A 72089-nucleotide genomic window follows, 5' to 3' on the forward strand; every position below is an offset into this window, starting at 1 on the left:
ATTCAAAACATATATGGCCCATTTTGCGCAAGAAAGGTTTCGAGTACTATGACTAGCACCATAAACATAACCAACATATGGTTTAAGGGATGCCCACATCTGGAAACCAGATGTAAACAAAATTAACAGAAACTATAGGAAACTCAGAAGGGAATACATTGTAAACACACTCAACACACCTATATACAACATGTACACAGTGAATTGCGCAAAATTTCAAGCATAGTATTTCTTAAGGTACAACCCATTCCTAGGTTGCGTCAAGGGAACTCCATCGAAATTCACAAGTTCATAGGCCCCTTTACCAAGAACACATTTGACAATGTATGGACCTAGCCACATTGGCTCGAACTTCCCCAATCCTATTTTATCAGACTCTTGATCGTATAACAAGAAAAGGTATCCTTCCCAAAAGACACAAGACTTGACACTATTGTCATATTGTGCCTTGATATGTTTCTTATGGGCTTCACTAGCCATCACAGTATCACATTGGGTTTCATCTAAGTGCACGAGATATAAGAGATGTTCCTGTTCTGGTTAAGTGGTAGGGAGGAGTTTGACAACAAGTTTCAACAACAAAATTTCACATTCAATTGCTAGCATTGCTTCCAAACCATAAACCAATTAGAATGGCGTGAACCCGGTAGCAGTCCTAATGGAGGTTCGATAAGCCCACAAGGCTGCATAAAGGATAAGATTCTAGTTTGATTTGTAGACCCTTATCTTATTTGTGGACCCCTATAATGTGTTGAAGCATCATTTTGAGAACTTTATTGATTGCCTCAACTTGCCCATTTGCCTAAGGGTAGTAGGGAGTGGAACTACGATGGTATATTACCAGCTTGGCAGTCAGTTCAGAGATCATGTGATTGCGAAAATGTTTTCCATGGTATGTAACTACGAGTTATGGAACACCAAACTGTGTAATTACATGGTTGAAGAAAAATAGAGCAGTTGTTTCGATGATATTATTATGTGTAGGCATTACCTCAGCCCAATTAGTATAATAGTGAATCACTACAATGATATAACCATGCCCCCCCAACCCCCCTCGCCAAGTGAGGGTTAAATGTCATGAATGAAATGCCCCATTTCACAAATTGTCTAATGACGATAATCAGATGCAAAGGAGCGAGTGGAGCATGGGCCTTATGATTGTATATCTGGCATGCATGACACTTTTGGATGATAAGGATGCAGTCACGAAACATGGTAGGCCAAAAGTAACTAGCACATAGGATCTTATGTGCATTGGTGCAACTAGGCATATGACAATGACATGCCACTGAGTAGCATTCATATAAGACTTTCTCGGCCTCCTCATGAGTGAGGCACTTCCAAAATACCATATCGATACCATGGCAATAAAGGGTGTCATTATGATGTATTTTTTCACTTAATATCAGATACATCGTTGGTCTAAGCGATAGGTATCAGACCAGAAAGTATGGGTTTGGATATATATGATAATGTATCCATACCATGATTTAGATGTTAATATTACGAGCAATGATTCAACAAGAATAGAATCACTAGTCATTGTCTCATTTTCAGCAGCAGGAAGGTCACAAATTAGCTCAAGAAAAACTAAGGATTTCTTCAAATTGGATTCGATGAATTCCAAATTGAACTCCTATAGGATGGAAATCCACTTGGAGTACTTGTCCCCTAATAGTTGTCACGATAATATGTACATCATGCAGTTGCAATCTAAAAAAATCGTAGTTTTGTGAAGTATTATATAATGGTGAAATCCCTGGACATCTTGGACAACTGTTAAAGCCAAATTTTTGACATGAGTATACTTGACTTTAGTATCATTGATATTCCAGCTCAAGTAATAAATAGGATGTTAAGTTCCAACATCGTCCTCCTAGACCAATATGATAGTGGTGGTAGTTATTGCAATGGCAAGGTACATGAAATAATCACGTTGATTATCTAGGGGATATAACAAGGATGACTGAATTAGAACATATTTGAAGGCATCAAATTCCATTTGAGAAGTGTCGTCCCAATGGAAGGCAACCCCTTTCTTTAACAATTGAGTAAATCCTTTGGTTAGTTCGACATAGTTGGGAATGAATGTTTGAAGAAAGCTAGCCTTCCCTTGGAGTCATTGACGTTGAAGAAGGGAAGAAGGAGCAAGCAGATCAAAGATTTCCTACACATGTCTAGGTCAACCAAAACTTCGATCTGCTTCGACTTTAATAACAACAACCTTCCTGGATGAACAAGATGAAGGTGCCACCAAACTACTTTAGCATCTTGATACATCTTAATTTTATGCATAATTTTGTTCAAATTGATATGTGGCACTTATTCATAAGACCAGGTGAAGAAATCTCTAAAATCCTAGAATAGGGATTTATAATTCTGTACCCAATCAAGAGAGAAATACACATTGATATATAGATTCTCAATAATGCCAGGTTTGATCAAAATATTTAGATGGACAGTCTCTTCAATGTTCAAAAATTTCTTCTCTAGAATTCGTAGAGAACTAAAGAATATTGGGTCGATAAAGTTTACTAAAATTATCCTCGTAGGAATATGGCAAGCCAGAACGATGATCATAATCATCCCATGATATATCTGTTATAGACATTTTTGTGCCTTACAGCATTGAGCATGAAATGTCCATAATCTAAGGGATCCAAAGTCCCTAAACATGTTGTTCCTACCCCTAGAGGAACAAGGCTAACAAACCACAGCAATTCACAGAAGTTCTCCACCAGAAACTGCTCAAAAACAAGTCAAATCAGAATCATGTCAATGGCTCCACTGAACATCTGCGTTGAATGTCAACTGCAACACTGGCTACCTGCGCTGAATGTCAAAGCCAACACTGGCTACCTGCACTGAGCGAGAGTGGACATGTGGCAGGCTCATTCCTCAAGGTGTCAAAACCCAGGAAGCTTCCAAAATGACACTTGCCTTAGGGAATTCGACTGGTGATGATTAAGAGGTTCCAAATCTCCAAGTGGAAGCAAGAACCTCCAAGTGGAATCAAGAACTAACAGAGGGAGAGGACACTAGTCAGATCTCAAGCTGACTCATCCTCTCTCCAAAACATCTATATATGGATCTCTCCTCCATGAGATCTAGGGGGCTAGAATTTTGTTATTGCAAAGAATTGTTGTTGGCTTGAGACTAGAATCATTGGGTGCTTAATGCTTTGAAGGGAGGTGAAGATAGGAATTCCATTCTGCTGGGAAGGAGATGCTGGATTGGAGCCCTCTGGGTTGTATCTCTTCCTAAACCTTGTTATTTATCAATAAAGCTATCTTGGTTTTCTCCTATATACTGATGTATCTTTGATGTATGATTGCATTAGTGTATTTGATTTATTTCTAATCCTGAATCATTTATGAATATGAATATCTGTCTTTGTGTTGTCTTCTTCTCTTGTCACAAGTAGTTGTTCTCTTGTCGCAAGTAGCTGTTCTCTTGTGATCTCGCAAGAATCTGTTGAAGATGGGCGAGCGAGGAGGCAAGTAGCTGTGAACACCCAAAGAGAAGAGGATCTGGATCGAGGGACAAATGGAAGACACCGTTAAGTCTATTGATCTCTCTTCTTTTGCATTTCATAAAGGAAGAAACCAGAATAGCTGTCTCTGTTTGTTTCTAAGGCAATGTCACACCTTAGGTGGATAGGATCGTCCTGCATAGGCATTTTTCCCCACAAAAAATTGGCGACTCCGCAGGGGAGATTTGTTTTAGTCATTTTATTTGTGTCTCTATCATTGTTTGTTTCATAGACTCAGCAGCAACAATCGAACTGCTTCTGCTATTCTCAGTTGCAAAGTAGATAGTTGATGCCTTGATCCTTCACTGGATTTTCTCTATGATCTGAACAATGGACTCACAAATGATTTGATGATCCTTTGTGATAGATCTTAGTACCCTCTCAAAGCATCCCTTTGATTGTACCTTGCTTGTGTTTCTGATTTGGCCTGAAACTGTTGATTATTGAGCAATCTGTGACCCAGAACCCAGTGAGAAACGAGAGTTTCTCCTTCAGCGCAACTGCTATGAAGGCAGTCTGCATTTCAACGCAGGTCCCGTGAAGACTACCTGTGCTGAATGTCAAAACCACAGTGTTGAGGTTGCGCTGAACCAGTTTTGCCTTGTGTAGCTGGGGTTCTCTGCTCTCTGTTGCCCTGTTTTGATCTCTGTTTTTGCAGCCTGTAACCAGCATAGGTACCAGTCTGATAACTCCTTTTCTTTGCTTGAATTCCGCCTCCTTTTGTACAAAAAGACTGTGAGTGTTTTTATGTGTTTTTGGCATCATTTACAGTTTTCCTTTGCATGAGTGAAATAATCATCCTGTAGCCCTTGATTCAGATCTGTTGATTGTGATCTTAGGAGAGAGTTCATTGGCTGTTTACAGTTGATTATACATTTGCTTTTGCTTATTGGTTTGAATTTGTCTCTTTTAAGTTTCAAAAAAAGTGTTCATTTCGAAAGTCGCAAAGTGTTGTAATCTCTTCTACCCTTGTTGATTTCAAAAGAGTAAACTTGTTCGTACTTTTCATTTAAAAGCAAATTCAAAGTTGTACAAAAAGCTTTCTTTGTAGGCATCAATACTAAGAAAGCGGAAAACAAACACCTACATTGTGCATTTTCATTTTGATAAGTTTGCATGCTTGATTTAGGAAGAGTGCATTAGAGTGTGCTGATTGCTCTTTGAGAAAAGATGGTGTCTTTCTTTTCCCTTAGTAGCTAGGATTTTCAAAGTTGAAAAGATAATAAAGCTTGCTTATCATCTTAGACTGCATTTAGGAATTGTACCATACATCTCGTGGTGATCCAGAAAGGCAAACTTCTAAAAAGATCAACTTAAAATAAACTGAATGAACCTAACAATGCTTTGCAACATAACGCACAACATAGAGGTCTAGGCTAGAGACGTGTTCCGGTGTCGTTAAGCCTGGTGACTGTCGATCTCGTGGAAGGTGGGTGATTCCTCCCGAGGGACGATAGCGCCAGTACGAATTGTGCTCCCACGTACCGTCGCGTATATATTGGGAGACCCCTATAGGAATTTAACCTTTATCCTTAGGAAGCCGTGTCGGCTGCCCTACTGATCGCAATGCACTGAACATAGCATTCAGGAAGATCAACCGCCCGTACCTTAAAAAGTATTCTGTGGTTTTGCGAAAAGTTTGGCACACCCTCTGCCTAGAACTCCAGAGCAGTTTCTTTTGGCCTTTTTCAGACTCTATAACAGAAAACGTCCATCCGAGCATTTGTCACTTCGGGCTCGTTAAAACATCGAAGGAGACTAGAGTCATCTGTATCTTTTTCTCGACTCTTTAAAAGTGAAAAAGAAAGTTGTGTCTAAAGCGTCGTTAACAATTTATTTTAAACGGAACAATCACCCTTTATTCCCGCGTTGATCTTTAGGTTGAAAAGATGGAGCACACCAACCAAGGAATTCCCCTTGGTGGAAATCCTAGTCCCTTCTCCTCTTGGGGAGATGTTGGTGCGCCCCACATGGCCACATTGTCGCTTCCAGGACTGACAATTGGCCTACCAGTTTGGCTCTTTTCAACCAATGTCGTTCAGAACACCACGGTTCCTGAACAGTCGAGTCAACAGTTAGACGAGACAAGAGTTTCCCACCAACCTTCGACTTCATATAATTCTTCCTCTCCTCCTTCCTCTTCGCTTCATGGAACTGGTAGAACAAAAAACTGAGTTCCTAAGGAGAAGAAGGAGAAGAAGAAGAAAGAGAAGAAGAAGAAGGAGCCAAAGGCGACTGGGGGCAAACAAGTGTCGTCTGACAAAAATCCACACACAGCACTCACTAGGCCTAAATCACCATGTGTCATATGCAAGGGAGACCACTTCCACAGAGATTGTCCCTGTATCCCTCGGATACTAAGGGACTGGTCTCCCCGTTTGCACAATTCGGTAGCGTCGACCTCTGATAGCCATGTTGACTGCTCACCGTCAACTAGTGGGAGTGAAGCCCCAGGACAGACAGGGAAAACTAAATTTCCCTACAGACTGTGTGAAGGCGATCATGCCATCCACCATTGTCCCTTCTTAGACGAGGCAAAAAGAGTTCTGGAAGATCACCCGATTTTACGAGCGCAACTTCCTCCTGGATATCAAAGACTCCTGCCAAGTCCTTCTCTAGTTGAGAACCCGGCTGACCCGCCCAGGTGGTCAGCCGAAGCACCTGTCATTGAAGATGAACCGTCTGAATCCATACCTGACGAAAGTCTAAAGGTTGAAACGGCAGTTGACCCGGTTTTGCCTTCAGAGGCTCTATCTTCGAATGATACCATCACAGAGGAGAATAAAGACGACACCGTCCAAATTCTCTTCATCAGCACTGACTCTGATGAACAAGGGGGCAATGCCACCATTCCTTTATCGCAGGAAGGAAGTTCATCAGAGCGATATCCGGCTGTCTATTCGGTCCCACAACCAAGCAACCTAGTTGTCTCGTTCGACTGGAACCAACTAGGCAGAACCCGGTTGCCAGCCAGTATACCATTCAGAATTATTGTCCAAATATACAGAATGGTAATGGCTGGCACTATCATTGATGAAGGGGCATCTGTGAGTATCCTTTCCTCTATTGCTTGGAAAGCGCTTGGTTCGCCTGCGCTTTTGCCTGAAATGAGAAATCTATCAGGCTTTGATAAAGGAACCAGTCGACCTTTAGGGATCTTCCCCAATGTGCCCATAACATTGAAAGGGAAGACCGTTCAAATGAACGTGATGGTCGTTCAAGGACCCTTGGATTATAACCTACTCCTTCGACGAGACTATATATATTGCATGGGAGCCATCGTCTCATCACTCTTTAGAGTAATGTGTTTTCCGCATGAAGGAAGAATGGTCAAGCTCGTGGACCAACTTTCGTTTCCCGGATCACGCATCACAAATAGTCATGAACCATCCCTAAATAGTCTATTCACGCAAGAAGTGTCTCAACCCACGATCCGTCCTCCTGATGAGCGCGAGTAATCCGGGAGGATATGACTGGAACCCAGGGGGCATGCATCCTGGCCTGCTTCGGCAGGGAAACTTTGGGTATAGGGTAGGTTTCCACGGGAGAATATGACTAGTCCGTACCCCGTCCGTCTAGGAAGAGGGTTGTTCTAGAATAAGATTCTTTTGTCAAAGTTATGTGAGTTGGTGGGCTACGTCACTCACCTTTGTCTATTTCGGTAGACATTGCCGAGGAAGTGTTTTGTTTGAAAGATTAACAAGACAATCTTTGGGTAACCTGAAAGAGGTAAGCCTCTCTCGTTAAAACAAATGTTTTGGCGGAAGTGAAGTAGAGGTAACCTTGAAATCGTACTCTATGTCTGGGGGCATGCAAAACTTTTGGAGTGCAAGCAAGGGGCGACTATTTATTTTTTAAATTTTTAGGTCCTCCCTTTAAACCTGTAGGTCTAACCCTTTAAACTCGTAGGATTAGTCGTTTCCGAACTTGCATAAAGAAAGGATGCGGAGCAAAGCTTAGTGAGATGAAGCTCCATAAAAAATAGAATCTTGATGAGACACTCTTATCATATGACTGGTATAAACGAGCAGTTTTAGCACACAGTTCATGCTCGTTAAAAAATAAACGCAAGATCCGAGCAGTTTTAGCACATAGTTCATGCTCGTTAAAAAATAAACATAAGTTTGAGCAGTGTTTTTCTGCGTTCAAGCTCGTTAAAAAATGAACCTATTCCGGTAAATAACCATTGTGTATGTAACTTTATCAGCCATTAAAGCCTTGGTCGTGTTTGCACCATCACCTCCACTTTTCATTTAGCCGATCGTTCACCTCCATATGATTGTTTACCCATTTTGAGGAACAGCTGCGAAGAGTGATTTCACCTAGCCATCCTTGTGACACTGCCATGATTGGAAAATTCCAACATGTACCTGGAATCAGCTGCTAACCCTGTTTATCACTCGTTCCTCAAAATACGAGTCTTCTTTAAGCTCTTTTCATCTGACTCGTAAAAAATGAAAAGATTGCCGAGTTTTGGCCTTCCAGCTCGTTAAAGCGACCAGAAGTGCTATCCCTCCTCTAGATTTTAATATTTTTGGACCTGAGGGATTATTGCACAAAAAGATTGAGCGCTTATTTGTTCGGCTCGTTAAAACTATCAAAAACTCATCCCTTTTGTATTGTTTTATACTTTTTCGGACTTAAGGGATTAGATGACGAAAAAGGAATTTTGGAGTTAACTTTATGTACCTTTTCAGACTCTCTAAAAATGAAAAGGACCGAGTTATCTTTGTCGTTAGACTCATTAAAATCACAAATAGCGACAAACTTGTCTTTAGACGAGAACGAGTTTCACTATCGCTAGGCTCGTTAAAACATAGTGATGGGCTTGCCCGAAGGGCAGGTTATAGAACAAGCATATGTTATCCTCCTCAAGCTTGACAAAAATAAAGAGGTACTGGTCAGTAATGACTGGGGAAAATTTGGGATAAACTCAAGAAAACTTTGATGGTAGCAAGTAGCTCTTGAACATGACACTTTTCCTCCGTACCACAATCGGGTTGGGTTGTTTCATTCACCGGTCACATCACCATGGTCTCGCCATACCATCCATATTTGGGGTAATGCTACGGATCCATCGCATCAGTGTCGCCATATGTTCAAGAGAAGTCATTCAGAAAGAGTCAACCGGGTCCCATCCACTGCCATACATTATCCTTCATCCATTCATGACCGCCACCCTGAATCATATGTCACAGATTGTTTTCACCTCCATCAAAATCATTAGCTCTGTTTCGTGTCACTGATGTGGGATTCATTAAGGCCCTCCTTTCACGGATCGCTTCTTGTCGACATCAGCTCATTATCCAAGAAGTTGATCTAGGAACAACCCCTTCAGTACTTTGAAGCTTGCATGCCTCAATGGCAAGTTTCTCACTTCCGGCGACACGTATACATCAATGACCTTCGACCAGAAGATTTTGCGTGGTGTTCGACGCCAAGTCCTTTATTCACACCACGTGAATTGTACTGCAGTACCTTGAGGGTCATTATCATTATCGGTGATTCCTCTCACGCTTGTTAATGGTTTACCTCATTGACCGGTAATCAAGCGATGTCTTTCCATGTTCGACTTCAGAACAATTCTCACATGGATCGACTTGTACTTAGAGTGAAGATCGAACGAGTTTGAAGACCCCGGATCTAGTTTCATCCATCCGGGCTGCGATATATATTCAGGAAAGATAAAGACATTTGACATGTACATCATTGCAACAGATGATCATCCTACTCAAAGGATGATAATTTCGCCAAAATTATCAGTCTACCATCAGACGATTGTCTATTCTATGTACAGAAAATGAATTTATAAAGCTAAGCATGGGAATGCCCGCCTAAGCTAGATCATGAAAGCAGTATGAAAAATAATGCATTGTATTGTATCTTATTACAGGTCTCCTCCCAGCAAATGGATGAACTTCGGACCCTCCTGGATAAAGCATTTCACCCGATAAACGGCCTCATACTTTAGGGGGCAATTGTTATAGACATGTTTGTGCCTTACAACATTGAGCATGAAATGTCCATAATCTAAGGGATCCAAAGTCCCTAAACATGTTTTTCCTACCCCTAGAGGAACAAGGCTAACAAACCACAACAATTCATAGAAGTTCTCCACCAGAAACTGCTCAAAAACAAGTCAAATCAGAATCATGCCAATGGCTCCACTGACCATCTGCGCTGAATGTCAACTGCAACACTGCCTACCTGTGCTGAATGTCAAAGCCAACACTGGCTACCTGCGCTGAGCGAGAGTGGACATGTGGCAGGCTCATTCCTCAAGGTGTCAAAACCCAGGAAGCTTCCAAAATAACACTTGCCTCAGGGAATTTGACTGGTGATGAGTAAGAGGTTCCAAATCTCCAAGTGGAAGCAAGAACCTCCAAGTGGAATCAAGAACTAACAGAGGGAGAGGACACTAGTCAGATCTCAAGCTGACTCATCCTCTCTCCAAAACATCTATATATGGATCTCTCCTCCATGAGATCTAGGAGGCTGGAATTTTGTTATTGCAAAGAATTGCTGTTGGTTTGAGACTGGAATCATTGGGTGCTTAATGCTTTGAAGGGAGGTGAAGATAGGAATTCCATTCTGCTGGGAAGGAGATGCTAGATTGGAGCCCTCTGGGTTGTATCTCTTCCTGAACCTTGTTATTTATCAATAAAGCTATCTTGGTTTTCTCCTATATACTGATGTATCTTTGATGTATGATTGCATTAGTGTATTTGATTTATTTCTAATCCTGAATCATTTATGAATATGAATATCTGTCTTTGTGTTGTGTTCTTCTCTTGTCGCAAGTAGCTGTTCTCTTGTCGCAAGTAGCTGTTCTCTTGTGATCTCGCAGGAATCTGTTGAAGCTGGGCGAGCGAGGAGGCAAGTAGCTGTGAACACCCAAAGAGAAGAGGATCTGGATCGAGGGACAAACAGAAGACACCGGTAAGTCTATTGATCTCTCTTCTTTCGCATTTCATAAAGGAAGAAACCAGAATAGCTGTCTCTGTTTGTTGCTAAGGCACTGTCACACCTTAGGTGGATAGGATCGTCCTGCATAGGCATTTTTCCCCACAACAATATCATTTGGCATCATGATCTCCATGATGTGTAGGTTTTAACCCCGTACAGAAATTACCTACATACAAATTCTAAACCGCAAAAAATAAACAATGCGAGAGCATAACCCATAAAACACACATACATAAATATTTTTCCCTAGATCCAAAAATGGGGACTACCAGCTTGATTTTTCATTATATTCCTTTCAATGTTACAATACATATTTATACATGTCGAAGCATCTAATACCATGTACCGAAAACCATCGCGTCCAAAACCATGGACCAAAAACCATCGCGTCCAAAACCATGTACGAAAATCATGCACACAACCATAGGTAGGTCCGCCCAGCCTAACATAGGGTCCAAAACCAAAATTTTCCAGGGCGCTGCCCCGAACCCCATAGAGTGGGGTTACCTGCACCCCTGAAACCCACTGTGACTCCCCTCGCTACACAATCGACGCAACGAAGGGCGGGCTCCGCCCCCCTTCTAACTCCATGGATAACTATGTGGGCTAGTCGTGGAAAGAATATAACACAACCCAACATTCTCCCACTTGTTGTTTTCTTTCCACAAGGGGACACAAGAGAGCTTAGTCATTTATCCAGCACTGTAACACCCATTGTTTCTTTACACCAAGAGAACTTCTCAGAGCTCACAGATTTTGTCAATGCATCTATAGTATTCTTCAAAATGTCCACCTTTACTAGCAACACCTTTTTGTCTTCTATCATATCCCTCACAAAGTGATACTGAACATAAATGTGCTTTGTCTTTGAATGGTATGCATGGTTCTTTTCCAGGAAAGTTGCACTTTACCTATCACAATCTATCCTTATAGCTCCCTGTACTAACCCCATATTTGAACATAATCTCTACAACCAAACTACTTCCTTGCTTGCACGAGTGGCTGCCATGTATTCTGCCTCTGTAATTGAAAGTGCCACTACAGATTGTTTCTTACTCATCCAATTGACTGCACCTCCAAATAGGTTAAACACATACCCATTTGTAGATCCTTTCTGATCCAGATATCTAGCCCAGTTTGCATCAAAAAAGCCACAAATATCCAACACTCTGTCTAATCCTGGTCTTCCTTAGTATTACAAACCATAATCACTTGTGCCACAAAAATACCTAAAAACCCGCTTCACTGCTGTCTAGTGCTCCTTCCCTAGTTTTGACATAAACCTGCTCAATACTCCCACTACATGTGCAATTGCTGGTCTATTACAGACCATGACATACATCAGGCTACCGACCACACTTGCATATCGAACATGGGACATGTCCTCTTCCTCTTCTTGTGTCTTGGGACACTATTCAACAGAGAACTTTACACCTATAGGAATAGGAACCTTCACCGGTTTACTATCCTTCATATTAAACCTCTGCAATATTGTCTCGACATACTTCCTCTAGTTTAACCAGAGCTTCCTCTTTGTCTAATCTCTTTTAATTTCCATGCCCAAAATATAGTTTGTAGCACCAATATGTTTCATGTCGAATTTGGAGGAAAAATGGGTCTTCAAATCCTAAATAATTTCTTTTTCATTTCCAACCAGCAACATATCATCCACATACAAGACCAGATAAATAACATAGTCACCAATTAATTTAAAATACACACGGTGATCTGCTTCGCTTCTGGTGAATCCAAGTTCCCTTATAAATGTATGAAATTTCTAATACCACATCCTTGGTGATTATTTTAACCCATACAAAGACTTCTTTAACTTGCATACCAGTTCTTTCTTACCCTTCACCACAAAGCCTTTAGGTTGCTTCATGTATATCTCCTCTTCTAGATCACCATGAAGAAATGTTGTTTTCACATCCATCTATTCTACCTCAAAATCAAAAGCAATAGCAACAGATAAAAGTAATCTAATAGAAGTCACCTTGGCAACAGGAGAAATGATATCACCAAAGTCAATTCCCGACACTTGGGAATAACCTTTTACTACCAACCAAGCTTTGTATTTCTCCATCATTCCTTCTGCATTTGTCTTCTTCTTGAACACCCATTTGCTGCCAATGGGTTTCCTTCCAGCCGGTAACTCCACCAGATCCAAGCCTCATTTTTGTGCAAAGATTCTATTTCATCAATCATGGCCTCTTTCCAGAGTTTTCCATCCTTTTAATTTAATGCTTCCTTCATAGTCATGGGATCATCATCAGTAATAGATAAAGAAAAATTTGAACAGAAAGAAGATGGACTATACCTTTCTGGTTGCCTTCTTTCTCGAACTGATCTTCTCACACCTGGAATTTGTGGCTCTTCATCTTCTGATTCCTCCTCTTTCTGTAAAGTTTGATTCTTCCTCCTTTAGCACAAACTATATCTTCTTAGGTTCCTTTGGTTGGGCTTCATGTTTAATAAAATATTTCACCTCTCTGAACACCACATCTTGGATTTACACAACCTTCCTTGTTACTGGGTTCCAAATCTTATAACCCTTTAAACCATCCTTATACCCAATAAAGATGCACTTTTCAGATTTATTATCCAACTTGGTTCATTTCTCCTTTGGAACATGTACATATGCTTCACATCCAAATACCCTCAGATGTGAAAGAGAGGGTCTCTTACCAGTCCATACCTCTTGTGGAGTCTTATCCTCCAACGTTGATGAAGGTGATTTGTTCAGGTAACATGCTGTCTCCACCGCCTCTGCCTAGAATTTCTGTCCTAACCCGACACCACTAAGCATGCTTCTTTCCCTTTCCATCAACCTCTTTTTCATTCTTTCTACAACTCCATTTTTCTGAGGTTTATATGGGTTAGTCTTCTACCGTGCTATACCACACTTCTTACAGAATTCTTCAAATTCCTTATTGAAAAAATCTCCACCATTATTTGTCCTCAGCACCTCTATCTTCTTCTCTGTCTGGCTTTCCACCAGAGCCTTAAAATTCTTTAAACCTGTCAAAGACTTTAGATTTGTTCTTAAGGAAATATATCCATGCATTCCTTGAGAATTCATCTATAAATGATACATAGTACATAGACTTACCTAGTGATGGAACCTTCACAGGTCCAAACACATCACTGTGCACAAGCTCTAATATATGTTTCGCCCTCTTACTACCAGAGGGGAAACTCAACCGATTCTACTTCCCATATACATAATTTTCATAGAAATCAAATTCCAAAGAGCTATTGCTCATACCTTCTACCATACCTTTACCATGAAGTACTCAAAGGCCCTTCTCTCCAATATGTCTAAGCCTTTGATGCCACAGCATGGTCTTCTCTCTAGAGACTACTAGATTTTCTACTCCACTTTCAGGAACCATAGAACTGTTGAACTCACAAAATTGTTGAACCACAGAACTGTTGATTCTAGCCTTCCTATCATCCCCTAATAAGACATCACCACCATCATATTTCTCATACTCGTAGAACCACTCTCTATGGGTAGTGAAGTGAAAGGATGCACCTGAGTCAATCAACCATGCCTCATGATCTACATGTGTACTTGAAGAAGCCAAGTACACATCCCCACCTTAAATTGAGGTGGTTTTTGCCTTTGTAGAAGGAGCATCATCATATCCCTTTCCTTTGTCAAGAGCTTTAGATTTATAGACCCTTTTGTAGTGCCCTTCCTTTCCGCATTTCCAGCACACCACCTTTACAGGTTTTCCTGGAGATTTAGATCTCCCTCTAGATTTACATCTCCCACTCGATGACTTATTTTTGTTTTTATTCTGGGACCATCCTCTTACAGACAAGGCATCACCGTTCTGGTTCTCCATATTTTTTTGTCTCATCTCCTCCATCACCAAGGATGAGGGTATTTCATCAAACTGCAAGGTAGTTGCATTATTACCTACTACAATAACTAGACTATCCCATGAATCTGGCAGAGAACGCAACAAACTAGTGCACATATCTTCATCTGAAATTTTGATATCAATAGACGATAACTAACTTACCACAGTATTAAATGCATTCAGATTCTCTCTCACCGAGTCTCCATCTTTCATCCTCAGGTTATACAACTTTTTCTATAGGAACAGTTTATTCACCAGAGACTTAGATTGGTACAAAGTCCCTAACTTGTCCCACAAGGCCTTCACCGTAGCTTCCCCTGATACATTCAACAATACTAAATCTGGGACACATAATTGTATTGTGCTCTTTGCCTTTCGATCCAACTTCTTCCATTCTTCATCAGACACTCCCATTGGTTTAGTACCTGGATCTACTGTGATCCACTGATCTTTATCCACCAACAGATCCTCCATCTTAAGTTTCCACAACTCAAAACTCTTAAATTTTTTACTCTCTATCTTTCCACTACTTGCCATCTTCTTTCACCACTAGAATTGATCTCTCAGATCTCCCATTGAACAGGGTTTACCACAAGCCTGAGCGAAACCCCTCAAAAACAAAGGCGTCCCCTTAAAGCCAAAACAACTCTGATACCAAATGTAGGTTTTAACCCCGTACAAAAATTACCTACATACGAATTCTAAAACACAAAAAATAAACAATGCGAGAGCATAACACATAAAACACATATACATAGAGATTTTCCCTTGGATCCCAAAACTGGGACTACCAGCTTGATTTTACACTATATTCCTTTCAATGTTACAATACATATTTATACATGCCGAAGCATCCAATACCATGGACCAAAAACCATCACATCCAAAACCATGGACCAAAAACCATCGCGTCCAAAACCATGTGCAAAAATCATGCACACAACCATAGGTAGGTCTACCTAACCTAACATAGGGTCCGGCTGGACCCCATAGAGTGGGGTTACCTACACCCCTCAAACCCCCTGTGACTTCCCCTGCTATGCAATCGGCGCAACAAAGGGGGGGGGGCTCCGCCCCCCTTCTAACCCTTAGTTAACTATGTGGGCTAGTCATGGAAAGAATATAACACAACCCAACATGATGCTCTAATCAGTAGGAAATGTACAAGAGAAATAATGAGGGGCCGTGTCATACTCTAAAGAACAATCAACCCAATTGATCAAAGAGGATAGGGTAAAGTGCACCACATAGGCCGAATAAATGTCTTCATAGTCGATCTCAATGGGACTGAGCAACATGCAGTCACCAAAAGTGTCAAGATTAGGTTCATTTGTTACTAACCAAGGATTACATGGATTAGAATAAGAGGGTATCATGTTGATATAGGCAACCAAAGTAGAGTTTTTGGGAAGTGAAGGAGGAAGAGAAAAGGTTCCCATGAGAGAGGAATCATTAAGCATTCCAACCCCAACATGTTGATATGGGTGTGGGGTTTCCCCCATGAGAGGGATGCTTCTAGTAACTTGAGAACTAGATGAAAATAAAGTAATTTGATCAATGGCGATTATTCTACCTTTATGAGGAAAAGTGATCATTCTAAAATATGTCAAAACAATAAAATCCATAACATAGACCCACATACGACCTAGTAGAAGATTATAATCTAGAAATCCATTGATAACTTTGAATTTTATTGATACGGCCTTGCCGCCTAATTCTACTTGTTTCAAATTCAAAATACCACATGGTTCATAGCTTCTTCCCTCAAAAGCCTTTAGCGTGGTCAGTGACTAACTTAATTGGGGAGAACCAATGGCCTTCCAAAAATACATGGTCATAATATAGGTTGAGGTTCCCTCGTCCACAGTGGAACGATGGATATTCTTACTATGAAAAACAACGTCAATCATGAAAGCTAATTGAGCCAAATGTTGAGGTGTATCACTCTCATGGTTAAAAACTACTAGGTTGGAATCCGAAGGATCAACATCTTGTTGTGGAAAGAAAAGCCTTCTTTTGGGTGACGCAATTTTGCAAAACCTCAAGAGTCAACATAGCTGAAGGAGCTTGAGCCAGATCCTCAACTACGTTATAATTTTGAGTAGCTCTTATGTGAGGGTTGAATGTATATTTATGGATAACGCCTTTGGGAGGCTTAATCATTAACTCAGTAGGTACGTCATTTGTAGTAGGATCTGATGGAGAAGTAGTTGAACTCACAAGTTGACCACTAGCTTGACCATTTAAGTGATTCACATTACTATAGTATTTATTTTAGGAAGCCACCATAAAATAATTTTTGGCATTAGTAGAGGAAAGAATCAAAACCATGTTACATGAAGAAGGATCCATGACAACCATATTGGTCTCCTTATTTAGAAACAGATCTATCAACACAATGGTTGTAGAAAATGATTTGAGGAATTGATTCACTTCTTCTTAGTGTGGACAATCGTGAGTGAAATTCTCCTCATTACATATCAAGCATGGGTAATGGGGTTTCCACTTTTATTTAGAAGAGTAATTATTTTGTTTATCCTACGGGGCGTTATCTTTCTTCCTTTTACCATTAATTTTCTTCTGACTTCCTATTGTTGATATTTGCCTTTGGAAGATTGAACGACATTGATCTTGGAAGTAGAATCCACAAGAGTGGAAGGAGTGCTTTTATCTACCACAACAAGAGTCGAACCAAATGGTTTACTCGTCGACTATTGGATGGCAAAACAAATCATGCCATTAGTGAGATGTGATTATTTAATAGGAGGTTGAGAAATAGTATTGGAAAATGGAGGAGCATTTGGTATTTTATCATAGAGCATTCCAGATTGGGTATAGATGAGATCCAAATAATAGGCACGAACAATTACCTACTCTTCGGTCACAACTCTGCCTTTCGTGACGTCTTATGTGATAGATGGAAATAAAGGCTCAATGAACCATTCAACTAAAAATTGGTTAGCAACAATTTTTTTAACCAAATGATGATGACATCACCACTCATGAATGTGATCATAGATGTGAGTGGCATTTCTCTGTTTGAAATTTGTTAAAAGTTCAGTTCTAGTCTCATACATGATGGGTAAGTAGAAATGTCTTAGGAATGTTGTAGTCAAGGAGCTAAAATTGTCTAACAAAGATCATGGCAATTTAATATACCATTTTGCTACCGTACCGGTGAGTGTATATTGGAAAAGACGTAAATGAGAAGAATCATCATCGAGAGAGTTTGAAGAAAACCATAAATTATAAGTCATCATGTGTGTGGATGTGTTTTCTCACAAATTTCCATTGAATTTAGGGATATCACTAGGAAATTTTGTGGGAATAACCGACCACCAAGGAGAATGAGTAATGGGATCATTAGTGAGCCTGTTTAGATCTGGAAATTTGAGAGTTGCTACAAATGGAAACTTCCTATTGACGTCCAGTGGAGGGTACCCTTGGTAAGATGGGATAGCCTGAGAAACAGGTATATGTGTCCTAGGATAGGGAGGATTTAGATAACTAGTATACACATAACCTTTCTTCCCAATTCCAAGGTAAACTTGTAAAGGTTGAAACAAATGGCTTTGGATTTGCTGACCATAAGGCATTTGAGGGATACCTTGATATGGTTAATATTGTTTCCTTGTGGGATTTTGCATCTTTGAAACATAAGGTTGGTTAGGTTTTTCTTGCGCCACACCATATACATTCTGACTGAATTGAAATTGAGGAATGACCTAACTAAGATGTTGTGATTGTAAGTTACCTTGAAAAGGGTCGGTATATATGGCTTGAGAGGTGCTAGATACTGACAAAATAGGTTGAGTTAAAGATGCAACTTGTAAAGGTTGGATTACATTCGCTTGAGCTTAAACAGGTTGAGATATGGATTGTTGAACAGGGATCTGAGATGTAGGTGGAACAGGTTGAGAAACCAAATAGGAAGCCACAATGAAACTAGGTTGTACATGTGCAGTAGGTTTCCAAACATTAGCAACTATTCCTGAATGTGGAGGGCTCATATCAGGATGATAACTAAATAGAGGAGATGGAAATATCCCTACAATAGGTTGACCCCTATCGAAAGAAGAGGATAATACAGAGGCAGATACCACCTAAGAGGAGGCTTCCCAATAGGACGTCGATTAGGTTGTTGTAGGTGTCCATACCCACTAACATAAGGACCATCTTGTTGTTGAACTATAGGAGTAGATGGAGGAGGAAGAGAAGACTATGTAGCACTCATCAAAGAAGTACTAGATGGAATTACAGATGTAGATTACATGGGAGAGGTCCATGGATTAGATGTTGCACTAGAAAAGGTACCAGACAATGATTGGTAACTAGGCGAGACAGAAGAGCCACCATACAAATGTCCCTAGTGATGTTACAAACACTGATGAAGTTGCAACCTGGGTTGTCTTAGGCATAGTAGTAGATAAGGGCAGAGATTCAACCATAGTAGATTCAGTAATGGTTAACTATCCCAGAGAAGATTGTCAGGGAAATTCAAGGGTGAGTTGAAAGGAAAAGAACTAGACAAAGGAGCCTTAGATGGAGTATGAGGAGAAGGAAAAGGATGGTCCCGATAAAAATGAGCCCCTACTCTAATATGAGAGGAGGGTTGAGGGTCTTCCCGTGGAATCTCTTCGACACTCACAAGACCATGTTGAAGTGGTTCACTATCACTAACAAGACCATGTTGAAGTGGTTCACTGTCAGTTCCAAGATATATAGTTTTTGGTAAGGTCTAAGAAAAAGGAAGAGAGGAGGAAGGTCTTAAAGTGATAGGTGCAGATAACTAAGTTACCTTAGGTTGTGTTATCTCTAATTCAGTATAGTCAAGTTCGATAACCTTAGGTAATGAGATTTGTGGTGCTTCTATTTAGATTGTGTTGAACTCACTAGCTAATGGAGAGGTCATCTCAAGTTCCATACTAATAGGAAAGGATGATTATGGTGGATCTATCTGAGGTGGAGGACCAAAAGTAAGAGATCCTAAAGTACTAGATTTGGTATTTTACATCTTTTTGTGCTTCTAACAATGGAAAAGAGTTGCCTCAAGTGGCAGAGGAGGCTTATTTTTCATTCTATGTGAATGACGAGGTATATGGTTTTTCTATTCCACATTGGTTTAATAGGTTTTCAAAATTAATAGAAAAGATAAATCAAAGAGGGTAATCTAGGCATAAAGGTTTATCAAGAAAATGTGAACTATAATATATCACCCTCGAGAACCAAGTATTTATGTACAGGTAGGAAATCTCCCCGAATGTTGTGTTTTATGTACCACCGTATACAAGGCAGCTGACTCAGTTACCTATAGTGAGGATAAAAATCTATGGTGGACTTCCAAAATATACTCGATGGTATGTGGAAGTGCAGTCCATGTTAGTGTTGTCTAATGCATAACAGTACGATGAGAGCATTCCCATATACTTCTCATGCGTGGAATGCCATCTAATATACTTGGAGGTATCTAGAGAGCGATCTTATACACATACTTATGGGGAATGAGATATCATCCTCAGAATGAAATACTAGAAAAAAAATATATCTCCTATGTTTATAGACATTTAAGAACATCTCTAGGCTAGACCTCTAGATGTTTGCACTAATGTTTCAAATGCTCCTTAAGAATTATTCAATAAATTTTAAAGTTTACCTTCAATTAATTTTATCCAAAAAATGAAATCTAACATTATTATTGTGAACTTAAACAAGAATGCAACAAATTAGTGATATAACCATAAATAAAGAGGTGCAACATAAATAATACTTCATTTCATTACTATCAAATACTGAAATATGCTTACAAACATAATGGAAATAAGACTAGTTGGGGCAATGGTAGTTTATCTCTTAGAAGAGATGTGATGGATACATGCCTCTGAACCGTGTTACAATGAGCCTCAAAGGCCTATTTATTATTGATAAAGAATGGAAAACCATAAACATAAGAAAACCTAACCCTAGGAGATGAAGTGCCAAAACTATGGGCCCTGTTTGGGTAAATTGGTACATCAACTTCCTAGGGTCGTAACGTTGGCATATGATCTTTGTTTGACATGCAAAATACCTCATTAGAAATACTGACCAATGTTGGCCCTATTTTCCCCAAAAAATGTCATTTAGGGCCTCAAAATGGCTTTGGAAGTTGAGGACCCAAAAAACTACCATAAATAGTAAATTGTGCTACAATTAAGCAAAATGAAAAACTAAAAAAGATAGCGGTGGGGGTCCAAGTGGAATAGGTGGGTGGCCACCAACACCCACCTAGATAAATCCTCCCCCCTTAGGAAGCAATGGTCCCCATTGCTTTGAGTGCTTCCATGAGATGGGGAACTTCTGCTGAACTTGTTCCCTGGTGAGCCACCTTGGTGTAGGAATTGGCCAGCTTTGACAACCCGATATAGTTGGATCTTCTGCTAGCGAGTGCTCTTAACCTGTGTGTTCATAATTTGATTAGTTGTGGCATATTACATGAAATATGGGTTTAAATCTATTAGTGTGAGTTGTTCTGCAATGTCTGATATGTCCAATAATGATGGGAAGTATGGTCGAAGGTAGTCCACATTGAACACTAGGTGCAAGCCAATGAAATGGGGAATGATGAGCTCAAAAGCATTGTCTCCCACCACCTTGGTAATGGTGTAAGGACCATATTAGAGTGTTCTGAGCTTTTGTTGGGCTCCATTAAGGCGTTCGTTCTGCAAATGCAACCAAACATTGTCGCCTACCTGAAACTTGTGTGGCACCTAATGTTGATCAAGTCGCTGCTTATACTTGGAATTTGACTTCTCTAAGATGTCATGAACCTGCTAACAGATGTGATCGATGCGTTCAATAATTTTTTTTGCTTTATCAGCCCTAGACAGTACATGTGTGGATTATGTCTATGTAGTCGCATGAGGCATGCAACATCAATAGACACAATGGTTGAAATCCTAGACCCACTTGAAAGGGACTGGGACTAGTCGAGTAATGGAGAGCTCTATTATAACTGTGATGGACATATGGGAGACTCTCATCCCAGGTTCGAGGATGCTTGGAGTTGTACATGTGGAGTATGTGCACTACCATCCTATTGATGACCTCCGTCTGGCCATCAATCTGGGGATGGAACGCAGTTGACTTGGTGAGCTTGACTTCCAATAGTGTTGAGAGGCTTGACCAGAATGTGCTCATGAACCTGCTATCCCAATCTAATATAATGGTCTATGAGATCCCAAAATGTACCCATACTCATTCAAAGGAGATTTTATTAGTTTCCTCTATTATGATACTCTTCTTGCATGCCGCCAATATAGCCATCCTAGAAAATGTGTCCATGACCAAAAATATATAGTCATTACCATGCTTAGTAGAAGGGAGGCTAGACATATATTCTATGGAGATGGATTCCAACGGTTGGCTCGGAGTAGGCATAGGAGTGTACATACTTAGCTTCTTGATGGTTGGGTTGGTGATGACATAGGCAGTGCATGATATGATATATTTCCCAATCTCTAATTGGAGTTTGGGCCAATAAAAGTACTTATGTAGTAGAACCACATTTTTCTCTACACCAAAGTGTCCTGTGACTTGACTGCAGTGTGCCTCCCAAATCAGCTTGCCACACTTGGTTGAAGGAACAAAAAGCTAGACCAAGTGGCATAATAATGAGCCCTCAAGATGGAAATCAGGCACTTTCTTTCCATCTACTAGCATCTGGTATGTGGAGGTGAAATCCGGATTGTTTTTGTATAGTGGCAGCCATCCAGAAGTCTCGTGGCCACAAGAGTTGAGAACATGAGTCAGTCGAGCAACTCGAGATCGGCTGAGGCCATCTACAACATTATTATGTTTCCCTTTTTGTATTTAATGTTCAAGTGGAATTGTTGCAGATATATAGACCAATTCTGATGGCGATCATTCTGCAACTTCCCTTGTGTCTGTATAAACTAAATAGGTTGGTGATCAGTGTGGACGACCATCTCCTTTCACAGAATGTAATGCTTTCATTGTCACAAGCCTGCACGATGTAATACATCCCTTTATCATAGCTGGGGTACTTCTGTATTGTTGAAATGTGGCAACAAGAATATTCCAATTTTAATTTGTCCTTGAATTAAAATTGTGAATTAAAATCGAATTTAGTCTTAATAGCTACTTGGAAATAATTAATTAAGTTGTTTTGAATTAATTAGTTGGAGAAATTCAAGTTAGAAGTCTTTCTAAAGTCATGTAAGAGTTATCCCTTAAATTAAGGAGATAAGCCTTAAATTAAGGAGATAAGATTGAGTTATATCTAAGTTGTAATTAGTTAACTCATTTTACTGAGTTAAGTCCAGTTAAATTAGTTCCAAATTGTTTGAGGAACTAATAGAGAGTTAATAGTTAGTTGATGCATGCATGCACTCAACTAGTGTACTCCAGTTAACTGAATATTCCCTCATCAGAAACTCATGCATGTTTGTTCCGAGAAAGACCCAGTTAAGTTAAATGTTAAGGACAATGTACTATTAGTTGCATGTGTTTTCCCATAAAGAAAACTCATGCATGCAGAAGGAATTAATTCCTGGAGGATTGTGCAGTTCTGACAGGGTGTAGGATCAGTGTGTGAGATGAGTTTTCCTCTTGGTAAGAGGAAATCATCCCAGAGGAACTGCGAAAGGAAATAGGAGCTTGGAGGGTAGAGGAGAAGGCTTATGAGAAGCCAGGATTTCCTGTGAGCATCTGTGAGGATTGTGCTGAGACCTGGCTAGCTATAAGAGCTAAGGCTTTGTATAATCTCTATGTATTTCCACCTTGTATGATAATACAGATAGTGGGGTTTTTAGCTGAGGCTTTCCCCAAAGTATTTTTATGTGTCTTGGATGATTGATTCTTCTTCTTCTAGTTATATTGTTCAACTCGATTAAGCTCGATCTTTAAGCTTCCGCATATTGATAGTAGAAGTATTTTTCTTTGATTGACATTGCATTATCAGGTTAATCTACAGTCATATTTTCTACATGATCTTAGAGCTAGATTTGTAGAGAATTTGTAGAATTTCTACATGGTATCAGAGCCTAGTTAATCAGAGCAGTTAACAGTATACTGAGAAGACAATTCAAAATTTAAAATTCGGGGTTGCAGGGGAAAATCAAATTCATATCATACTTCAACTGAGATGGGACCTTATGCGACTAATTGCCCATTGAGGAAGTCCAAGAAGGGATCCTTGAAAGAATCGAAAGGTGAGTCATTAGCCTCTCAATTCAAAATGGACTTTACCCTCATCGCATGCATGATGTCATTGATGATGGGTTGTGTATATTGACAATGGAGCATCATTCCACATGACCGATGATAAAAGTTTATTCAGTACCTTGGAGGAGAAACACCTCAAGATGTGCATAGAGATGGGTGACGATGAAAGGTATAGTATTTCAAGAGTAGGCACGGTTGCTTTTTAGAGGGAGCATGGACCTCCTATCACCTTGACAAATGTGATGTATGTGCCTGGATTGAATAAGAACTTGGTATTGGTTGCGATGTTGGAGGAAAAAGGCTATGATGTTGTCTTCAGTAAAGGAAAGGCGTTCCTAAGACACATAGCCATGGGTCAGACCAAGAGGATAGGGATTCAAGTGAAGAATCTCTATAAACTAGAGGTAGATGATTGTGCGGCATTGAGTATGAAAGAAGAATTGGTGCAAAGCCAAGACATTGGTGAGTTGTGGCACAAGCAATTGGGCCATTTGCATCATGGGGCTTTGAAGATTATGCAACAGATATCTACAGGACTTCCCAAAGGTAAACTTGAGCAAGTTGACACATGCAAAGGTTGTACCTTGGGAAAGTACACCAATTCTTCCTTTCATGATCGAGACAGTCAAGCAAAGGCTATCTTAGATGGAGTTCAAACTGATGCTTGTGGACCATTCTCGACGACATCCATAGCGAAGCAAAGGTATTATGTGATTTTCATTGATGATTTTTCTCATAAATGTTGGATTTATTTGATGCAAAAGAAGGACCAAACCTTCACAAAGTTTTGTGAGTTCAAAGCTTTGGTCGAGAAAGAGTCAGGGAAGAAGATCAAGGCCTTGAGAAGCGACAATGGTGGAGAATATATCTCTCAAGGGTTTAAGGACTTCTGTGCAGCGGAAGGAATTAAACGAGAATTGACGACACCTCATAACCCACAGCAGAATGGGGTGGCCAAGAGGAAGAACAAAACTATTGTAGGGGCAGCACGGGCGATGCTACATGACCAAGGTCTACCACTTCACTTGTGGGCCGAGGCATGCAACACAATGGTCTATTTGCAGAATAGAAACCTGCATCGCATACTTGGGATGAAGACACCAAAGGAAGCTTTCTCTGGTAAGAGACCAAATGTGGGTCACTTCGGGATCTTTTGTTCACCGGCATATTGCCATGTGACAAAGGATGCATGGAAGAAGCTTGAGCCAACAACATAGTTGGGGATACTTATGGGGTACACTAATACACCTCACAACTATCGGGTGTACTTGCCTACCAGTCAGAAGACAATGGTTCACAGAGATCTCATGTTTTGATGAGCAGAAGGCCATGCGAGTTTCCCTTGAGAGGGAGCTCCAACTACAGGCTGTGGAGGAACTATTGGTTCATAGGGAGGAGGAGCCTCAAACTAATATAGAGTAGCTGCATGCAGAGGTTCCAAGAGTGGAGACATCCACTAAAGCAGATTCTTCTAGAGATGGATGGAAGCGCACAAGAGAAGCTGATAGATTGTTGGAGGATGTGAGAGATAATGTGGGAGCACCATTTTCTCAGTGTAGACATAGGAAGTCACTTGAGAGGTACACTGGATACATGGCCCTTGTTGGGGAATGTGTTGAGACCGAGCCATCTTCCTTTGGGGAAGCAGTGCAACAGCTGATTTGGGTTGATGCTATGGTGGAGGAGTACAAATCCATAGTTCGTAACTGTGTTTGAGACGTGGTACTGAGACCGGGGAACAAGTCAGTTGTGAGTTCCCGTTGGATTTACAAGGTAAATCAAGTTGCTGATGATGGAAGGATCATGTTGCTGCAGTATAATTCCTTTCTTGTTGAGAGGGAGTGTTGAAATGTGGCAATAAGAATATTTCAATTTTAATTTGTCCTTGAATTAAAATTGTGAATTAAAATCGAATTTAGTCTTAAAAACTACTTGGAAATATTTAATTAAGTTATTTTGACTTAATTAGTTGGAGAAATTCAAGTTAGAAGTCTTTCTGAAGTCATGCAGGAGTTATCCCTTAAATTAAGGAGATAAGCCTTAAATTAAAGAGATAAGATTGAGTTATATTTGAGTTGTAATTAGTTAACTCAGTTCATTGAGTTAAGTCCAGTTAAATTAGTTCCAAACTTTTTGAGGAACTAATAGAGAGTTAATAGTCAGTTGATGCATGCATGCACTCAACTAGTGTACTCCAGTTAACTGATGATTCCCTCATCAGAAACTCATGCATGTCTATTCTGAGAAAGACCCAGTTAAGTTAAATATCAAGGACAATGTACTATCAGTTGCATGTGTTTTCCTATAAATAAAACTCATGCATGCAGAAGGAATCAATTCCTAGAGGATTGCGCAGTTCGAACAGCGTGTATGATCAGTGTGTGAGATCAGTTTTCCACTTAGTAAGAGGAAATCATACCAGAGGAACTGCGCAAGGAAATAGGAGCTTAGAGGGCAGAGGAGAAGGCTTGCGAGAAGCCAGGATTGCCTGTGAGCATCTGTGAGGATTGTACTGAGAGTTGGCTAGTTGTGAGAGCTAAGGCTTTGTATAATCTTTATGTATTTCCACCTTGTATGATAATACAGATAGTGGGGTTCTTAGCTGAGGCTTTCCCCAAAGTACTTTCATGTGTCTTGGATGATTGATTCTTCTTCTTTTGGTTATATTGTTCAGCTCGATTAAGTTTGATATTTAAGCTTCTGCAAATTGATAGTAGAAGTAAGTTAAAGTATTTTTCTTTGATTGAGATTGCATTATCGGGTTAATCTATAGTCAGATTTTATACATGGTCTTAGAGCTAGATTTGTAGAGAATTTGCAGAATTTCTACATGTATTGTATTGGAAAGTGTCTCACTATGATAGGCCATTGGATTCACGTGCTGGGTGAGGATTGCACCAATAACATAGTATGAGGGTCTATCTCGTCTATCTCGAATACCAATGTAGAGCAGAGTCGGTGCTTCAACTCAACGAATGGCTTCTATTAGGAATCTGACCAGGAAAATTTTTCTTTTGCCCCGCCCTTAGTAATCTGACTCAAAGGCCAAGTGATACAGGAGAATCCCAACATGAACCTCCGATAAACATTTTCAAGGCCCAAAAAGCTATGAAGCTTTGTTAGAGTGGTCAACGCTGGCCAATCCTAAATTACTTGGATCTTATTCAAATCCACATGCACGCCACACTCATCTATGATGTAACCCAAATATTGGACCTGGCTCATGCCAAAGGTGCATTTCTCTAAGTTGGCACACAGTTTGTGCTGCCGAAGTGTCTGAAGGACCTCCCGAATGTGTTGCAAGTGTTCTTTCCAAGTCTTGCTGAAGATGAGGATGTCGTCAAAATAAACAACCATGAATGAATTGGTGAAGGGCCACAAGATGTCATCCACTAGCCTCATAAAATTAGTAGGGAAATTTGGCAACCCGAAGGGCATAACCAACCTTTCAAAAAGGCCTTCCTTGGATTTGAAGGCAACCTTCCATACATCCGTTGGCTCTACTGGAACTTAATGATGGCCAGACTTTAGATTGATCTTGCTAAAATACTTGGCCCCCTTTAGTTGGTCCAGAAGGTCATCAATTTGTGGATTTGGATACCTGTTCTTGACATTGATCTTGTTTAGTTCCTGATAATCATTGGAGAGCCTCCAGGTCCCATCCTTCTTCTGTACAGGTACAATTGGGCTCCTGCAAGGTGAGGAACTTGGTCAGATGTGCCCTTCTTGTAGCAACTCCTAGGTTTTTCGCTTGATCTCTTCATTTTCGAGAATGGAGCGTCGATATATCACCCCGTTGGGTAGAGGTTCTCTGGGAGTCAGATAGATCGAATGTTTGATGTGACAGTGCAAGGGTACCCCTGTGGGTGAGGAGAAGATGTCCTTGTATTCTTCCACGACCGTATTCACCTACTTCTGCTGTTTGGAGGAACCCTTCCCGGGGGCAATGGATGTGGCTACGATATTCCCCTTACATTGAGAGCGAATAAGAAAGAAAAAAAATTTCCTAGTCTGGGAGATGATCTTACTACATTTCTTAGAGGAGAGCAAAGATATGGTGGTAGGCAAGGCTACCTTTGGTATCATGTATAAATTACTACCCAAAGAAATAATAATAGGGTGGGGTCTAGACTCATATACTACATGTCGCTTCCACAAGTATGTTTTCCTAATAATACATCACAAATATCAATAGGAGAAAAATCACACAGTACCTCATCCGTGAAGGGCTTCATGTTGTAGGGAAGGCAACACTACTGGCGAACGTAGACAACTCATCCTTAGTGAAGCCAACTGATGGTGTACAACTGCGGAAATGATTTAGTCACTAGGCCCAACCATTTCATGAACTCTACTAAAATGAAGTTATTTTGGCTTCCACCATCGACAATGAACTACAACAGAGAATGCTTCACCCACATCTGTGAGTCGAATAAGCATTCCCCCTCCTCTCAATCTTCAGGCTCAATCGTTTGGATCTTGGTGGTGGCGAAACTGAAACTGGGCTCCGCATCAATTATCTGCTTCCATTTATCATTCCCCTTGTTGGGTCCTGACTCAGAGTTGGAACATGCATCTGACTCGAAAGTCTTCAACTTGGCACCAGTGACTGCTTGGACCAACACTCACTTGTATTATGAGTGGAGCTCTTATGGAACTCACACCACTTTCTCGTGTCATTATTTTTCTTTGTAGTGTTATTCCTTGCTTGTGGTTTCAGTGGGTTACCCTGGGTCACCCTGCATAATCTTTGCCCTTTTCTCTGCAGCTTGGGGACACCTTTCCCTTGCTTCAAATTCACTCATCCAAAGTCTCACTTTTTTGTTTAAACTTCTGCTCAATCTTGACAACATATCGGTACATCGTGTCGAGCGAGGAGATGTCTAAGAACTCCATCTCATCCTAGATGTACCTATGTAGGTAGTTGGGGTATTTGAGTGCCAAATATTTCTCAGAATCCTTGATACCCAACTTCGTGCTAAGGGTATGAAAAAAATTAGTAAAATTCGGCACGTCTTGATCCCTTCTTTGTCGTAGCATGGTCCAATTTATGTATTTATCCTGATATCTCCCGATAGGGTAGTACTACTCCTTGATGGTGTCTCGGAATGAACTCCAAGTGGGTGCGACTAAAAATAGTGAGGGTGTATTTTTGTCCTTCTTCTCACAGTATGTTTCCCACCAGTCCTTGATGTGGGTGGCATCTTTAAGAAGTGAAAAAGCAATTATTTTCTCACCTAGAAAAATAATGAATAGAAAAATATCCTTCTAGTAGTTTTAACCATTTATCTATAGTGTCTGCATCTATCTGACCCTCAAATATGGGGATGTCAGAGTTAAATTGTACCTTAAAGGGTGTGGCACTTCTAGAGTAGTTGCTGGAAGGATATGTGTAACCCTTGGGTAGTCGCTGAAGGATCTAGGAAAATTTGTCCATCATCACATTCCTCTGTCACTCGAGGGCTTCTTCAAGCAAGATTTTGAAAGGATCTCCTGCCCCCTTGTCTTTATTCTCTTCTACAATGGGAGGTCGTCGAGATTTGTGAGGCTAGTGTAGTAAAGGTTTGACTAGTTTGAGCCATAACTCCTTATATCCTAACCTCGTTCGGGACATCCAAATAAAAACATAGAAAGAGCAGACCGCTCAAATACCACTGATCCAAACTTAAATAGGAATGTAATAAATTACAGATATAAATATAAATAAGAATATGCAACAAAAATAATACTTCATTTCATTAATATAAAATATTACAATATGCTTACAAACATAATGGAAATAAGACTATATCGGGCAATGGTAGTTTATCTCTGAGAAGAGATGTGGTGGATACATGCTTATGAAATGTGTTACAATGAGGCTTGAAGGCTATTTATTATTGAGAAACAATGGAAAACACTAAACATGCAAAAACCTATCCCTCGAAGATGAAGTGCCAAAATTATGAACCCCGTTTGGGTAAATTGGTAGATCAATTTCCTGAGGTTGTAACCTTGGCATATGATCACCGTTTGATGCGCACAATACCTCGTTAGAAATGTCTATCTGAGGACTATAACTTTTGAGTGGCCAAAAGCAACCACACACCCTTGATGGCCCCAATTTTCCCAAAAAAACGTTGTTTAGGGCCTCAAGACGACTCTAAAAGTTTAGAACTTGAAAAAGTGCCAAAAATAGTAAATTGTGCTACATTAAGGAAATTGAAAAACTAAAAGAGATAATGGTGGAGGCCCAAGTTGAATATATGGGTGGCCACCAAGATCCACGTGGATCAATGATGAAATGAAACTTTTCTTTTCACTAAAAATCTATGTATGGGAGGGAAGAGAACAAAGAATATGAAACATATAAGATGCAACAAAAGAATTGTTAATCAATTCCCCTAATGCAATTATTCCTAATTCCAATTTCACACGAAAAAAACTAGATGCAATGAAAGATGCATGATATTTTTATTTTCAATTTCACTTAGTTTTCAGATGAAATCTAAGATATTTGCCTAATCACTGATAAAAGAAACTATCCAGAACAATGATTGAAACACCAATTCCTTCAAGAAATCAACATCCAAGCAACATTTTTCTAATGACGTAATTGAAAAGAACAAAGAAAAATCTAAACAAATTCTTATCAAAGGCACTCAAAATGAGAAGGAAACAATATGAAGGCTTCCAAGAGACCAAGACACACTCAAGGACACAAGGTGGATTAAATGGAACAAAGTTAATCAGAGAGAAAATCATATTTTTTTTTGCATGAAACAGGGATCAACGCAGTGTAGATAGGGTACTAGTGCTCTACAACACATGTGAAAAGAAGGCCAGGGAGTGTTGCAATTCTCTGTGAGTAGACCAAGGGGAGTGTTGATCAAGGTAAAGCTAAGTTTCGTTACACAAAATGAAATGAATATCAATTAAAGGTCTTCCTTGGGTTGATTCATGATGAGTGAGGAAATGGAGGTTTGTTTAAGAGGTGAAACAAGGGGTAAGGTCAAGGAAAACACTAAGGGAAAGAAGCAATACCCAATGGATTCGCCAATTTGTTATACAAAATTTACGAATGCAAACATAAGTATCTTCCCTAGACCTAGTGGAATGGTTTAGAACAACAAAAAGAAAAGAATATAAAGTTTCCCTTAGAGAAATTGAAGAATTGAAAGAGGTTTACTTGGAATCCGTCGTAAGTTATTATCTCCTCTCGAGTTGGAAGCTCCAATTGTAGCTCTGATTGCTATAATTAGAACATGCACATACAACCATAACAAGCCAAATATATACGACATCTATGTAACATTATCAAATTACTCTATTCAATGGATTAACAAAGCATTCAAATTCATGAATGTAAACATGACATAACAAATATAGGAAAATGATATACTATTTGTATTAATATGAATATGAAGTATTTTGCAACAAATAATAGTAGTTGATCTTATAGAGATCTGCCCAAGTTGACTTGTCCTTCCTTGTCATAAAACACACCTCAATGTCACCATAATGCATGAACATGATGAATCTCTTAGATTCAAGGCGGCAACATAAGGGTATGATTAGTCTCCAAAACCTAACCGTGATGTTATAGATGGCTGTAAATTTATAGGAGAGTGTGGTAATTTAGTTATTCCTATCTATTTTCCAATCTAGGCTTGAGATACACTTGAGATGGGAAGATGAGCTTAAGAAATAAGAAGTGAAATATCCAAGTTAGGATCAGATAGGATTCAAAATTCTTATCCAAGGTAAATGGCTGAAATAACTCGAAGCTTTTGGAAGAGGAATCCTCAAGATTCTTTTTAACTTTCAAGAATTTCTAGAATCAGCACACCCCCAACAAAGGACATCTTGCTGCTGATTAGCATTGGTGCAAAATAGAGAAACATGCTTTTGAACGCAGGTCCCTATAGGACCAGTGTTCAGTAAGCCTTAAAAGAACTGATTTGAGGCAATGAGACCAATAAAATCAGGGATTTGGGAGAGTCATGCTTATGGATTTATTTATAAATTTATTTTTGGTATTCCATGGCTTCCTACATGGGTCTTTTCAAAGGCAAATTAAATGTATAAAATTATTATTTTTAATTTCAAAATCTGAAGCCCTACGACACTTAGGGTTTAATAAGGAAAAAATATATTATTCAAAATTTTCACACATATGTATGTTTTATCATGTAAACATTTTGCAAGATCTTTATGGAATTATGATAACTCTCAACCTCCAACATTCTCTTCAATGGTTTAACTCTAAATCCTTAAGAATATTTATATGTTTGAGAACTATCATATAAAGTTAATATCTACAGTTATTGGACTATGTATTACATGCATTGGAATTCTTTACATTTTTATAATTTGAAAGAAGGGATTTCTTACATTTTTCTCCTAGGTATATAGAATATTTCTCATTTGTATCTAAATACTATTTCTGCAACTCTCTTTAATTATGTTCATGCTCCTTACACATATACAATATTTTATTTTTCTCTCAAGAATGTAACACTCAGTATAATAAGTTAATACAAGTAGATTTTATCGCCAGAAAAAATGCTTGTTGTGTTAATCTTGTTATCATCCACATCGACTTTGCACACATTCCAATGTTTTTGAAAATAATACACCATTACATAAGATTACATAAACTATATGTCATATTTTATATATCATATTGATGTTGATCTGATTATTAATAATCAACCTATTGCCCAGCACTGTACATGTCCTTCCGATATAATGTTTACTTAATACAGAAATGTTGAGATTATATTAATTTTACTTTAACCATTATATTAACTTAAATAATCTCAACTTGAAAGGATTATATGAACTTAAACAATGTCAACTTTTGAAATTATTATATGAATTTAAACCATAACTTTGGAAATGAATATAAAATTCAGAAACAAAAAATATAAAAAATACCTTATTTTTATTATAATTAAAAAAATTATATATTAAATTAAGCAATGACAAAATGCATAATATTTATAGCTTCATAACAAATCTATTTGTCAAAACCCACAAAGATAGTTATTGGTTTTCCTAAATAGTTATTATATCCAACCATTCTGACACTAAATAGTTAGTGATTCTTGACCAACTAGTTACTTGCGCATTGGTGTGTAGTGGCCATCATATTGTTATTTATTAATTGATCTTCGTCAAATCCTACCCACCACACAAGGAACCAATCCATGATTATTGCACCATTCCATTAGTGTTTATGTTGAACAAATTGTGAAACACTTGATGACAACAAAATTTAGTTAGGATCTCACTTATTAGCTGATTTTTCCCTCTCTTTAATTCTAGTAAGATGGGAGTTTTCCTTCGTATTTATTACGATTTCGCTCTTTTTTTGCAGCCCTTCACCCAATCTCTCTTCTTTGTAGCTACTTGTTGGGTTCATTCTGGCCGCTTCGTCTCGGATAAGCAGTTGGGCTTAAGCGTAAAGAATGTTATTCTAGTACGTGAGCCCCTGGCATGCATGTCTGTTGTGTTATTCAGTTCGTTCAAAACATATTCATCTTGTGCTTGCCTTTGTAGGTTTTTCAAATAGTCTATATCTGCCAACTTCATATTCAATCGCCTTAGAGAGTAAACATTGGCTTACATCACTTATTCTCCTAATGAATCGAATCAAACAACATAAGAATCAAATTTTCGAACACCAGTAATATGAGAGAGTATTTCTTCTAGCTGTAGTGCATCTGATTATCTTGTATTTTGTTGTTTTTCCATGGTAAATAGGTAGAAAATGTCTGCTAAGAGTGCCTTATGATTCCCATTAAAACCTCATAGTTGTTTGCAAAAGCTGGGAGGCCGTTGTGAAGCACCCCCAATTCTATAAAGACAGAAGAAAGTTTGGGACTTCCCAGCAATGTATATGTTTAGTGGAACTTTGGGAATATCCTGCTTACGCTAATGATGATTTGAAATTTATGGTTTATGTGTTTGACCCTCTGTGAGGCACCCGTGAAACGCTTCCTCCACTTCCCCATTTCCCTGGTACTCATAATGGGATTGTAGTTCTTTCAATCGGAAGCTGGCTTTGAGAGATGTCCGATCTCCACCTAGCGGAGGCACTCTACCATTTTCTCATCAGGAAAGTGGATCTGTGGCGCAGAAATGCCGAAGATGGACTCCTTTAGGATGCAGGTGGACATGATGATTTCTTGCGATCTGCAGCTGTCTACAATGTGTATGAAGACGAGTGAAAGGTTATTCCTGAGGTTATATCTAGAATCAAATCACACGGTTTAAACTTCCACTTTATGAAATATTCTTTAAACTTCCTATATTCAGTGCTTTCTATATTCAATTTTTATCACGCTTTTGGTTTTATTTTTACATCATGGTCACCAATCTGGATACACACCTTAATTTATTTTTCAATTGAATAGCCTGCGAGAAAAGATATCTAGTGCTTAAAATGTAAATTCTGGGGACTTTTATTTATATAATCAAACGGGAAATGAGAAGGAACAACAGTGGCAGCTTAACAACAATTCCCTGTTCCTAAGACAAGCTAAAAAAGTAAATTTCAAATCAAGAAAAATAAAATATCCATAAGTTTTGAAAACTATTGGCTATGTGAATATAACTTAAATTTCACATTAGCAGAATCCCTTAATCTTTTATTTCATAGCTCTATTAATAAAAAAAAATCACAATGGAAGAAAATCCTTTAAGCTTTTATTTCCTTGCTCTACTAATAAAATAACAAATTATATTTATTACCATGTAGTTAATAAATAAGAGAGTTTAACATACGAAATTTTTTAAAGACAATGTTAATTTATTATAAATAAAAATAAAATATATATAAATTATTAAAAAATGTTGAGAGTAAAATCGAGGAATTATTATATATTAGTTTCTATTTTATTTTTCGTAAATATAAAATTAGATAAAGGTTGATTATCACTGATAAAGAAAATAAATTTGAAAAGTCTAGAAATGGAAAAGCTAATTTAATACTTTTGTATGTGTTGTCCTTCTAATTCTTTTTAGTCCATGTTGTACTAGTCAATCATAACTGGGTCTGTTTTATACAATGGGAGAATCTTCAAAATTTTGACAATGGAAGTTAAAAAACTCTGTGGCTCGTGTATAAATTAATTTTTATACTGGAAACTAACAAAACTGATAATATAAATATAATTAATTTATGTAAATTAAAAAATTTCTAAATTTTCAACTCAGTGGCTCGTGTATAAATTAATTTTTACATTGGAAACTAACAAAACTAATAATATAAATATAATTAATTTATGTAAATTAAAAAAGTTTTAAAATTTTCAATCTTTAAATTATGTAAAGGTATAATTTTGCAACAAATAATTAATATAAAAATTAGTCGGATTAAACTGATACATAAAATTTGTATGACAATTTTCATTAAAATAATCAATTTTCATAATATCTTTTTTTTTACTTACGATGTGTTACATGTCCTAGAATTTACATGTGCCATGACATTGAAATATACAACATAAATTTTAAGATGAGAGTAAAGTATGCATATAAGATTATACCTTGATAGGTTCACACAATCAATATTGTGTTTAGTTCTATAACAAATTTCCATAATGGAAAAATCTACATCATGTTGATGTTGACCTTGTTTATATATCTCTCTTCTCATAGCTTGAAAAAATGTATTTTTGTTAATGTTTACCTTATCATTGGGGCAATTATTTTCTTGCTGGTCTTGATTACTTGTGCCAACTTGAGAGTGGAGATTTCCATAGTCTTTCATATTGCTATAAATTCACATAGGGAGGCTCATTATCCTCTATTGAGTTTGGACCCATTCCAAAGTTATTGAGGTTGTGCCATCCATCTCTTAGAAAATATATTTTCTTGGTGGTGTTCCCCTTGCTATTCTCCATATTATGCTTGCACTCATTTCGAAGTTGTTGAGATTGAGTTTGAACCCATTGCAAAGTTATTGAGGTTGTGCCATGCATCTCTTACAAAAATATTTTATTGGTGGTGTTTCCCTTGCTATTCTGTATATTATGTTTGCACCCATTTAGAAGTTGTTGAGATTGTGTCATGCATGTCTTGCTTACTTCTATCTATTTCATTGTTGTAAAAGGTGTTCACTTAGTGTGGTTGGCCTTACCATCCTCCATATTGAGTTTGTATCAATTTTAAAGTTTTTGAGATTGGGTGGGCATACATTTCTTAGAAAAGATACTTGGTGATGTATCCCTTGCTATCCTCCATATTGAGCTTGTATATTCATGTCAATTTCAATCAAAAATACTTCCTTGGTGGATTTGACTATGCTATCTCCCATATTGAGTTTGCATTGCTTCCAAAGTTATTGAAATTGTGTTGGGCATGTCTTGTTTACTTTTGTTAATTTCATTTTTAGAAATGTTGCTTTCTTAATGGTGTTAACGCGGGCTATCTTCCATATGGAGTTTACAATCATTCTAATGTTCTTAACAATAATGCAAGTCAATATCATTGTATTGACCTTGATATTTTCCATATTGAGTTTCTACAAATTCCAATGTTCTTGAAAATAAAGCATATCCATTTCATAGTCGAAAAGGTGTTTGCTTGGCGTTGTTGACATTGTCCATTGAGTTTGCGCCCATTCCAATGTTTTTTATAACAATGCACATCAATTTCATTGTTGGACAATGTGCTTTGTTGGTGGTGTTGACCATACTAGCCTTTATATTTAGTTGCACACATTCTAACGTTTTCGAGAATATCTTGAAAAGACATTTTCTTGGTAGTGTTAACATTGTAATCTCCCATATTCAAATTGCACACATTCCAATATCTTTCAGAATAACATCAGTATATTTTATTGCAAAAAAAGTGTTGATCTTGTTATCTTACATATAAAATATGCACATGTTCCAATATTCTTAACAATAATACACTTATTACATCGGGTTACCTAGACTACATGTCATATTAAATACATCATATTGATAGATAATATTAACTTTGTTATCTTCTAAATATAATTTTCATTTAACACAAAATTATTAAAATTATTTTATTGAAATTTTAAAATTGACCATTATTATACCAAATTAAATATAAAATGTTGCAGAATAAATGTGTTTATAAATTTATTTCTCAATTTCATAGTTATTGGTTTTTTCTACTTCTCGAGTTGGCTCACTGGTATTAGCGCGCCCATCGTAAAATTCTCTATTGCTGGATTTTTCTCGAATTCTACCCACCGCACAAGGAACCAATCGATGATCTGTTCACCACGCCATTAGGGTTTCCATTGCACAAATTGCGAAACAAAACACGACAATCGCAAGCCAACTGGTCCCTTTTTTATTAGTTAAATGCGGTGCCTCATTCATGCGAGATCTCTGTTATTGGCTCATTTTTCCCTGGACTTTATTCCGTTTTGACTTGAGTTTTCCTTCATTTATTTCGACCTCGTTCACATTCTTTGGCGCATTCGTTCCATCTCTCTGTGTTGTGGTTATCAGTTGGGTTCGATCCGGCCTGGTGCGGCATCGAGCAAGTGGTTGTGTTTAACCGTTCTAGGTAAGAAGCTGAGTGTAGTTCTGGTACATGAGCATTTGTCTTGTCTGATTGCTGTGATATTAGGTGTCCGTCTTGTGCTTGGCTTTGCAGATTTTACAAACAGTCTTGGAACGTAAACAGTCTGCTGTGGTATTCAGTTCGTTCAAAACGTATTCGTCTTGTGCTTGCCTTTGCAGGTTTTTCAAACTGTCTGTATCTGCCAACTTCATAGTCCATCGCCTTGGAGCGTATACATTGGCTTATATCGGTTATTCTCCTCGAATCAAATTTTCAAACACCACCAGTATCAGACCGTGTTTCGCTGTAGTGCATCTGATTATGGAGGGTTTTGTTGCTCTTCCATGGGAAATAGGTCGACATTGTCTGCTAAGAGTGCCTTACGACTCTCATGCAACCCTCGGAGCTGTTTGCAAAAGCTGGGAGGCCGCTGTGAACCACCCCCAGTTTTACGAAGACAGAAAAAAGTTTGGAACTTCGCAGCATTTTATATGTTTAGTGGAACTCCGGGAATATCCTTCTTACCATGATGATGATCTAGAATTTGTGGTGTCTGTGTTTGACCCTTTGCGAGGCACCTGGCAAACGCTTCCTCCCCTTCCCCATTTCCCTGGTTCTCACAATGGGATTCCACTCTTCTGTGACTGCGTTTGTGTCAATCGAAAGCTGGTTTTGATGGGCGGATGGAATCCGTCCGGTCTCTACCTAGGAGAGGCACTCAATACCGTTTTCATCTATGACTTTTCATCTGGAAAGTGGAGCCGTGGCGCAGACATGCCGGAGATTCGAATCTCCGGTGCTTTCTCGGTCTCACCTGAGGGACTCCTTTACGTTGCAGGTGGACACGGTGACTACGAAGAATTCCTGCGATCTGCAGCTGTTTACAATGTGTTTGAAGACGAATGGAAGATTCTTCCTGAGATGCGTGAAGAACGGGATGAATGCTATGGTGCTTTCATCGACGGTAAATTTTTCGTTATTAGCGGTTATAATAGTGAGTTGAGTGATGGATTCAAGTTGAGTGCGGAAGTTTATGATCCAGAAACAGGGGCATGGACAACGCTGGAAAATATGTGGACGGTCGGGGAAGGGAAAGGCCCACAGTCTTGTGTGGTCGCTGCTTCTTCTGGGCGCTTGTACTCGTTCCAGGAGCAGCAAGGGGCGATGGAATATGACTCCAACGAAAACGTTTGGAGGGCAGTAGGTTCTCTTCCAGAAACCCTGACAACGGTTTCATGTTGTGTACCGTGGCGTGACAAAATTTTTGTTTGCGGTCATGCTGAGAGTAATGGCGAGGTTTTCTATCTGTTTGAGCCTCCGCCTACGACAAGTGCAGCAATTGCTCCAGCGGAAACCACTGGAATGTGGACTGCCATTGAGAAACCAGAAAAATCTCATGTGGAGTATGTTCAGAGTATTCAGTCCGCGGTTGCTTTTGAGATTTGAAGTTAAATAATAGTGATAATTACCATATTGCTCGTTGAACACAGTAAAATGAATGTATGCGCGAACATGGGTAAGAGATTTTACATTCCTGTAATCTGGTAATATATTTCAGAAAATGATGTGATATTCTTGGATGTAGTTAGACATTCTATTGCATGTGGATCCTATTGATCAATGTTACTTGGTTTTCAAAATTGTAGAGTTTTATGGCACTTGAAATTACAATTTCAGAGACTTAACAATGTTGACTGATTATTAATAATTTCAAATATTTCATGACATTCCAGAGTACGAAGTTGAAACCTTAAATTTTCTTTCCAAACACATCTCTTTTCAGCTTTCATTTTTCAATCTCACTTCACCAAAATCATATACACACTTTATTTCTAGAGTCAAATCAGACTACTTAAACTTCCAATTTATGAAATATGTCAATTCAATTCTTAGTTTTCAGTAGTTTATATTTATTTATGTCATGGTCACCCATGTGGATACACACCTTCATTTGTATGTCAAAAGAATAACCTAAAAGAAAAAATATGTGGCGCTTACAACACACGATCTCGTCTCTTGCATCACCATAGTGACATTTATTTACATCATCAAACGGCAAATGTGAAAGAACAAGATTGGCTGCATAACAGCAATTCCCTGCTCCGGAGAATTTCAAATCAAGAAAAAGAAAATTCTAAAATAAATTTAGCTTATCCTTACATACAAATACCTCGTTTCACCGCTAAGGCAATGCTAAGAATGTTTGAATCCATATTATCGGATGCAATGGCCACCATTATTGAAGGCCCTGAAGAATAATGGTGTTAGTCACTTGAGAATCACAGCAATCAAATTATGGTGTTCGTGGGGATATCATTTTCGTTCATGAGGGGTGATTGTAGTAGTGAATTGGATATGGTAGTTATCTCACATGGTTAAATCCTGGTCAGCGCACGCCGGTGGAATCCCGAGGCTGTTACGCTGGGTACGGGCCCGCGTCCTGCGTGCAGGATACGGGCCCAGCGTCCTGCGCTCGTTGCAGTTGGATACAGGGTCCACTTCTTGGAGAGCTTCGTTGTCTGGAGGAGCTGTGCACCAATTTCGAGTGCCAGACCATGGGCTTGCAAAGGCAATGGTGGAAGGCTTATTCTTGCAAGAGCAGTGGTGGAACCCGCCATCTCCAGAGAGTACGTGCGGCCCAGCTGATCCCAAAAAATCCAACCTTCTTGACCTCCCTCTCGACTCTCTAGTGTGGTTATGGTGAAGGTAGTATAATTGTTTTGTTTTCTTGCTAACAGCACAGCGTTGATCAGAAAACAGGACGTAACAAGCATGTTTTCTTATTGGATGTGAATAGAGTTGTGATTAACGACTGTGTTTCCTTTCAGTTTAGGATCGGGATGACGTTGTCGTGTAAAATGTAGGGATTATAAATTATATGATGTAGTGATTATAAAATGGGTATATTTTAAATTATATGAGGTAGTGATTATAAAATAAAAATAGTAGTGTAATGGGTTATAATTTTGTCCAGAAAATAGTGAAAATTTAGGTTATTTAGTTTTAAGATTTTGAGCGTCTTAGAGATGTTTTTGATAATATTGAATCTGTTTCCACTATTCAAGCACTCTTATTACTAGATTTTTTGAAATAAAAAATAAGTAGATTTCCACTAAAAATAACTTTTCTAATATATTTTAAATTTCAAAAAATAATAATAAAACATTATTTATTTAATTAAAAAAAATAATTAAAATAATAAATATATTTAATTTAAGTTGATGTATTGTAGTTTTTTTTTCTATTAATAAAATTACACATCATTGAATTGAAATAAATATTTATATCTATATTGCATCATTTTAATTTCAAAAAGGAACATGATCTATTAAGCTTTTAAGTCCAAGCTATTCTCATAAGAAAACAAATGACATTTCATTGAGATTAAATATGGAATGCTATAATATACCTTTTAAATGTCGAGGATTCTCCCACTATATTAAGTTGTGTGTTAAGTGGCTAGGGCACTAATAAAAAACAATGGAAAACAAAACACCAAAGTATAATTTATTGGTGAGCACAAACCAAAAACAATGGGAAAGCAAGTCAATTTTTTTTTTTATAAAAAGGATCTTCCAGATTTTAGCTTCTTCATTTGTGATGCCAATAATGCCACTTGCACTGAAATTCTCTAGTGCATGAGTGTTAAGTGAAATGGTCCATAGGACCAATGCTATGACCAAGGGCCCAAAACAAAAGGCACTAGGTCTCTTGGCTCCCCGTAATCACTAGTGCTTTCTTTGTTTTAATTCGAGGCAGTGAATAGAACTAGGAGGTGATGGTGGTAAAAAACTTTAATTGTAGTGCAATGTTCTGTTTATTAAGGTTGTTTGTTAATGAGATTATCCAACACTCATCAATACTCGCAAGTTTTCATTAATTCCACAATGGGCCGATGGCAATGAAAAAAATACAGTTGACATGATGGATTTATGTCTTCCATACTCTACTAACTAACATGACAACTTTGCGCTTTTCGCCACTACACGACCTTTGGCGCTTTCCTCATAGGGCAATGAAAATAAATTGAACTACAACAAATGTGAAATGTCACATATTTTAGGCTCGTTATTTGATGGAAGCACTAAATGCTTATCAGATCAAAATGTGCAAAGGTGTTTTTCTTAACACCTACTAACCTCCGATGGTCGATGGCCAAGAGATGAGAAACATTATGTTATAACTCTACTCGTAGAATACAAGCCAAACAAATATTTTTTTTTCCTATATGTGTTTATAGCATTGGTACTATTGTCACCATGTACTCCCTTATTCTTCTACAATGAACTACATAAGACCTAGTTCAAGGATATATGTTATTGCACTTCTATTCCATGAGCATATTACAAGTATACATTATCACTTTTATCACATGGGCATGTTACAAGGTATACACTATTACACTAATCCCTAGAAAGTTACCTTCACTCACTCCTCACTTAGGAGATTCTTCTTAATTCTAGGTCTAATATAAACATTGAATAAGTATGGTGGAAATACCCTCTTAGTCAATTAAAAGTTACATGCTATAATGGTTGCAATGGAAATATTATTTCATTCTTTGTGTTGTTATGGACTGCATCTCTTAACAGCTATGTAAGACCTTATGATATAATTTGTTTTATTGCGTTACTATGAAATAAAATTCAATTTAGTTCCTATGTTCTAAAGTTGTACGATTCTCATAACCTCTTTGCCAAGTCCAATATTGGTTGTCCTTCTCCTACTTGGGAGATTAACCACGCAATTAGAGTTCAACATGTATGCCTACATCATATGGAGGCCATGTGACCGTCGTAGCAACAATTCAATGGTTGGGATGGAGATATGGCCATCAAGGGTCACGATTAATCTTCATAAACATAAACACTTTTGAACCCTAATTGTTGAGTAATTGTGCCCTTTCATTGCCACCTTCTCCTTCTTGTGACATCACCTCAGCGCTTTCTGTCAATATTTGGCATCTAGCCTTCTGTGGATGCACAAAGGTCATGAAGACAAACAAAATTTGCATGCCTCCACCATTTTTTACTCTAGGCATTCTCACAGGTAATTTCTTTGATTCTTATGGTTGGATTCAGTCCCTTTCCTCTAAAGTTTCTTTAGGAAGCATTTCCCTAATTTTTTCCCATTGTTTAGTGTTTGTTTCCAGTGTCGACGATAGTATGATGGGTATTCCATCTACAGGTATGATGCCACTTCGGGAAAATGTTTCCTTTAAGGTTACTAATAATTTCTTAGTGGTTGTATTTTATGATTTTTTTTTGCCTCTCTTTCCCTGACTTTGTGCTCATCTCCATTTGAGGTTGACTAAGCTTGTTTTTCCCTCTTTTCTTACAGGAATCATCAAGATCACAACCCATCGATGTCATGGCCTCAACACTTGGAGAAAAATTCTAGGTCTTCTGTTTCCAATTTAACTGTGTTTCAAGAAACCCCTCACCATTTGGGTGTTCGTGCTTACTTTTAGATTCTGATGATCGCAGTTGCATTACTTGCATAGGATCGGTTTCCGTCCATCGTTTACTGATAATATTATTAGCTTTGGTTTTCTGCTAGTTGATTTTCTGGCGTAGCTCATACAAAGAACCCATCTCCTCGACCCAATCATCCTTTCACAATTCAAGTTATTTTCTTTATTTTTGTTTCTATCTTCTCTCTAACTCCTACTATGTTAATAACCATCACAGAGGTTTCTAACTTCTTTACTTTCATTGTTACTTTTCTGCTATAGGTGGCAGTAGCAGTTAACCCAAGAATTCGAGCAATCCTACTAGTTGGACGGTTGGAGAAAAAATGTAAGGTAAGCTACAACGTTCTCGTTACTATCAGTAGGGTGACATGCAATATTCATAAAGGTCATGCTAGTCCTCTCACTCTATCACCTCAATTCATTTCAAGCTATGTCTCTCGTTTTCTCTTTTTCCTTCTTTTTTTATGGATCCTACAGCCTATACCATGCCTAAGCATATCCTTCTTTGATTAGTTATAGATTGGAGACGACCAATGGTTATTGTTTCAGGTAAGGCGTTCACTCCCCCTCTATTGTTTTTATTACTTTATTCACCCAATTTCATAATGTTAATTACTTATACCTTGTTCCCCTATCTTTTAGGTACAAAAATACATTCTTGAAGCACTATGTTTTCTCAGGAAGCTACTAGAATGGTCCTCACTTACCTGTGCCTTTTATCTCATCCAGGTCGGTTACCTCGATTCTCTAGCATCAATCAAATTTTGTGACCCTTTCCAACTTTCATTATTAGCTGGTGTTGTCGGGGATTATTTCTATGATAAGTCAGAGAGTCTATATGATGATTAAGGGAATTTCATTTGGGAATTCTTCTCGTAATCCCTCATTCAGATACGAGTATATGTGCCATTGTGATTCTAACTTTATAACTTTATGAACCATAATTACTGAGGCTCAAACCTCTGGTTACCTGGTTGTGTGGTAATATCCCCACATGATGTAATAGACTTACGGATGTTTTATCTTTCTCATATTTGTGTCAACTCAACTATTTAAGGCATGTGTTTGTTCAATAATTGATTTCTTGGTCTAATTTATTCCACAAAAATTGGTTCCTGATTTTTATTACTGTAACGAAGTTTTATGAAATATGAAATGTGCATATACTTGTATTAATTTGTCTCCCATTTCTTTTCAGTTGTTGAATTAATGTGTGATTTGTCTCGCTACCAGTTGCACACATATTTTCCCTGTTTGTGTTCTTTGTTTTGTTAATTCTATTATTCTTTAGTAATTTTCAGTACTGAGATAAATGAAATAATTTTCTCCTTATTTATATTCTTAAAGATTTAAGTTTACGAGTTTCTCCACTAGAAAACATATTTCCTTCACCTATTTGGTGTGAGTATTACAGCTGCTCTAGTGTCTCGCTTTGGTTTTCTAAAAAGAAAACAAATCTATTACGAATATTATTGTAGCTTCTCGTATGCCTAGTTCCCTTACCCTTAACATACTCACAAATTTTTGTTGTTGCAAGATTCAAACCATACAAGTACTATTTCTCTTCATAACACAAAATAAAAGTGTTCATTGTAGCTAATAACGCCTTATCTTTACCATTAAGGCTCATGCTATTAACATAAAAAGATAATTCACATCATATTAATCATTGTATCAACTCTAAGACCCACTAAATTGACAGTCACCGTACTCATGTTCTCATAATATTAAAACCCAACTATAACCATCTAATTTTGTTATTTATGAGTACCTGCACATCCGTTGTGAAATCAATCTAGAATTTCATATCACATCGAATATGTAGTCTTCGAATAGTCAAATTCATAATTATCGAATCCCTTCCTCATAACTGCAGAACCAGTTACTAAATAATCTACATGCATATTATCAACGTTCCAACACCGATAATTAAAGATTTTACTCACATATATAAATATAAAATATAACATCAAAATTTACATATAATTACTGACATACTGAAAAATAAGAGGATGTAACAGGTAATCTATAATGAACAAGAAAAATAATAACATAATAATTAGTCTAGCCGGTATCATTGTTGGGGATTCACTTGAGAATTTTACACATGTTTCTCCACCCAACCTTAAATTGAGTGGCTCCAATTCGCCCATGAGATGAGATGTAATTGCCAAGGTATCAATAACCTCTATTGATCCCTTCAATATGTATTTTATACCTTTCTTCAATGATTCATTTTTTCCTTTAATGGTGTCCCGCTTTTGTCATCCTCAATGTCCAAATGCCTAGGCTTTTCCTTAAAGGCCCACTTTTCTCTCCTACAGTGCTTTATTCTTATCCAAGCTTAGAATATTTCCATAGATAGTGAATTAATGGATTTTCTCTCCCATCCATTAAATCTTATCCAAAATCATGATCATGGAAGAGCTATCTCAATCTCATATTCATATGTACCATTCCCAAGTACTTTCAATCACATTTATTTGTTTATTAATAAAATTATTTATTCATATAAGTACTTCAATGTACTTCATGGCTTTTCCACCATTCCTATTAACATAATTCAATCTAAACAAAAATAACATTACAACAATGGAGGGATATTACACATTATAGATTGTACAAGTTTAACCATTCTAGGACAACTAACATGGTTATACTGTCTCATATGGTTTCATAAATCAATGTTCATTTTGTGTAAATTGGTTGTTGGGGGCATGCTCTTATCTCTCATCTTGTTTTTGTTTATTTTGATCCTTCCTAGTCCCCAAGTTTTTTATTTTGGTCATAGCATGGTATTTTGAGGGTCAAGTTTCAAGGCCTACTCCATGTCTACCAAGAACTTTGGCATTTGGGATATTTCCCACTTCCTTCAAAATTTTTCTTTATTCATTGATCCTTAGCACATCGGTAGAGCTCACGGATCTGGGGGTCCAACAATGACAAGAGGTAGTTCCTCTAGAACCAACCCGAAGGCCTTGAAGGTTGGATTTTCCCCTTTTTAATGTGGTTGTTGTTGGATGCCAAATCGGGCCATCTTTCTATCCATTTCCACTACCCTTTTTGACCTTTTTGCACTCATTTACCTATGTTGTTATGTTAAACTTACAAGGTAAATTCCCCCTTACTTGTCCTATTGGTATATTTTAATTAATGAAGTAAAACGCACGTAGTCTATCTATTTGTAGCACTAAATTGTGTGTTTGACTGCAACATGAGAACAGGAACCCTCAACTCAGCGTATTGCAACAGATCTGGCAATGGCCGATAAGAAGGAGGTCGCACAGCTCGAGGAACATGCTCCCTGAACTATTCTTAGGTCTTCTTGCTATCTCAGACATCTGATGCTGATACTGTTTCAACCAATGTATGTCTTTGTATTTGTAGTTTCTATGTTTCCAGGAGATCTGTTAATCTCCCTCGTTGTGTATAAATTGCAGGTTGATCCTGTGAATGGGGGTTCACTCATCAGTGTTGTAAACCTCTGTTACCAAGTAATAAAAGATCATCCATTTTTCTGTTCTAATTCTTTTCGTGGCTAATGCAACCCTGATCAGAGAGCTGGGCCCACTCTTGTACTCAGGTGCTGCGTCTTTGTGTGTGTGTGATTTATCAGTTTATGTTTGTTGTTACAGTTCTTTATTGTTTATGATTATTTCTACAATTCTGTAAATTATTAATCTTGCATTTATGTTTTGAAGCTTAAACCACAAACCCTTGGTTGGGAAAGATTACACGCCTGCCCCTGCATATACCTTGCGTGTTGCTTTGAAAGGATACGCACCGAGATTGATAAGATTTATGTCGGAATAAGGTAGATAAATCACCCCTACCTAGACACTAACATTTTGGCACCATTGCCGGGGAGGCTAACAAGGTGCAAACAACGATCTGGACTGACTACAGGGTCAATCTCTCATCCTAGGGAGAGAACGCGTTTTCTCACTCTGCTTTAGGTCATGAGCGTAGGTACTCTTTTTGTTTGTATATTATTGTTTTTCTGAGTATTTTGGGCCATTCTCTCATCCTAGGGAGGAAGGAGTCTTTTGACGCCCTACTCCAAGCCTTGAGCTCAAATTGTTTTTTTCCTAACTTGTGTGTGCTTTTTTTTGGGAAATCCATAGTTATTACGCTAGGGAGGGACAATTTTTTTACACCCTGCTTCAAATCTGGGAATATTAGGGTTTCCAATGGTTTTTTATTGTTTTTGGTTCTTGTCCTTTGGGAGGGAGGAGTCTTTTGACGTCGTACTCCAGGCTTGAAACCCTAGATTTTTTTGCTCTAACTGCATTTCATTTTGTGAGTTATTTCATCTTAGGGAAGGAACGGTATTTTGACACCTTACTCCAGGGTTGAAGCATTGTAGGTTCATATAGAAATCCCCCATCAATCCAACTTTTGTATGAACAAGGAGCCAAATAAAAGGGGTAGAGGGAGATCCCCAAGGAGGGGAAGACCAGACCTGGGAAGAAAAACTTATATACAAGAGATCATAACAAAGGCTGAATCTGAAGCATCCTCTAGCGTAGCTGTGAGACCAGGAGCAAGAAGGGTGAAGTCAGAAGGACAATCAGTGGAACTGCCAGTATCGGCTGCGGCATTCTATGGTAACTCAATGCAGCAGGTTCCTTTGACCATGGAGGAAGCATCTAGCAGTGGACCTGATCCAGAGAATCTTGCGCTGGTGTTAGCAGAGGAGGAAGTTACAAGCAGAGCATCGGTAGAATCAGACTGTTCTAGTAAAGGAAAGGGAGTTACAGCCAAAGGATCAAGCTATCAGGCCACAGGAGAAAGAGACGAGGAGATATTTACATCACCAAGAGACTGGAGAAGTGCCACCAAAGCAACTCGAATTATAGTAACAAAGAATCCTTAGCCACCCTCTACAGAGCCTATTGAAATCCCCAGTGATTATTGGAAAATATTCATGGCTCCTGCAAACTCCACCATCGATTTCCCTATTGGAGATCTGGGAACCGGTGCACCTACAAAGCCTATTCCATTGGCAGCTTTACCAACCTTCCATGGGCTTATCTCGAAAGACCCTGACACATTTCTATTTGAGTTTGATAGAGTATGTTGAGGGTATGACTACACAACAGATGCCCAGAAGCTGAATATTTTCCCTTCCACTTTGAAAGGGATGGCTCTGCGATGGTTCATGGGCCTTGGAGGAAAATCCATTTCTACATGGGAAGATATGCAGACGGCTTTCTTGGAGAAATACCAGGATTACTGTAAATCTCAGAACATTAAGGAGGAACTCTTCAAGTTCACACAGAAAGAAGATGAAAGCTTGGAAGATTGTGTGGAGAGGTTCAACTACACCTTACAGAGGTCAAGTCATTCTGACCTGGATAAGGAAATATTAAAGATTATCCTCCTTCGATCCCTTCGAGAAGACTCGATGGAACTATTGAACATTGTGGGAAAGGGAGATATCTCCAAGGAGAAGTTCGAAGATATTTGCAAATTATGTATTTAGTGCTCAAGGGGGCTTGCGAGAAACAAGTAGGGGGTCCCTTCAGTAAAGGGATCTGGTGGGGGCATTACAAAAGAAGAAATCAGAAATTTGCTAGACAACCTGAGAACAGATATCCTCAGTACCCTGTCAGCATAGATGGATACTTTGCAAGTAAAACAAAAGCAGCTAGAGCTGGATAGGACTATGGTAGTATTTTTCCCGAAGTGCAGAAAGAAGCATCTGGAGAGGGAATTTCCACTAAATTCCATAGATGAATGTGCGATCTATGAGCTCAATCATGCGACAAGCACATGCCCTTCCTTACCAGGCTTGAAAGCAGTATTTCAAGGAATAGGGGAGGACACGGAGCAACTGTACCTCATGGGATCTAGGAAGCCATGGCAGACTCAACCACCGATGGGAAATAAAGGTATGTACTTAGATCCGTCTTAGTATTTTAATAGTTGTAATATGAATCCTCAGACCATGCCTTATCCTCCAATGTGGCCGTAATACCAGTACCCACCTTGGCAGCAGTGGAATCCCCAAGCCAGTACGAGCTCCGCATGGGCTCCAACCTAGTGAGGATCCACTCCTGGTCAGTTTCCTCAGCAGATGCCACTGTAGATGCCCCAAAAGCAGCTTCAAATGCCCTCCAATGTGCCTCCTGGTAACTAGACTGCCCGTCCTCAGCTCCCAATGCAGCCTAACGCTAACCCCAACAATTAGGGAGCTCATCAAGCTAATGTTCTTAACTTGCCTTCATATATTATCTCCACTGTAGAGCTGTATGAAATGAATCTGCGATCAGGTTAGACAGTTAACGTCCAACCTCCTCCAGTTATCATTGAACAGCTTGATAGTGAAGGTATGGATGCAGAACCGGTTAGTGAAGAGCCAAAGCAAACCAATAGAACCCAAACGCCTCCTGTCAAATAGCATCACTCTGAACCACCTTACCCAGAGAGATTAATCATGAGTAAACCAAGTCCTCAATGGGAACTTGATTTATTAGGAGAGTTGCAGAATTTATTTGTTAAAATTCCCTTATTACAAGCTATGAAGGTTGTGCTAATCTATGTAAAGACTCTTAGGGAGTATTGTTCAAAGAAACCTGCCAAGAAAATTAAAGATCCCCTCACTATACATGTTATGGGAAAGTTGTCAGATTTTATGATGGGAAAATAAATGCCAACTTGAAATATGGAGATCTGGGGAACCCAATATTGACAGTACAGATTAATGGGGTAGATATTCTAAATGTGTTGGTTGACCTGGGAGCTGCCATCAATGTCATCACCACTGAAACTATGCATGTTCTAGGACTTCGTAATTTAAAGCATACACATACAGTACTGGAATTAGCAGATCGATCTACAGTCAAACCTATAGGAAAGTTGGAAAATGTGACAATTTCAGTGGACTCATGTCATTACCCCATAGAATTCCTAGTATTACATACACAATCTTCAGTGGGCGGTCATCCCTTAATTTTGGGTAGGCCATGGTTCGCCACTGCAGATGCTTACATTGGGTGCCGCTCAGGGAATATGGTCATTTCTAATGGGTATAACACTAAGAATTTAGTGTTATATCCACCTACAAAACCAAATTCACCTATAAAACCAGCAGAAAATAAGAAGGTTGTATCTACGGTGGAGGATGGAACAGAAGAAGAAGAAGTAGGACCTGTCCTTACTATCAGATAAGCCCTGCAATTGAAAATGGGATCAAAGGATGATGTGATCACTTCCTTCATGGATGATCCTTGTTCTATTTCGGAATCGAACCAGCAGATCGTAGAATCTATCCTAAGCTGTGAGACTCAGGAAACTATGGAAACAACAGAAGGATTAGAGGAACCACCTGTTGATGCACCTTATGGAAGTATGCAAGTGGAATTGGAACCTGGGAAAACCTTGAACAGTAATCCGAACCTGTCAGAATCTCAGAAGGAGTAGCTTATAGATGTTCTGTGGAACATAAAGAGGCCTCCGCTTGGGATTATGCAGATATGAAGGGAATCCCTGCCAACTTATGCACCCATCACATATACATCAAAGAAGATTGTCATCCTATAAGACAACCTCAGAGAAGAATGAACCCTGCATTAAAGAATGTGGTGAAAGAAGAACTTCAGAAATTACTGGATGTAGGTTTCATCTACCCAATCTCAGACAGCCAATGGGTCTCACCATTGGTAATGGTCCCCAAAAAGAACGATAAATGGTTGATCTGCGTAGATTATCGAGAGTTGAATAAGGCGACACAGAAGGACCACTTTCCTTTACCGTTTATTGATCAAGTGTTGGACAGATTGGCTGGTAAGAAGTATTTCTCTCTTTTGGATGGGCTTAGTGGATATAACCAGATCCAAATTACTCCTGAGGACTAGGACAAGACCATGTTCACATGCCCCTGGGGGATATTTCCATACTGGGTCCTTCCTTTTGGTCTATGTAATGCTCCTGCAACATTCCAATGGGCAACTCTGGGAATCTTCTTTGTCTTGATAAATGATAGTGTTGAGATCTATATGGATGGCTTTACTCCATATGGTGACTCATTCATGGTGGGATTGAAAAATCTGGAAAATGTTCTCGCAAGGTGTATACAAGTGCGTGTCTCTCTGAGTACAGTGAAAAGTCACATGATGATGGAAGAGGGAATCTTTCTGGGACATTTGCTCTCCGCTGAAGGAATCAGGATGGATCTAGCAAAGATACAGGGAATTCTACACTTCCCAACACCTAAAATGGTTACACGGGTATACAGTTTCATTGGTTATGCTGGTTATTATAGACGTTTCATAGAAAATTTTGCAAAAGTAGCACACCCACTGTTTCAATTACTAATGAAAGATTCAGAATTTGTGTGGACAAAAGACTGTGATGTAGCGTTTACAAAAATCAAAGAGTTAGTTTGCAGTGCTCCGATCCTTAGAGGACCTAACTGGGCATTACCTTTCCACATTCATACGGATGCCTCTCAGACAGTAATTGGTGCACTATTGGGATAGTAAGAGGATAAAGTACCTTACGCAATCTACTATGTTAGTAAAAATTTGGCTCCTGCTCAATTAAACTACATATTGACTGAGAAAGAATTTCTTGCTGTTGTTTATGCCATCAATAAGTTCCGGCACTACATTACCGGGTATCCTACTTTTGTGCATACCGATCATCCAGCCATCAGGTATTTAATGAATTAACCTGTTACCCCTCGTCGAATTACAAGATGGTTGTTGCTACTACAGGAATTTGATATCACTATAGTAGATAAACCAGGGAAAGACAATGTGGTTGCATATTTTTTTATCTAGGATTGAACGTGATGGTAAGGAAACACCAATTGAATATGATTTTCCGGATGAACATATTTTTGTAGTTTCTACTAACACTCCGTGGAATGCAGATATTGCTAATTATCTTGCTATAGGTAAATTGCCTCGTCATCTGTCCTATAAGGAGCAAAGGAAGATCATTCACCAGAGTACCTGATATTCATGGATGGCAGGATATCTCTTCCATACGGGAGTTGATTAGCAGATTCGACGTTGTGTGGTAGGAGATGATATTTTCAAGATATTAAAAGTTGCACACGGCGGACCCTGTGGGGGACACTTCACAGAAAAAAGAACAGGTCATAAAGTGCTGCAAATGGGATATTACTGGCCCTCCATCTTTCATGATTCTCGGGATTACATGCGGAGGTGTGATAGCTATCAACAGATGGGACAACTTGGGAAAGTAGATGAAATGCCCTTACAGCCCCACATAGTCCTTAAACCATTTGAGAAATGGGCCATCGATTTCGTTGGTCCCTTTAACCCACCATCGCATCAGAAGGCTTACATCTTGGTCTGTACCAACTATGTAACTAAATAGGTGGAAGCTAGGGTGGTCACGAGAGCAACAGAGCAAGTGGTGGCAGACTTCCTTTTTGAAGAAATATTTGCCAAGTACAAGACTCCAAGAGAAATTGTATTAGACGGTGGATCACAGTTTACATCTCATATGATAGCAAAGCTAATGCAAAAATATGGGGTCAAAGATAGAGTGACAACCCCCTATCATCCCCAGGTGAGTGGACAGGTAGAAAGCACAAATAAGGTTTTGGAAAATATCTTGACAAAGACAGTAGCAAGCCATCACCGGGACTGGGCACAGAAAATTCTAGAAGCTCTATGGGCATACAGAAAAACATGGCAGAATACAATAGGGTTTTCTCCATATGAATTAGTCTATGGAAAATCCCCCTTGTTTCCGGTGGAATTTTAGATTAGTACACTCAGAACAGCTTTGGAAGTAGGCCTAGATTTATCAGAAGTCCAGAAACACCGACTCGAACAACTGAATGAGTTGGACGAGATTCGAGTAGTGGCTGTCCAGAAAACTACTGCTGTTCAACAACAGAGAATGAAATGGCATGATAAATTTATCAAAACTAAGGTGTTTCAGGTGGGGGACTGGGCATTATTGTATGACTCCAGATTTAAGTATTTCAAAGGAAAGCTCTGCACTCACTGGATGGGCCCATATCAAGTAGACGCAGTGTGCGATAATGGAATGGTTAGACTAAGTACAATAGATGAAAACTATACTTCATTCCTGGTAAACAGACACCGTCTTAAATTATATCACCATCCAGCCTCTAAAGATGCTGTTGTTAAAAAGCTTTCTACTTCATCTGATTTAATGCTCATTGAAAAACAAGACACCCTCACTCTGCTCTAAAATATATATATATATATATATATATATATATATATATATATATATATATATATATATATATATATATATATATATATATATATATATATAGATATTGCTATTACTTGTTTATCTTTTGCAGGAACAACAAAGATATATGGCGAGGAGAAATGTAACACCTAGCACTGTCACTTTATTAGTCATTAAAGAGCTGTTACACCGTAGCTGCTATTATTCCGCCAAGGCTGTTACTCTGTAACTGTTGTTACATTGTAGTTGTTGTTACTCTGCATCTGTCATTACACTGTAGTTGCTGTTACTCCACAACTACCGTTACACTGTAGCTGCTGTTACTCCAGAACTGTCGTTACACCGTAGCTTCTATTACTCCGTAACTGTCATTACACCGTAGCTGTTGTTACTCCGCAACTGTCATTACCCCGTAGCTGCCATTACTCCATAACTGCCACTACACCATAGCTGCTGTTACTCCACAACTGCTGTTACACCGTAACTGTTATTACTCCATAACTACTGTTACATCGTAGCTGCTGTTACTCCGTAACTACCGTTAGACCGTAAATTCTATTACTCATTGTTGCTGCTACACGCTGTGCTGTCACTCCATAAGTTAAGTCCGCAGGTACGTCTCTGTTGTTTTATGGATTTAATTAAATATTCCAAAAAGGACAATTAAATGTGTCAAGGACGACTGTCATTAAGTTAGGGGGGGTGGGGAACCGTCATAAGAAATGACGACATACCACAAAAAAGCATTTAGTGCACAAAAATCCTGCTCAACTGAATATAATGATTTCGGTACTCCGTAGTCATACTTTTTAAAATGTTGGGATGCAGATTCGTACGCATCAAGTCATATTAGTCATTTTCCCCACACACCGCATTTAGTTTTCAGAACATAACACAATACCATCTTAACTTGACATTTTTTCCAAACGTACTAGTATTGGACTTGTCATCACTCCCATACATACCAGTATTGTTCGTCCGGTCTTTCCCTAATAAAAAATGACATTATTTCAATCTCCAATGGTTTGGAGACCTGTCACTCTCCCTTGCCAACCAACTACAGTCGATGTGCTGATTTCGCCTTTGCAATGATGGGTGGCCGATCAATTCGACATGAACTTGAAAACAGAAGGGTAGTTCAGAATAATCAAGAGGTATCGCAAATTTTCCAGAACACAGGATGGGATGTGTATTTCAATAGGTTGAGGGGGTTTAATGAAGAAATGACAGTCGAATTTGCATTGAACTTGGGAGAAGAAGGCTCTCGGGTTCGCGGAGTGGAGATCCCTGTAACAAAAGAAATCATCGCGGAAGTCAGTGGGCTTCCTCAAGTGGGGGAATGATGGTTTGTGAGAAGAACTACCCTTCTGGAATTCCCTGAGACCTTCCTTCAAGCCAAAGAGAGTATAGAACAGAAAGGCAAGGGGTATGATAGAAATTCGCTACCATACCGTGGGGAGAAGTAGCAGAATTCGTCATAAAATATATGACGTGTGAAGGCAGATACTCCATGTTAAACAAAAATATTGTCACCATGATTATTTGCAGTCAGTATGGGTCTATCATCACTTGTACTGTCCTCCTAAGCAAGTCTCAGACCTTAGCTCTTCAAGTCAAGCTTTGAAATTGAGATAAAGACATTGAAAATCAATAAAACTCTAGTTCTGCACTTTCTCTCACTGTTACTTGCGGTCCCGCACCTTCTGTTTACAAAAACTGCGAACCTGCCTGCTCTGTCCCTAAAGGTGTGGGTGCGGACCCCTGTGAAAGTCAAAAAGGTGCAGGTTTATTCTAAAAAACTCACTTTGGGTTAATTCTAGATGATTCTAGAAGGAATTTTGACGTGGATTGGCAGCTCTTAGGTGGTTCATGCATCCCAAAAGAGAAGAAGCTAATCCCTTGATGAGAGGAGCTATCCCTTTGAAGGAGGGCTTTATCCCTTTGAAGGAGGACCTAGTAACTTCCCTCCATTGCACTATAAATTCAGGCATTGGGCTGGTTGCTAGGGGGGTTAGAAGCTGAACATTTTTGAGGGTAAATGCTGGTGAAATTAAGACTTCCTAGTTGAGCTTGAGAGGAGAGATCACATACCTTTTTGGCTTCATTGGGAAGAGAGTGAAACTTGTCAAAGTAGAGGAAACTTCTTGCTGGACCCTGGGAGGAGCTTGTACAGTGTCAAGGCACAGGTTGTAAAGTTTTTCTTGATTTGAATTAATACAATCAAACTCATTTTTCTCAACAAATTGTCTCATGTCATTTGTTTCATGAATTCTTTGACTTTCATGTTAAATATGTTTTATGATATTGGCTTTTCAGGTGCTATTTAATTTGTTTGCTTGTTTGTGTTTGCAGATTCGCAACAAGGGAGCTCATTTGGATCGAAAGATCGAGGCTTCCACAAACTTGCGTTGGATCCAAGGTAGGCCTAAAACACTTGTTTGCCTTTGTTTATAAAAGCATATTTAGAGAAAGATAGTGTGTGATTGGTTTGCTTGTCATTAGGTCTTCTTTAGATTCTAGGAAGGTCTATATTGTCCGCAAGATCGACTCATTCCGTGTGACAAAATGGCGACTCCACTAGGGACTTGATTTTTTCCTTGTTTTTACTTTGACCTGAGAAACTGTATTTTTGTTTCTGTTTTTGGCTTGTTGTGTGTGGAATTGGGTAGAGATTGTAGATCCAGGGTTATTTTTCGTTTTTCATAACTTTGGGAGAGTACCACACCCTAGCCTTTTGACACAGTGCGTACTTATCCACACTTTTGCTTTTAGCACAGAGCGGTACCGCACCTGTGTTAACTGTGGGCCTGCGGACCCTGTCAAAATTTTGAAAAACCTAAGATTTCCTCTGTTAGTTAGCTTAGTTTTTGTTTAGAAGTTATTATCCACTGCCCAGACCTACATATAACCTGTCAGAAGCTTTCCTTAGGTTGATTTCATTGGTGTTAGGGTTTTAGGTGAAATTCCTAGGCGTTTTGCTTGTTGGGTTTGTTTTTCATTTTGGTCTTGTAGTAGCTCTGAGCTTAGAAGCTGTAGGGACCTCAGATCACCTTGGTTTCTGCCAGCCTTCTTATGAGTTCGACCATTTATGAAATCTACCCTTGTTGAGGAATCCGCTTTGTGTTTTCTCTTTACAAAACTTTGAAAAGCTTGTGTTTAAAAGTTTGGATTTTCATTTTAAAAAAGAAAACAAAATTGGTTGTTTTTGACTGATTTTTGATTCTGCATGAATTGGTCCTTAGTTTACATCTAGCTAAGTAAAACATCCCTAAAAAGACATCTTGTAGGCTTTGACTTCAAATAGGTTTTTATAATTTATAGATCTCAAAGTTAGTCGTTTTCATAGTTTTGAGTGTTTTATAAAAAATATAAAAAATCTCTTTTGAAAAAGTTTGTTTTTGTAGTGGTTGAGTGCTTTGAAAAGAAAAGGGAAAATTTTTGTGAAAATAACTAGTTGTCTCGTTTTGAGTGCATTGGAAAGGACAAAAGCTCTTCTTTTAATTTGTTTTTTAAGAAAGATTTGTGTTTACAAAGTATTTGCATTCTCAAACTCTTTCTTAGCTAGAAGTTCATCGAAGGGAAAAGATTGTTTAAATCATCTTAGGTTCATTTTTAGTGATTTTGAGTCGAGTCTTCATACCACGAGTTTCATCTCCGCACCTTTTGACTTAAACAAAAACCAATAAAAATAACGCTTAAAGTAAAATTCATCTAGTAACATTTTTATTTGTAGGGCTCTGATACACCAACATAGCTTAGGCTAGTGTCTTGGAGTAGGAGAGTAATTAACTCTCCAAGACAGTAAAAACAAACAAGTAGCTGTATCTTGTGGTAGGGAAGAAATCCAATTATTGCATTTATGCTCTGGGAAAGCTCCTCTTAAAGGAGAAGCACGAGATCGTGTCCGAACCAGTGTGGTAATCAATCCTTCCTCATTGGGAACGACGCCAGATATTCATGTATTGAAGACGGTAAACCTCGGATTAACCATTGTCGAGGAGCCTGGGGTCACTTGCTGGTAAACCTTGGATTATGTCAAGGAGCCTTCAAGAGGATTGAGCTTTCTACTCTGCCCTTGCGTGCGTATCTGATCGTAGATTGTTCCCCCAGGTATATTTGTTTCATTTGGTAACCTTAGTGGCCATATTCTTTAGGATTCTTCCTGGTGGGAAGATCCCACTGTACCTGGAGCAGACGTCGGCTAGACTCACTTGGATTTTCTGGGGGGTTCTCTTCACTCGAGACGGTTAAGTGGAGGAACTTGTGTCAGTCTATTCATTAAGCAGGTTGCCGGGGTAACTGTTCCAACTACTGTTTCTGTATTGAACTCTGTGACGTTGGATTTCATCACCAACTAGTGCTTTCAGTATGGAAGGTTACTGTTTGTGTGTGTTTGATCTCCTAGATTCTTTAGGCGTGTGTTATAGACATTTTTGTGCCTTACAGCATTGGGCATGAAATGTCAATAATCCAAGCGATCCAAAGTCCCTAAATAAGTTGTTCCTACCCCTAAAGGAACAAGGTCAACCAATGACAGCTTCTCCCAGAAGTTCTCCACCAAAAACCACTCAGAAATGGTTAAATCAGGATCAATTCAAGAGCTCCACTAGTTGTCTGCGCTGAAATGCAAAGTCTGCACTGGCTACCTGCACTGCAACACAGGTAGAAGCACTACCAGGGTGCGCTGAGCGGGAATTGACAAATGGCAAGTTCATTCAATGAGGTGGAAAGACCCTGGAAGCTTCCAGAATCTTCCTCAATGACACTTGCCTCAATGAATTCGACTAGTGATGAGTAAGAGGTTCTCAACCTCCAAGTGGAAGCAAGAACTGACAGTGAGAAGCCACAAGTCAAAACATGAGCTGACTCATCCTCTCTGCTCACATCTATATATGGATCTCTCACCCAGAGGTTCAGGAGGCTGGAATTTTGTATTTGCAGAGAATTGTTGTTGGTTTGAGATTGAGATTAGCACATTGGGTGATTTATGCTTTGTTGGAGGAGAGGAAGGAATTCTTTTGCTGGGAGGTAGATGCTGGATCGGGACTCACTTGGTTGTATCTCCTCTTGAACCTTGTTCATCATATCAATAAAGCTACTTGAGTTTCTCCTATATGCTTGTATTTCAATGATGTTTTGTTGTATTTGCATATTTAGTTTATATCTGATCCTAAACTAGTTATGAATGTGAATCTATATCTTTCGTGTAGTCTTCTGCTCTTGTGATCTTGCAGGAACCGTGTGAAGCTGGACCAGTGAAAGAGCAGGCAGCGGGAAGCGAACGAAAGAGAGAGAGAGACTGGATCGACAAACTAGCGGAAGACACCAGTTAGTTACATCCTTCTTTCTCTATTTGCATCTCATAAAGAAGAATACTCAGATAGCTTTCCTTGTTTGTTGCTAAGGCACTATCACCTCTTAGAGTGGGATAGGGGCATTCTGAATTGGATACTTTTCCCAACAACAACGTGTGATTCAAATTTTTTTGGTTCTTTAGAGGCTTTAGGTGGTTTTCATTGAGATTTTACTTTGTTTGTGTGTGAAGTAGTTAAAAGTTTTTAACCGTGGCTGAATTACCGAGGAAGTCTCGTAGACTTCGGGGCCAACCTCCTAATTTTTCACCGAGCCATCCTGAAGGGTTGAAAGTCCTCGTAACTCCTAGAGACAGTAGAGTTGGGTCACCTGAAGAAGGAGAGTCTTCTTTGGTGGTACATCCTGATTTTCAAGCTTTAGTAGCAGATTATAATCCACAATCAGTGTTTGTTTCCGAAGTTACTGGTAGCTTTTCATCTACTAGTGATATAGGTGAGGAACCTGAAATATCCGAACCTGAAAGTGAATTTGCTGCTACTCTGACATCGGGGTTTGCTTCTCCAGCTTCTAGTGGTCCTGGTTCACCTAGGGTAGAAAGAATAATCACCCAAGATCTTCCTTCTGGACTTATAGCTATTGAAGAACTTGCTACTCCGGAAGAAGAAGTAGGCATCCCTATCCCTGAAAATCAACCTGTTATTGAGCTAAGGGAGCGTGAATCAATTTTTTACAGTCCACCTAGGAGCAGTGCTTGGTATCTTTCTTTGACTAAATTCTTAGAAAACCCAGGGTTAAGTTTTTCACTACCTCGTGTTTCTTATCACCCAACACCTATAGGTTATTATCCTCCGTTAAATATGTCTAGACATTCATCCATGTTTACTCAATCGCCCGAATCCTTTTTGTACGGCGATCCTTCTGTTCCCTCTGGGTATCAGTCACTTTCTGGTACATTTTCGGGAGCATCTCCTCAACCCATTGAACAAGGGTTATTAACTGGAAGCAATGGTACTAAGCCATTGAGCGTAGAAGATATTCTCATGATGTCAGGTTCTATTCCCAATCCTCAACCTCAAGGTGGCCAGTTACCGCCTGGGGGGCAGCCTCAATTATCGCCTGGGGGGCAACCTCAAGGTACCCAATTTGCGTCTAGGGGGAAACCTCAAGGACAGTACATACCTACGGGACAGTACGTTCCTCAAGGTCAACTCCAGACTCAATATGTACCCCAAGGTCAACCCCAGTATCAATTTATATCTCAAGGTCAACCCCAGTATCAGTACGTGCCTTAAGGGTATCAACCCCAAGGTCAGTACTCGAACCAAGGTTTCCAACCTCCCTCCGGTCAATCATATGTTCAAGGAACGGGAAATGTACCTTTGAATTATCAATCCTACCCTCAACCCAATTATGGTCCTCAATATTCTCAACCTGTTATGGGTCCATACCCCATAATGAATTTAGTGTGGGATCCATCGCAAACTCAACAGGTGTTGCAGCCAAGTGTACAGCTGTCATCTCAAACTGGACAACCCTTAGTTTCTGGTATGCCCTAGCAACCTGTCCAGTCTAATATTAAAACTTCTGTACCTTCGATAGTTTCTCAGCCTGGGCCTAGTACGCCTCGTACTCCGCCTCAAACGACTGCTGCAACTGCGTAACATCTGTTCAATCTACCCCACCTACTTCCGGAGTATCGACAACTCCAGTTTCTACTGTTCCTGTATCTACTCCTCAGACATCTTTACCACCATCTGGATCCACGATTCAAACTTCGGTTCAGATGCCTGTAGGACAACCTGGTTCAAGTACGGTTGTCACAAGTCAACCATAATTTACTTATCAACCATACCAGGGACAGTACCAATTCGGTCCTGCTGTGCAGCAGCTAGTCTATGAGTATCAACTGTACCCTGGGTACATATATCAACAACCTCAACAACCCCAGTACGGTCCGGTTAATCCTGGCTTTCCGAGAGGATACAATATCCCAAATGCAATTCCTATTCCTAGTTATCCTGGATATCCTCCTCCTAGGGCTGGTCTCATGACCTAGAGTTTTAGGGACCCTAATTGTCAGTTACCGTTTATCGCAACTTTGGACTTGCCTGACTTGTCGTGCCTAACGAACGATCCAATTAATTATCTTCCGTTTTCGCCGCCAATGCCTAATAAGTTGCCTAGTGATATTCCTAAGTTCGAAGGCAAATCAGGAGAGGACCCGTCGAACCATGTGATGACTTATCACCTCTGGTGTGCGTCTAACTCCATTTTAGATGATTCAATCCGTCTAAGGCTTTTCCAGCACACTCTAATTGGTCTCGCGGCCAAGTGGTACATTGAGTTACCGAGAGGCATTTTTTATAATTTTAGTCAGTTAGCTACCTCGTTTTTAACTCATTTTTAGTTGCTAGTCAGATACGACAATGGCATGGAATTACTAACTTCGTTAAAGCAATCGACGTCCACTTACATTTCAGATCATATTCATGAATGGAGGCGTCGACGGCGTTTAGTGAAGGTTTTTATTCCGGATCAGATCTTGGCTGAATGGTTTGTAAAGTCTTTGTTGCCAAAGATCACTGAAGATGTAGCTAAAGCCGGAGTTGTTACTGAGGAGCAAGTAATTGCTCAAGCACAGTACCTTGACTTGGTCTATACTCAATCAGGTACGTTACACGAGAAAATCCCCGATCTTCCCAAGCAAAATCAAATCGCTACAGCTCCTTCGGGATCTCATGCCGCCGATGGAATGATTGGTACGGTTAACACTAAGAGTAAGAAGAAGTCTTCCAAGAATTCTTCTCCTATCATAACCATGCCTGATTCCCCGACAAGATATTCTTTCGCGGAGATTTCCACCGATATTCATGTTGTAGAGTCATCTACAGCCAAATCAAAATCCGGTGGAAAGAGCAAAGGGAAGAAGAAGAATAAAACGGACAAAAATTCAAAGGAGAAACCTGAAAAATCGGAAACCAATGATGAAAAATGCAAACCTCGTTATCCTTGTCTCATTTGTGATGATGAACATTTTACAAGAGACTTCCCTCATCGTGCAAAGGTTGCGAAGATTGTCAAAGGTTCCCAAACGCCTGTTGTTTTAAAGGATCCTTTTCCAAGTCAAGACAGTAAGATGATAGGTTCTTCCTCGAGTGCTAATGAAGAACCCATACTGATGATGTCCCATGTTAGGATTGCGACTCGATCACATGATTATGGTAGTAAAAGTCCTTTTGATGGTAAAGAAGTAGAATCTTCTCGTTCTAATCCATCAACCTTAGCTCCCGGTTCCGATCCACTACAGATCGAGAAACCTAATCCAGACTTGGTAATCAAACCGCCCGCCAAGGGTATACTTCGAAAGTCAGCTTTCAATCCACATGAGAGAGCGGCTCAGAACTATAACATTGTTGAGGATTTAGCTCTTTCACCCTCAGCAATGTCGGCTTTGGAAGTGCTGCAATCATGTCCAGCACAACGTAAATTACTTTTGTCGGCTATAGGAGCTGTTGACGTTCATGACTCGAACCTAATAATTTTCGATCTAGAAAATAGTACACTGCGCTTACCTCATCAAATGGCTTTCCCGATTCCAGTGATAGTAAAAAACAAGCCTATTCATCGGACTGTGATTGATGAGGGAGCCTCAACATGTATTATGTCGATACAGTGTTGGAGATCGCTTGGTTCTCCTTCACTAAATCAATCCCCGATGATTCTAAAGGCCTTTGATGGCCGTGGGTTTCATCCTTTCGGCATTCTACAGGATTTTCCTATAGGGGTTGAAGGAAAAACAGTTAATCTAGATGTGGAGGTGGTTGATGCCCCTCTAGATTACAACCTTCTCTTGGGTCGTAGTTGGTCTTACGCTATGACAGCTGTCGTTTCATCGATCTTTCGGGTTATAAAGTTTCCTCATAATGGAAAGATCATAACAATAGACCAGCTGGCTTACTTTTCATCCGACCCAGCCTCTTCTGAAAGTATTCAACATGTCGGCAAAACGACTATCCCGTATAAGGATGTTGGAGTAGGACTAGTTAAAGATGTCGGTTTACTGGGAACTTTTCCTTTTCCTCCGATCAACGCATCGTCTTCATTTGCAACCATTCATATGATTACGTTAGACACCATTGTTTATGATGATCCTTGGATCGTTCCTTCTGAATCTGAGATAGACTCATTTGGTGATGTCATGGCTTTGAGTCCATATGAAATTGCGTATGAGGCCGTGCAATCATTTACCGACCCATCTTCAACCGAAATTGACTTAATGAATGTGGTCCGTGAGGAATCACTTTTCACATCAAGCTCAGATTTAATCACATTTTCTGAACTTGTTCATTCTGATGAGAAAATTCGTGAAATCCTATGTGTAGATGATTTACCATGGGAAGATCTCCATCACAGATCTTCGTTTTTACTCGAGAATGATCGTTTTGAAAACAATTTTTTATCAATTTTTACGACTGAATATGTCAAGGAACCTCAAAATCCAATGAAACATCCCGATTCGGAGTTAAATTTGGAAACATCTCTCGAACTATTCCTATTGACATTTTGGTTAAACCTGGAATTGTTGAAAACATTCATATAGGTGCCTCGTGTACAGATGACGAAATTCAAATATATAAGGCCCTATTTCAAGAATTCCGTGACGTGTTTGCCTGGTCCTATGAGGAAATGCCAGGAATTGATCCCGCGATTGTTGTTCATGAGATCAAGACTTACCCGGACGCTAAACCCATCCGGCAATGTTTGCATCAGATTCACCTGAGAAAAGCTGGTGCAATTAAAGCAGAAGTTGAAAAATTACTCAAAGCAGGTTTCATTTATCCGATCCCGTTAATGGATTGGGTATCGAATATTGTTCCGGTTAACAAAAAGCAAGGGACAATAAGAATATGTATCGACTATAGGGACATTAATCGAGCCTGTCCAAAGGACAATTACCCAACTCCCTATATCGATCAAATCATTGATGATTGTGCCGGCAGCAAAATATTCTCCTTCATGGATGGTTTTTCTGGATACAATCAAATCAATATTCTACCTGCCGATCAACCAAAAACGGCTTTCATTTGTCCATGGGGGACATTTGCTTATTGCAAATTACCTTTTGGACTCAAGAATGCCGAAGCAACTTTTCAAAGGGCCATGTCTTATGCGTTTCATGACATCAAGCACATTATGCAACCCTATCTCGATGACTTGCCTGCTTATTCATTTGATATGAATTTGATACTACTTGAAATTTGTTTGCAAGGTATTCAATTCAGAATTAAACATGTTTAAAATATTTCCATGTCGTGCAGAAAGAAAACACATGAAATTTTCAGCTGTTCATGACCCATTTAAGCATAGCAGAGTTATTTCCTTTTACTGTTTAACACATTAAAATGAATTTTTTCTACAAAATAAATCAACCACAAATGCAAAAGAAGTTGATAAAGCAGTTCACCCCCTCTAGGGCTACGTCTGCTGGGTCCAAAACTCCCAACCGGGCTTGTCCTTGTTTTTATTAAATGCTCAAATTGAAAATACAGCTGAATAGAAGCATCTACATGTGAAATAGATGGCAAAAATGGATTCATAACACTTGAATCCTTTAGGATTGACTATTGGATCACCTCCAATGGATACCTGCAACCCTATACAGTCTTCACAAAACTGGGCCTTGGTGGCTCCTAGAACTTTCACGGCTCCAAAACCTCTGCAAATGACCTCAGATGGCTGTAAGACCTGCACCAATGGCTTTAGAAGGTCAAAAATACCCAAAAAAAAAAAAAAAAAAATTCGTCCAAAACCGACTTTCCTAGCCAAAGTTATGGCCATTTAAAGTTTCTCCAGTTTGCCCCTAGAAAAACTCCAACTAAATTTAGTTAACTCCAGATAGCTCCGCCAATTATGGTGGGTCCGCCAAATTTGGCGCTCCTGCCAAAATTCTGCCAACTTAACTGCAATTACATTTAATGTTTGGGTGGTTGCCTCGGATTTCGTGCAGGCAGAATATTCCTTTTTTAATTTTTTTTTGAAAAATTAAAATTTCTAATGTTATGGACAAATTCTTCTTTTTGCCATAACTTCCTCATACGGCGACCATTTTTCGAACCGTTTGTGGCACCAGAATCGGGAAGACGAGCACTTTCCAGTAATTCAACTTTGAACTAGTTCTAATCACTTTAAATTTTGAGCATTTTACGACACTTAGGACATGAGCACCTGATCATCATTACATTGAGCCGATCACCTCGTCCATTTACGAGCAATCTCTATGAGGTGTAGGCATTATCAGATTCGGTTGAATCCACACAAATGTGTCTTCTGTATAGAAACGGGTTTATCGCTGGGGTTTGTAGTTTCGAAAGCCAGCATTCGCGTCGATCCCTCGAAGGTCGAAGCTATTGTCAAATTGCCTCCTCCTTCGAGTCTTCGCCAACTCCAAAGTTTGCAAGGGAAAGCAAACTTTTTACGATGATTCATTCCTAACTATGCCAAGGTTACAAAGGGTTTTACCCGGTTGTTGAAACAGAATACTCCATTCTATTGGGATGAGATAGCTCAGAAATATTTTGATGCACTCAAACACGCGTTGACCCATGCACTGTTATTGCATCCTCCCAACTACAACCATGATTACTTCTTGTATCTCACTGCCTCTCATTCCACCATTGGAATGGTCTTAGTTCAAGAAGACGAATTCGGAACTGAACATGTGATATATTACCTTAGTCGAACTTTAAATCCAACTGAGCTAAAATACTCACATGTGGAGAAATTGGCATTGGCAGCTGTTCAAGTTGTCCAATGTTTTCATCACTACATTTTGCTATGTAAAACTATAGTAATTTCTGATTGCAACCCTATGATCTACATTTTTACCAAGCAATTGCTAGGGGGAAAGTACTCTAAATGGATTGTTATCTTGCAGGAGTTTGACTTGGAATTTGAGAAATCTAAGTCTAAGAAATCTTTAGTTTTTGCAGAGTTAATGTGTGATTTCCCGCGTGCTGATATGGAAACTGTGGCGGAGGAGCCCATTGTGGATGAATCCTTGTTTCTAATCAGCACTTTAGATCCATGGTATGGGGATATCATCGTTTATCTCCAGACCCAATCCTTTCAGCCAGAAATTTCAAGGTCGGAATGTCGGAAAATACGATTCCAATCCCAACAATTCAAGATTATTGGAGATACTCTTTATCGCCGTGGGGCGGACTCTGTTTTCTGACGTTGTTTAACTCACAAGGAAGCTGAAAGGGTTCTAAATGACTGTCACTCTGGAGCATGTGGTGGTCATATGTCTAGGTATGCCACAACCCAAAAGATACTGTGCGCTGGCTACTTCTGGCCATCTTTGTTTAAAGATTGTATTACCTCGATCCGAAAATGCCACAACTGCTAGATTTTTGATCGAAAGATGCGTGCTCCACCTACTCCTCTCCACCCTATAATTGCCATTGGTCCTTTTTCCAAATGGGGTATCGATTTTATTACATGTAACCCTCACTCGGCCGGGGGGCATGCGTATATTATCCTTGCGGTAGATTATTTTACCAAGTGGGCCAAGGCGATGCCTACATTTGAGGCAGACGGCAAGACAACTGCAATTTTCATGTTAAATCATATAATTGCTAGGTTTGGTGTCCCACAAGCAATTATCACTGATCATGGGCGTCATTTTCGAAACGTTATGATGACCAAACTTACAGGCCAGCTTGGTTTGCGTCACGATAGTTCAACTCCTTATTATCCACAAGCTAATGGTCTGGTTGAATCCATCAACAAAGTCTTAGTCATCATGATCTGACAAATCATTGGGATTCATCGGTCGAATTGGCATAACATGCTATTTTCAGCGCTTTGGGCGTATCGTACCTCAATAAAAACATCAACAGGGTTCACTCCTTTCCAACTAGTTTATGGTCTGGAAGCTGTGTTACCCATTGAATGCGAAATCCCGTCATTGCAAATGGCCATCGACTTACTTCCAGCCACTTCCGAAGAGGAAAAGTGTTTGTTATACTTGGCTCAATTAGACGAGAATTGACGTGATGCTGCATTGGCGATCGAGACTCACGCAAAAGATCGAGACTCACGCAAAACGTATGAAAGCTCAGTATGATCGAAATGTGACCCCTCGAAATTTTTCGGAAGGAAATCTAGTCTTAGTTTACGATCAAGCTAATGATAAATTAGGTGCTGGAAAATTCGTTTCTATGTGGCACGGTCCCTATGTTGTCAAGCGAAAGCTAGCAAAAGGGGCCTATGAATTGGTAGACTTTGACGGGGTCTCTTTAGGTAAACCCAGAAATGGTCTTTACCTGAAGAGGTATTATGCTTAAAGAATGGGTATGGAGATTTTTGGTTAGGATAGTTTTTTCTTTCTAGCTGGTATGTTTTAGTTTAAAAAGTGTGCTTAGCTTAGAGAGTGTTTTTCGTCATTATTCCTGCTTATCTTGGTTTTACTCTTCATATTGTCGATGTCGATGCCTCTCCAAACATACATTGGTTTCGCTGATGGTGCTTGTCGTAATACATGGAACATTTCTTTCGCAGCTTGGGTTATCTATTCGCCCTCTGACGAGTTGGTATCTATGCATGGGGTAAGCCTCGGTCAAACAACGAATAACATTGCCGAGTATAGTGCGTGATTAAGTTATTATCTGAATCTATTTCATTTGGGATTCGGAGTTTGATAGTGAGGTTAGATTCTGAACTCGTTGTATTACAGCTTAATAGAGTGTATGCCATTAGAAATCCAGTGTTATTGAGATTATTTTTGAGAGTGCGTCTCTTGGAACGTGAATTTGATTATATTGAATATCAGCATATTCCAAGATCTTTAAATACATTAGCAGATGCAATTGCTTCTCGAATGTTAAGTAGACATTTGCAATAATCATACAAGTAAATTTAAAACCATACCATAACATGATTTACAAGATAAGCCAGTAATAGTGGTATATATATATATAGGAGTGTGTATAAAAATACATCGTCCTCAATCATAGGTTGAAAAACACCTTATGATCAGCAAAAATGATAAGTACAAAAAACAAAAATGTCATATGTGCCCACAATAGGCGATCATCCTATCACTAGTAATGATCTCGATAAGAAACCACTGCACGGGCCACCTTGCAAAGGAACCTCCTAAAAGGTCCTGGGACCCCAATCACATAGCGCTGAAGTCGACAAGGAATGTCATCTATGGTGGTCTCCAGAATATCTCCTGTCAAGCGCTCTAGATGACTCTCCAACTCGGCCAAAACCTCTGCTGAGTCGTCCTGTGGGGCTGGCGCGGCTGCAACTGGTTGTTTCCTCTCGTAAGGCTAGAGAGTGGCTGGTCGCTGTGGACCCACATCTGCATTTCAAACTTTTACTATCTGTTTTGGGACGATAGAAAAAAAAAAAAAAATAGGAAAAATGTTGAAAATAATTTTACCTGAGTCATCCCATTGCTCTCCTGGTGGAAGAGCCATGTCTGGGTCACCACGAAAATCTACCCCAGCGTAAGGGAAGTCCTGAATAGAAAAAACCTGGTTTTCCAACCACTGGAAATACTCAGGTTTGAATCGAACAACCTCTGTCCCCTCGTCTGAATGACGGGCCATAACTGCAACCCATTGCATCACTTTGGGCTCTCGAGGAAGCCCAGCTCCAACAGTAAGGTGCTGCGGGATCAACATGGGAACCCTCTCCAGACCAAATCTCACAACCAGAGCCCCATAACCAAAGGTCTTTAGTTGTCTGTTCTTGGCTCTGGTCAGTTGGCCTTTCACATTGGCCAACACAGCATCGCACCAGTTGAAGACGGTGCCTCGAAAGCAGTCAACTGCCATCCACATCTGGGATCCGGTGGCAACATGTAATGCGGCACTCCCGCAAAGTCTGGTGACAATAAACGCGATCACCATGAGTTTAGGAAGGGATATGGTTTTTATGTCTATCCCTTTGTCTCTAGCCTGGCTGTTGCAGAACTCTAGCCGGAGGCTATCGACAGACTGGCCACCTGGCCTAGCCCAGAATAGAGTCATGTCTTCGCCTCTCTTAGGCAAACCAGTCAATAAATATATATATGCCAGCTCGATTTCGAGCTAGTGGCCACCAATGAAGAAGCACTGGTCCTGTATGCTCCATCTGTCAACCAACCACTGTAAGAAATCCACCTAGGCCCTCATGCCAGGTATGGCCCAGAATTTGTACAAGTCACAGGCCTTCAATGCATCGATCGAAGGTTGGTGATTCAACGAAACTAGATCCACGTCCTCATGCTCTCATTCACGCCAATCTAGCATGATGTACTCTCTGCATCAAGTAAAAAGATAAATTAGAATGCTAGAAATTAATTTGTTTGGGCCAAATTTGAGAATTTTTGGGTTAAAAACCCTTGCGGCGGGGACCGCACCCTCTGGGTTAGACACAGTGCGTGGGTCCGCACCTTGCCTACGTGGAAGGTGCAGACCCTGACTTTTTCCCAATTGAGAAAAAGTCGGGGTCTGCGGGCTGGCAATGTTACACCTGCGGGCCCCCCCGTGCGGGTTTTAAGCCTAAAAACCCTCCAAAAAATGAAATAAAAACCCAAAACAAAAAATGAAACGGTTAAAAATGAAGAGTAGGATGATGTGGATTACCTGGAGAAGACGGCGTTCTATTCCGACGGTTGGATTTTCCGCAGTCTTCACGGGAAGTTTTCTAAACAAAATCACTATTTTCTCACCCAAAACTCAAACGGTAAAAATGAATTGACGAAAGCCCTTTTTATAAGTTTTTTGAGTAAATAAATTGCAAATTTGTTTATGTTTCACTTTGGAAAGGTGTTTTTGCAACATTTTTATTCATTTCAAAGAGGTATGAGTAATGTTTGCGTTTTTGTTCAGGATAACGGATTATTCAGGTGAAATCTATCATTTTCAACGGAAAAACATTTAGAGTCACCTTTAAGCTCTTTTCTGACTCGTGAGACATGAAAAGATTGCCGAGTTTTTCTTTTAAGCTCGTTAAAATGAAACTAAAAGACGGTCTACTTACAACTCTTTTCTGACCGTAAAAACATGAAAAGATTGCCGGATTTTTGTCATTTCAAATTCGATACTGGTTATAAAACGACGTGTCGTTGATCGCTTTTTTACTTTTTCGGATCAGGGGAACTAATTACGAAAGGTACTCCTTGGTCATAAAGATCAAGCGGTTCTCTCAAGTATTATTTTATACTTTTTCGGGCTTGGGAGACACAAATTTACGAAAAAGGTCAACCCTGGAGTCTTCTTAAGTTTTTTCAGACTCTCTAAAATTGAAAAATGCCTTGTTTCTCCTATACTGGACTCGTTAAAATTTCACAGTAAAGGACCTGTTCAATTACAGACAGGAACGAACCACTCCTTCTTAGGGTTCGAATTTAAACTAAGTTGGACTCATCCGAAGGATGAGCTTATAATCAAGCAAATGTTATCCTCCTCAAGCTTGTCAAAAATAAAGAGGTACTTGCCAGAAATGGTGGGGGAAAAGAGAGAAAAATGAGCCTGTTTGTCATACTTTGTAACCACTCTTGAACACGACACTTTTATTCACCTGGGTTGGGAAATCCTTTGCCTAACAGTTGATCAAACCACATTGAAAGTCTTCAGCCAGTTTCGGGTATTAACTTTTGGTCAATTGTCACCAAGCCATCTGTTGTGTCGTTATGTGTTCAAGAGGTCACTGTCAATAAGCCATTCATCTGCAAAATATCTGTCATCCATCTTGACCATCCTTGAGTCAGTCCTTGCAACTAAAATTCTTCAACTTGATCTATGATTTCGTGTTGTAGGCTTGCCTGCGACGGATCGCTTTCTATCGACTTCAGCTCATTATCTAGAAAGATGATCTAGAAATCGTCAGTACCTTGGGATCTGCATGCCTCAATGGCAGGTTTCTCGCCTTTGACGACAGGTTGCATCATTGACCTTCGATTAGAGGATTCCGTGACATGTTCGTCATCAACACATTTATTCACATCTCATGGATTGTACTGGGTACTTTGAGAGCCATTGACATCACTGGTGGTTTCTTTCACACTTGTTAACAGTTTACATCATTGACTAGTAATCAAGTGGTTTCTACCATGTTCGACATCAACACATTCATTCGCATGGATAGAATCGTACTGTTTCGAGAAGTAGAAATGAAGACCCTGGATCTAGTTTCCACAATCCAGGCTGCGAGGAATTTTGTATTCATTATATAATGGACTATTCATAAACAGATGGCTGCGTCCATACTATGTCCACATGAGTCTATACTTGTGATGTATTACAAGATCATTCCTGTATCAGAGCAGTAGTTAGTTTTCTAAGTCAGTTTTGATCTGAGTATGGGAATGCCTACCTCAGCGATGATATGATCTCATATATATATCTTGCATTGAATGTTTTTACAAGTTCCAACCGAGCTCTCCACAAGATGATCCTCGAAACGATAAAGTACTTCACTCTTCCTAAATGATAAATGAAATCCTCATCTACTACAGACTTCACACTTTAGGGGGCAATCTGTTACACAAAAATATCATCACCATGATTATTTGCAGTCAGTATGGGTCTATCATCACTTGTAATGTCCTCCTAAGCAAGTCTCAGACCTCAGCTCTTCAAGTCAACCTTTGAAATTGAAAGAAAGACATTGAAAATCAATAAAACTCTGGTTCCACACTTTCTCTCACTGTTACCTGCAGTCCTGCACCTTCTGTTTACAAAAACTGTGGACCTGCCCGCTCTGTCCCTAAAGATGTGGGTGAGGACCCCTGTGAAAGTCAAAAAGGCTCAAGTTTATTTAAAAAAACTCACTTTGGGTTAATTATAGATGATTCTAGAAGGAATTTTGACATGGATTGGCCGCTCTTATGTGGTTCATGCATCCCAAAAGAGAAGAAGCTAATACCTTGATGAGAGGAGCTATCCCTTTAAAGGAGGGCTTTATCCCTTTGAAGGAGGACCTAGTAACTTCCCTCCATTGCACTATAAATTCAGGCATTGGGCTGGTTGCTAGGGAGGTTAGAAGCTGAACATTTTTTAGGGTAAATGCTGGTGAAATCAAGACTTCCTAGTTGATATTGAGAGGAGAGATCACATACCTTTTTGGCTTCATTGGGAAGAGAGTGAAACTTGTCAAAGTAGAGGAAACTTCTTGCTGGACCCTGGGAGGAGCTTGTACAGCGTCAAGGCATAGGTTGTAAAGTTCTTCTTGATTTGAATTAATACAATCAAACTCATTTTTCTCAACAAATTGTCTCATGTCATTTGTTTCATGAATTCCTTGACTTTCATGTTAAATATGTTTTATGATATTGGCTTTTCAGGTGCTATTTAATTTGTTTGCTTGTTTGTGTTTGCATATTCGCAACAAGGGAGCTCATTTGTATCGAAAGAGCGAGGCTTCCACAAAATTGCGTTGGACCCAAGGTAGGCCTAAAACACTTGTTTGCCTTTGTTTATAAAAGCATATTTAGAGAAAGATAGTGTATGATTGGTTTGCTTGTCATTAGGTCTTCTTTAGATTCTAGGAAGGTCTATCTTGTCCGCAAGATCGACTCATTCCGTGTGACACTCCACAATATTCAAATACCACCTCCGCATATTAGCTCACCTCAGGAAGAAGCTTTCTCCATGAATGTGCCCTACTTCCTGCTAAGGAGCCTTCATTTAATGGCACATTCAGCTCAGGGTGCTCGATAGGTATCGACAGTCATCACTCATCATGGGTTGGTTCGGCTGCTAATAATGAACACCATTGGACATATTCTGATTCCATGGGAGGTGTTTCAGGACTCCACAGAGGAACAAATAGCAGCTGCTATGACTGCTAGGGTGGAAGAATTTGAACCTATGGAGGAGGATCCTATGGAAGATGATTATGTCGTCCAAGAGGAACTAGAGGAAATGGAGATGGAAATAGAGGAACTAGGGGATGAGGTAGCTCCCTAAGATCA

The 72089-nt window shown here is 39.3% G+C and overlaps 1 protein-coding gene across 1 annotated transcript; it reads left to right on the forward strand.

Moving 5' to 3' along the window:
• The first annotated feature begins 829 nt into the window (after positions 1-829).
• On the forward strand, positions 830-38568 carry LOC149187331 (F-box/kelch-repeat protein At1g80440-like). Its single transcript, XM_089409627.1, has 2 exons — positions 830-892; positions 37216-38568. Exons 1-2 carry the CDS (start codon positions 830-832, stop codon positions 38566-38568), a joined length of 1416 nt encoding a protein of 471 aa, XP_089265753.1.
• Positions 38569-72089: the final 33521 nt, after the last annotated feature.

Source organism: Pinus tabuliformis, chromosome 3_1, assembly GCF_031772625.1.
Source record: "Pinus tabuliformis cultivar Carrire ecotype Pingquan chromosome 3_1, CPIR1, whole genome shotgun sequence".
Taxonomy (NCBI): Eukaryota; Viridiplantae; Streptophyta; class Pinopsida; order Pinales; family Pinaceae; genus Pinus; species Pinus tabuliformis.

What these genes read in the sequence shown, in the direction of transcription:
- LOC149187331 (XM_089409627.1), top strand. Translation starts at nt 830, where the DNA reads ATGGTATATTACCAGCTTGGCAGTCAGTTCAGAGATCATGTGATTGCG. An exon ending in TTGCGAAAATGTTTTCCATG is followed by an intron (nt 893 to 37,215) that starts GTATGTAACTAC and finishes TTGGCTTTGCAG; the next exon opens with ATTTTACAAACAGTCTTGGA.